The sequence below is a fragment of the Magnolia sinica genome, chromosome 15, assembly GCF_029962835.1.
Source record: "Magnolia sinica isolate HGM2019 chromosome 15, MsV1, whole genome shotgun sequence".
Lineage (NCBI taxonomy): Eukaryota > Viridiplantae > Streptophyta > Magnoliopsida > Magnoliales > Magnoliaceae > Magnolia > Magnolia sinica.
In genome coordinates this window covers 66527396-66599484 of record NC_080587.1, presented here as the reverse complement: position 1 = coordinate 66599484, position 72089 = coordinate 66527396, and the positions used below count along the sequence as shown (strand labels likewise).

Sequence of the window (72089 nt, the reverse complement as noted above, 5' to 3'; positions counted from 1 at the left end):
AGCCTTGACGAAAGAGAGTGGTCCTCTCCTTCTCGAAGGCTGGGGATGAAAGGAATCTTTCTGCAGCCTCGTTCCATGCAACGACAAGAGCAGCCTTAGTTTTCGCTTTAATCCAATTGGCCACATCACAGGTTGCGATGCAGTCCCTCCAAGCCTGATCAAATGCCCTCTTACCCTCTTCAGATCACGAGGCCAGGCGATCCCTTTCTGTTACAGTCGACTCAAGGGCGACCCTTGTCGCCTTAAGCTAGCCCTCCGCATTAGCAGCCCAAACCACGGCCTCCGATAGTTGAGCCTCTGCCTCTTCAGCTCGCCCGATGGCGTTGGATAGGTTTGCACAAGCCCTCAGCACGCACAACGCAAATTGCAAAAAAAAAAAAAGGAAACTCAGTTCAGAAATAAAAATTCGAACAAATCTGCGACAGCCACGATTTACCTTAAGGAGCGACGTTGTGATCCGAGTGAACATCCGCTCCAAAGGAGGGCGGATTAAAAAGGCCGGAGAATTCTCCTTTGGGCATCTGCCAGCTCGCCTAGAGGAGTATTCCCTTAACTAACTGATGAAAGTTCCCCCTCTCTTCCTCAGTGGCCTCCCCCCTTGGGGGTTCCTCCTCTTCCCTTCTCGAAAGGTCCTATGCCTTGGACGACCATGCCTTGGGAGCCTCTCGAGGCTCTTGGGAAGCCGCCTCCACCATCTCCATACCTTCCTCGACCTCTATAACAGTTGGAGGAGTAGGGGGAGCGACCCTGGCTGGGCCCTTGGAGACTACTTTCTGTCTCTTCGATCCTCGAAGATCCACCAGAGGTGGGGGCCTGACCTTGGAGGCAGGACGGAGTGGGGGCTGAGCCTCACACATCTCTATAAATCAAGAGATGATTAGCAAGATAGTAAAAAAAATGACTCCTATTCCGAGTTCATCTTTATCGGTTAAAGCAGTGTCAAGACCAAATTGAAGAAGAAGCTCCGGTTGGAGAAGCCTTCTGTAGGATCTCCTTTCTGGACAAAGGGCTCGGAAGTTCTGGATCCGAGCCAAAGAGCCCGAGTTAAGCTCTGGAGGATGTTTGGGGACGATGGAAAAGCAGAAGAAAACATTAGAAAGCATAAAGGGGATTTAACTGGAGTAACAGATCTAATACCGCGCGGACTACCTACTTCAGAGAAGGCTCAGGGGATGAAGGGGTTGGAAGGGCCCTGGCTCAGCTGTTTTCCAACGACCAATGGCCCAAAACCACTGATCCCTCTAGTGTTTGTTAGAAGAAGGGGGATCGGTTATCAGAGCCCCGCCGGTATTTCGCCAGGAACAGAAATAATACTAGTCGGGTTACTGAGAGTTTGTCCATATTTGGTACAGGTGGAGGAATTCTTCCACCGTTAGCTCAGGCTGCTTCATCTCAGCCCAGAGAACCGCACAGCCAAAAAGGTCCCTCCACCCATTTGGTACGACTTGCCCCGGAGCCATGTCAAGGCTGCCTGGCAGAGTCCGAGCTATTCCCTGGAGCGGCAAGCAGAGGCCGCACTGCATTGCGACCTGGAAGATTGCAACTGCCCCTGCAGGAGGTTGGTCGGGTAGCTCATGGGGATGAGGGAGACCCAGAATGACCGAGCTCAAGATATGGTATCCGACCCTGATCCCTAACAGGTTGTTAGCTGTTAGGACGAAAGGCACTGGCCCCTTGGTCCCTTCCTCAACTTCAACCTCTTCGGCCTCTTCCTCAACTGAAGGATCGGGATGGCTAGAGAAACCCTCCGCGCTCTCCTGTTTAGAAGATGGGTTGGACACCCTAGATGATGACGCTGGCCTTTCCGCTTGCGAGTCCAACATCCTCTGCAAGTGACGGAATAAGGCATCCGCCTCTACAACAACCTCCGCCAACAACGAAGGTGATTCTGACACCGCCCAAAAGAGGCTCGCTTCACCTTCGCCGTTGTATTCTCCCTCTTAAGGGCTTGCTAGGCCTGACATTACTGAAAGTAAAAGAAGGGGAGGAAGAAGGAGCTCACTGGAGGTATGTAAGAACGTCGAAAATCGTAGAGGAAAAAGGATGAAGTGCTGGAAATCGCAGCAGGGAGGTGCGAGGAAAGTGAGAGTTTGAAAGTGGGACTTAGGCGCGAAAATGGGTAAGGATACGTGATAGGGCGTCCCTATTTATAGCCGTGCCACGTGGCCCCTGCATTAATTGAAGAGCCGAATCGACGTGTGGTTAAACAAGGCGATTGTCTCGATAACTGTACAAACCGCCTTACGACCAATAAATGCTTCATTATAAGCTCGGTCCATACACAACCCGACCCAACACCAAGCTACTCCTTGATTGCCTTGAGACGACACAAGGAGTAAGGGGGCTCACTGTTGGGGAAAAATATAACAAGTCCTTGAGTTGGCTTGAAGGTCAGACTAAACGATGAAGTAATGGCTCAGACTTGTTGGGCACCGAGTTTGAATAAAGCCCAAGCCCCTAAATGCTAGATGGAGAGACAGCTCGGATCGTGAGGCGCCGAGCCTGACCGTGGTTTGCATGTCCTGAGCCACAAAGCAAGACCTCCAAAAGAGGATAATGTACCCCCAGGTCCCCACGAGGACCTTTCAGAGGGAAGCTGAAGCCGACCCATTCAGTTGGTCGGGCCCTAGTTTCGTCCAAGCCCTAGTTCGACCCATAACTTGGGTTGGCCAATAGAGCAGATGTAGACCTATTGCATGATCCATTTTTACACAACAGTGTTTGAAGGATAAGGATCGGCCGAGCTTCATTGCTCCCTTTTCGGAAAGCTACCTATTGTAGCTCCACATCCCCACTCAAGATCTTTGAGGGATAAACAGAATCCCTGAGAATCTAGGGATATCATGGATTATGATATAACATAAGATAGACTTCTACTCCAATTAGGAAAGCTTTGGAGAGCACCTCACTTCCATAAAGGAAGATGTCAATAAGTGAAAGGTACGAAGACATTCTCGCCCTAATATCATTACTCGGAGACTTATATTCTAACTTTAGCATCAGAGGGTCTTTTGGTCAAGCCAGGGTCTCTTTTGTTTCCTACTTGTGCAGGTCTTTGAGTGCTATTAAGGAGGCGAGCCGAAAATAGCATCAACATCTTGATCCAAAACTTTTGCAACTCCCGTGAAATTTTTAATGCTGGGCTTTCAAACCCAAGTGTGTGGTCCACTGTAACCCTGGATCTGCCTAATTTTTGGATTTATATCTTAAAATAGTTTGGAAAAATAGATGGATGGCATGGATAAAAACCTTACGTTACAGTGAGCCCCACAAAGCCCTGCCTGGATGATACACGGGTTATCTTCCAGCAGGGCAGGATGCAATCCGCTTCCACAAAAATGATCCCTAAGTACCTGGCATTTCATTCCATCACTTCGTAGTACGGAATTTTAATCCTCCAATGGAGGCCATGTGCAGTATACTCAGTTTCTACCTTATGTAAGTGACGCCTATCATACACCCATCAAGACAATTGGCTTATTGGGACCCACCGTGATGGTCCACACCCCAAAAGTTTATCTGTATTTGAAGATACTAGCCACCAAACATGAACCCATCTTCCATCAAATGTTGTTTTTTGTGCACTTCTCCTTTTGACCATCCATTTGCAGGCCACAAATTGAAATGTTGTAATTATCCTGATTAGTAGACTTTTTTTTTTTGGACTTGTTCATCGATGGTAGGGCCCAACAAACCAACGGTCTCGATCACTGAACTCGCTTGCAGAAATTGAAACCTCCCGTGGACAATGATATGATTTTTGGTGCAATGAGATCATATGGTTTTTAAATTGTTAGAAGCAATCTAATACGTACATATATGCAGTGGTCCCACCATGGATGGACCATGCCCCATCTAGAGAGGATCATGTAACTCCCTCCTTGACACTAACGATCATGATTGAAATCTGAGCAACATCCGACGATTCGGTTGTATGTTTGAAGGATTTGGTATGAAGAGAAGTTTAATGATCCAATTGGGTTCAATTGTGCTGATGGCTTAGAGATCTATAGGCCCCACCATGGGTTGCCGGGTATGCACAAACATGTTGAAAGTTTGTTTGTTATTCACCATAGGGCTGTAGAACTGCCGTTGAACGGATTAGGAGACTCAAATCTGGCTAATATTTTGATCATCCACAGTTCAAGTTGTCGTCCATCAACCCCACTTGCATCCAGTGAGAACATGTGGACATCATTCACTATATGTGTTCTATGCATCGAAATTTATACTATGATAGCCTGGTGGTCTTGTGGACCGCCATATCGGACGTCATTTGATCGAAGGAGATAGCTGTATCATCACATGCGTATCTCATTGCAACGTCCACATCATCCGTACACCGTGATTGCACGTGGCAATTTGTCATTGGTACGCTGACTTTGGCATTACCGTGGTAAATAGGGTGGGGAGCTACCTACTCATGTGCAGGTGTATTTTTATTTGTATTTTTAGCTTTGCTAATCGTACACGCATGCACAAGTCAGATGATGCAAACGCCACCACAGCATGTCAGACGTGAAAAATCCAAACCATTCATCAGGTGGACCTCATCATTTGATATCACTTCCCAAAGACAAGCATGGTGCATTGAGTAGGCGGTCCATTATTGTAAAGTAATCCTACGGTTAGAAAAAAGGTTGATTTTTTACAACCGTGTATTTATTAAGGTAATTTTGGCCCTACTGACTATTACACCGATTATTGAGTCACGGAATCTAGATCGTGGTACCCTTCTGATGGATGGCTTGGATACTGCACTCGTCTGCCATACTGGCGTAAGTAGTGGCGTCTGCATTAGCTTAGTTGTACACGCGTGTAGGCTTAGTAAAGTTCTCTTCAGTCGCCCTATCCAGATTGCACTCCCATGCAAAAGCTAACTCGATCGAGTCAGCTTCTTCTCACACGTGGCAAGGTTGCACACTTGTGAAATATCCAGGCCTTTCATCAGACGAATCAACCAAGGACGTGTATAAAATCAGGCTGATCCGATCATTGGATAGGCCATACATGTATGTTCGTAACCGTCCATACGTTTTGCACCCGTGTGGCCCATCCAATGGTCAGACGATCGTAATTTTAGACACAATGCACCCCAATAGTTTGACCCATCTGATGGGTGGCTTGGATCTCACATATGTGTGAGAAAAAGTGCAATTACTCGAGTACACAGCATTCTTCATTCCTTTACTGACGGAAATCGCTGAAAGGACGGTGGTATTTGTTCCTTTCGTGGCCTTGTAATAAGGACATGGACTGGAGAGATTTATTCTGTGAATCTGTGTGTAAGAAGGGCAGCCCTTCGTTTTTTGGGTTGATGACTACTGCTATAGAAGTCCTTTTTGGTAATGGTTTCAAAATGCCTAGTGGAGCAGCACACCTTGACAGCTTTGGAGCTTTTAGTAACCTGATGACTCCAAACAGGACTCTCAAAACCCTTTTTTTTTTTTTGAAGGACTCTCAAAAACCCTAGTAATAGACAGAGAATAGGTATATATGAGTATTTCCATTGTCCAATCATAGTACATGCCTATTGATCTGGACCGTCCAGTGTCTGGGTCACCTTGAGCAAACGTTCCTGACAGTTCAATCAGTATTTCCCTTTTGAATAGTCTGCAGAAGTCACTGGAAGTTACAAAAGAAAAGAAAAAAAGATGAGTGATCTGATGGCTAGGATTAACCAGTGCATGTTTTGGGCTACGCCTCAGAAAGAGAAGAGCTGGGTTATTCATTTGAAAATGTATACCGTGTGAGGGAAATGGAAGGTAGAGATGGTTATATAGGGTGTTCTAGTGCATACTTTAACCCTAGGATCATTACTATGGAAGTTTAGTGTTTGAGGAACACAACTCATGCAGTTGTTTCTTACTACTTGGGGCTATGATCTGTTATGGTTTCTTGGTATCCTGCATGGTTGCTAATCTATACGTGGAAACCAAGTGGAGCCCACCTATAATCAAATTGGACCATTAGATTGGATGCTTCATATGTACATGGCCCCAATATCAAACAATTTTTCCTCCTCAATTCTAGCCGTTTGACCGGTTGAGTGAGCTGCTTGACTAGTCGAGTGAGGCACTTGATCGGTCGAGTGATGCTCGATTCAAAGTCTAGCGATTTTTTTTTTAATTTTGGAATCCTATGGTGCTCGACCAGTCGAGGGTCAGGCTCGACCGGTCGACTGGGCCGCTCAGCCGGTCGAGGACCCTTCTCGACTAGTCAAGGTTATGCATATTCAGTCTGGATTTGGTGCGGACTATGTAAATTTAAAATGGTTTCACAAAAAGTGCGAAAAGAGAGTTGCTTAAACTGTAAATAGGGGCCCTAAGGTTATTCTAGAGTAATGCAGGAGAGTTTTCTAAAGCTTCACAAGGGTTTGCTAAAGGGTTTAGGGCTATCAAAGGTAAGAGAGAGAGAAAAGAGAAAGAGAGGAAGCTTGTGGAAGGGAGATTCTGCTCGTAGAGGTGATCTACTTTGCAGTCGACGTCTCAGCACTTCTACGTCCTCGTAATTAGTGAGATTTCTCCGTTTTTCATTATTCTCTTATTGTTCATCCACTCATCCGTGAGTGAAAAAGGTTTGATCTAAGTGGTATGTGCTTGTGATCGGTTGTAATGTTCTACTTCATAGTGAATTGTTGCTCTAGACGAGGTCCCGTGGTTTTTACCTCTTTGAGGGTTTTCCACGTAAAAATCTCTTGTGTCATATGGTTTGTGCTTTGATTTATTTCATTGCTTTATTATCCCATAATTCTGGTGTTTTTGAGAGGCAAGATCCTAAGGTTTTGTGTAACGGCTCCCAACAAAGTGATATCAGAGCGAGGTTGATTGAACGGAGTGGGATCAGTTTTAAATTATGGAAGGTGTCTCATCAAGAATGATCAGTCTTAATGGTTCTAACTGGACCATATGGAAGGCTAAGATGGAGGACTTGCTTTATTGTAAGGACTTGTATTCTCCAATTCAAGGCATATCAATAAAGTCAAAGGATATGTCAGATGATGATTGGAAGAAGTTGGACCGAAAAGTGGTGAGGTTTATTAGACAATGGCTGGACGATTCCGTATTTCATCATGTGTCTATGGAGACCTCAGCCGTTAGCCTATGGCAGAAATTGTAAGGGTTGTATGAGAGGAAGACAACCGGTAATAAGATTTTTCTAATAAGATGACTTGTGAATCTCAAGTTCAAAGAAGGTAGTTCTGTAGGTAAGCATATAAATGAAGTCGGCAATATATTGAACCAGCTCTCCGCTATGAAGATGGTCCTAGATGATGAATTACAGGGTTTGCTATTACTTAGCTCATTGCCTGACAATTGGGAGACATTGGTAGTGTCTCTGAGTAACTCCGCGCAAAACGGAAAGGTGTCCATGAAATAGGTAACTAGTTGTCTCTTCAATGAGGAGACAAGGAGAAAGTCTCAGGGGTCTACTCAATAAAAGGCCCTTGTGATATAAGATCGAGGGAGAGGAAAGAATAGAAAGGGCAGCAAGGCCCTAGATAAATCAAGACGCAAGTCGAGTACCAGGAAGGATATTGAATGTTGAAATTGTTGCAAGAAGGGCCACTACAAGCATGAATATCATTAGAAGAAGAATGACAAGAAAGGAAAAGGAAATGAGAACGAAGATTAATCAAACTCCACTGCGGTCGCTTTAGATAGCGATATTGTAATTATTCTTTCAGCAGATCATAATGTTTATCTCACAGCTACGAGTCAGGACACTGATTGGGTGATAGACTCAGGCGCTTCGTTTTATGCGACTCTACGTAAAGAAGTCTTCACAAGTTACAAGTCGAGTGACTTTGGGACCGTGAAGTTGGAAAATTCTGGCATATTGAAGATCGTTCGGGTCAGTGATATTTGTGTGAAGACCGATGTGAGCTGCACATTGGTTCTCAGGGATGTGAGGCACATTCTAGACCTTTGCCTTAACTTGATGTCGATGGAAAGGTTGGATGATGATGACTATGAAAGCCGTTTTGCTGGTGGGCGTTAAAAACTCATTAAGGGTTCATTGAACGCAGCCAGAGGGAAGAAGTGTTATATCCTTTAAAAGGCAAGTGCCAATGTGTGCAAGGGTGGGTTGAACGTAGCGAAAGATTTAGCTATTGACATGTGACACAGGCGTCTAGGCCATATGAGTGAAAATGGGCTTCACTTACTAGCAAAGAAGCGGCTCCTTCTAGACGTGACATGTATACCTCTCAAAACCTTTATTGATTGTTTATAAGGGAAACAATACAAAATTTCATTTGTTAAATCTGTTTCCTATGTTAATAAGATGCAATCATTAGATTTGATTTATTTTGATGTTTGTGGTCCAATGAGGATAAAAACCCTGGGTGGGGCATTGTATTTTTTCACTTTTATAGATGATACATCTAGGAGGGTTTGGGTTTATGCTTTGAAATCTAAGGACGAGGTCTTTGGTGTGTTTAAATTATAAACAATTAGATCATTGAAGTGCATCCGCACTGATAATGGTGGTGAATACATCAGTGACTTTCATGAGTATTGTAAGTCCTTGGGTATACGGCATCAACAGACGGTTTCCAAGACTCCCCAGCATAATGGTATGACTGAGCGAATGAATCGCACCACTATAAAGAGAATCAGATGCATGTTATCCCATGTGAAGTTGCCCAAGACATTCTGGGGAGAAGCAATGCACACGACAATATATTTGATAAATAGGTCTCCATCAGCCTCGTTGAATAGAGAAGTACCTTAGAGGTGTGGACTGGATAAAATCTATCATACAGTCATCTCAGGGTATTTAGATGCAGGGCATCTGTTCACGTACCAAAGGACGAGAGGTCCAAACTCGATATAAAGATCATGCAATATGTGTTCCTAGGGTATGGTAATGAAAAGTTCGGCTATAGATTATAGGATCCAACTGAGAAGAAGCTCATTAGGAGCAGAGATGTGGTTTTCTTTGAAGACCAATGTATAGAAGACATTTATAAGCAAGAAAAGATGTAGCCTAGTTTAGGAGAGCTAGAGGATACGGATCCGGTTATTCCTCCTGTGGTGCTTAATGACGGGGGAGTACAGCAAGGTGCAGAGGACGAGGGAGTTCCTACAGAAGATGGTCCGGGGGAGCAGCCCCAACCTGATTCACCTGTTGAGCCACAGGTGAGGAGGTCATATAGGAACAGACAGTCATTCAAGAGGTACTCGCCGCATAAGTACATTATGCTCACTAATGGAGGAGAGCCAGAAGATTATCTTAAGCCCTAGCCGACGAGCATAAGTGGGAGTGATTGAAAGCTATGCAAGAGGAGATGAAATCCTTGCATAAAAACCACACCTATGATATGGTGAAATGGATACTGCGGATAATAGGCTCATCTAGATTGAGCCTATGCTATGATGACGAAATACCTGTGTTAGAGGGCTACATAGATGCAGATATGACAGGTGACATAAACTCTAGGAAGTCTACATCGGGGTTCATGTTCATGTTTGCAGGGGAAGCGGTCTCTTGGTGGAGCAAGCTATAGAAGGTCGTAGTATTGTCGACGGCAAAGGCCGATTACATTGCAGTCACAGAGGCATGTAAAGAGATGCTTTGGATGAAGAGGTTCCTATATGACTTAGCTTGAAGCAGGAGCAGCACATGGTCTATTACGATAATTAAAATGCTATACACTTGAGCAAGAATCCAAGTCAGCACTCCAAGTCAAAGCACATAGAGATTCGGTATCACTGAATCAAGGATACTTTGGAACAGAATGTGTTACAGCTTGAGAAGGTCCACACGGACGATAATAGGTCAGATATGATGACCAAAGCATTGCTCAAGGGCAAGTTTGAGGTTTGTAGAAACTTGCCTGTCTTGAAGAAGGTGAATTCCTCCTGAGTCGGAAAGAGGGAGATTTGATGAGATTTTTCCTCTTCAGTCCGAGCTGCTCGACCGGTCGAGTTCCTCGGAAGACCGATCGAGGGTGGTTCTCGACCAGTCAAGTGGCGCTCAACTCAAGGTCCAGCGGCCAATTGTGTTGAACCGCTTGACAGATCGAGGACCCTGCTTAATCAGTCGAGGTTATGCAGATTCAGTCCAGATTTGGTGAGGACTGTAACTTTAAGGAGGTTTCGTAAGAGGTGCAAAAGAGAGTTGCCTAAACTATAAATAGGGGTCCTAGGGTTATTCTAGGGTAATGCAAGAGATTTTCCTAAAGCTTTAAAAGGGTTTGCTAAAGGGTTTAGGGCTATCAAAGGTGAGAGAAAGAGAAAGAGAGGAAACTTGTGGAAGGGAGATTCTGCTCGTAGAGGTGATCTACTTGGCGGTCGATGTCTCAACACTTCTATGTCTTCGTAATCGGTGAGATTTCTCCATTTTTCATTATTCTCTTATTGTTCATCTACTCCTGCGTAAGTGAAGAAGGTTTGATCCAAACGATGTGTGCTTGTGATCGGTTGTAACGTTCTACTTCATAGTGAATTGTTGCTCTGAACGAGGTCCCGTGGTTTTTACCTCTTTGTGGCTTTTCCATGTAAAAATCTCTTGTGTTGTGTGGTTTGTGCTTTGATTTATTTCATTGATTTATTATCCTATAATTCTGGTGTTTGGGGAGGCTAAATCCTAAGGTTTTGTGTAATGGCCCCGAACATTTAAATGGGGGCTTGAAGCATCCGATGTGCAAAGCCGCGCTGACTAATTGTGGCTCCGTAAATGGAAATCGTTTCACTGTTTTCTTGAAATGGAAATCATTTCATCACTTTACAATATCCAAACTGGTGCACAAGTGGATGGGCCATTTGGAACTAGAACATGGAAAAACTATCGCCACATTCCCCAGACCACGAGCCACCGTGACTTGGATCATGAAGCGAGTCCCCATCGCTATGCTTGAAATTCCTTCTCCAAGGACTAACCATGCTTGTGAATGCTATAGTCATCATGAGTCTCTCCGGTCGAATTGATGATCTAGATATTTTAAAGATGAAGGACCATAGATTAAGAATAATAATGTTATTTTGTATTATGTTAACGGATAGCTCTAATTTTACCTTTTAATTAATGATTTTTTCTAGAAATGTAGTTAAAGGCATGTGCCATAGTTTGGAATGTATTTTGTTTTCAAATTAATTAAAGCCACTCAACATGACATATTTTAAGTGTATGTCTTTTATATATATATTTGCAAATGGAGTCATAATCACTAATATTGTTCTAACATCATTTTTTTTTATGAACACAAATTATATTTTTTGATCTTGTCTAAAAGTCGAGTTATTTTTATAGCTTAGAAGGCCACATCATACAAAAATAAATGGACAACTAAAAAAACAATTTCAACCATTAGTTTACATTGTACATGGTTGGCCACTTGATGAGTGAAACTACCAGATGTTAGTTGTAGAAGATCAAAAGTATTATTTCCAACCAGAGAGAGAGGTGAGATCAAGCACATGTCTGGATGGATACAGTATAGCGCGTGCATAGTGGAAAGGGGAAGGAAGAGATTACTCTCTTCTTCATTCAACATAAATCTCAAATTCACTAGGAAACTTGAATCCACAAGGTAAACTTATCTAAAAGATAAAATATTATCAAGAACAGTAAATAAATGCTATTTACAAAGAAATTTATGGCTTATAGAAGTCCTACCCCTTAAGTTTACAACTTTTCTAATACAACAAACATTTTGAATATAGTAAATGAATTCTAAACTAACCTAAACTCTTTCGCATGACTTCGATAACGACTTTAAACTTATTTGGTTTGCGAATTACATTAGTAGTTTCATGTAAAAGCATCATTATTATGATTTTATAACATTTATTTAAATGCATAAATCAGTAATCTAATATAGATATAATAGGAGATAAAAAAATAAAAATAAAATTATATTCATTACAATTTTACATTGTCTTATAGTAGAAATCTCCTATCCAAATGCAAAAGTCAATGTATTTTCATACTTATTTCACATTTCAATAATGTGTAAGTATGATCTTTATGATTTTATTATGCCTATCCAAATACGAAATTGTTGATCATATTACTCATTTTTTTTATGAAACAAGCATTGTAATTTGTAATCATTGTACTATTACATTACTGATATAATTCATAACTCAAACAAGCCCTAAGTTATTCTAGAACTTTTGAAATCCCAAAATATTTTTAAATAACAAAAATTGTAACTTACTAAAAAATGTTAATTTTTTTTTAAAATACTTATAATTCATATTTAATATTAAAATGGCATGTTTTTGAAAAACCATTAAGGAGCGAATTTCCTTTGGCATTAGTTATAATGTTGGGCTCATTACATACACAAAATTGATAACTAATCATAAAATTATTGCCGTAGAAGCTAAGTTGCTAAACCCTAGGAAAAAAAAAACAAGAAAACCTTAGATCAAACTTCATGGCCGAAATTTTGGCGTCCATGATGATTCTTCTTAGCTTTATCCTGCATCAAGATCCTTACGGATTAACAAACCTTAAAAAGGTTACACTGTAATGTAATTGTTGAGGTTTGAGAGAGAGGGGTTAGCCAAGGGTTCAAAATGTTCAAGCAATCTGAATCTGAGATAGTGACGTCAGTACATTGGTCCTTCCAATAGTCTAACCCGAGTTAATGTATGCCATGTGTGTAGCCTCTGGCCGCTTGACTATCTAGTATCGCACTGGCCCTGAGCAACAAATAAGAAAATGACAGAGTAATGGTGACTGAAACATCAGGACATGTCTGCCCATCCAGGCAACACAGTTAAATTGTGTTCCTGTCTCGTGCATTAAATTCGTTCTCTTATTTTCTGAAGTGGATTGCGTGGAGTGCGACACACCACTCATATCTGTGGTGTGTTGACGTCACAATAATGATGTATGTATTATATCTACACCGGCCATTCATTTGGCGAGATTCTTTTAGGTTATGAACGAAAAAATTTGGCAGATCCAAAGCTCGAGTGGCCCACACCATAGAAAGTTACTTTGACAATAATTCCTACTGTTGAAAGCTTACTAGGGCTCACCATAATGTTTATTTGTCATTCGATCTGTTCATGAGGTCACCAGACATAGATGAAGGAAAAAAATAAATATCGAAATGATCCAAAACTTCTGTGGTACCTAAGGAATTTTCAATGGTGAACTTTCAATCCCTACGGCTTTCTCTGTGTGGTCCGCTTTAGCTTTGGATCTGCCTTATTTTGGGGCCCATTCCCTAAAATGATCTCTTAAAATAGATGGGCTGTGTAGATATAACACATACATCATGGTGGGACCCATGAAACTTGGTGACGTCAACACACTGCGGACATCCCACCCACCACCCAATCCGTTTCGCTTAATTTTCAGCTTGAGAATTGGGTGACAGGGTGTGGCGGATGACAGGCAGTCACTTATAAATTACTCAGAAGATTGAATACGTGATCTATCATAGTTAAAATAAAGCCGTCCAAGAGATATATACCAGTTTAGTTGTGCCATGAAGCAAAGTTCATGCTTACTTAATTGATCATCTGACTATCAGATTGGTTGACACGTATTAAACGGTTAAAAATGAAGAGTGTCTATGCTCTTATTTCAAGAAAAACTAGTATCCACGCATAACAGATCAGTTGTGTTGAACCAGTTTCAACCCTAACAATTTAGGGAGCCCATTAGTTGCGCCCTGGCCTCACCCAAGATGGTGCAGCCCTGATCGTGGGGCCTGCGCGCCTTGATATATGTTGTTCATCCATTTTGCAAGCCCATTTTAGGGCAAGAGCAAAAAAAAATAAAAAATGAAGCTGATTTAAATCTCAAGTGGACCATATCATGGGAATGAGGTCAAGAACCTTTTTGTCAGGACATGCATGAAAGGTCGTAAAGTTTTCATGATTAATGAATGTTTTGTGGGATGAGTCCACATTCTCCAAAAAAAAAGAAAAAAAGAAAAAAAAAAAGAAAGAAAGAAGGGAAACAGTGGTGATCAAACGCTCACCTTAAAAACTTCTTATCACCCACCATAATGCCCATGTAATGTCTATTTGCCATCTAATCTATTAATAGGGTTACATATATACCTAGATGAAAAGAAAAACTAATATTAATTTATTTTTAAACTTTTATTGCTAATAATAAGTTTTTAATGATCACTTACTAATGTTTCTTATGGTGTGGTCTACCTACTATATGGATCTACTTCTATTTTGGGGTCATACCTGAAAATGATCTGACAAAACGGATGACTGTAAATATATAATTCATACATCAAAGTGGCTGCAGGGTAAGGGCCGCACCTTATCCGCGTCCAACAATTTATTCTATTTACTTGAGTTAACATACAACATGTGGAACATTTCTATATCAAGCGTCTGTTTTTACCGGAGTTATATGATACTCGGCTGGGTATGATGCTTGATAGGCAGGCACTTGGTACACGTTATATACGCAGGCACTTGGTAAACGTTCAAATCCATTATCGCCGGAAACGGATTGGCTATGGGCTCCACCATGATGTATGCATTTCATCCATGTTGTCCATCTAATTTTATAGATCATTTTATTGTATGATACCAAAAAATGAGGTATATCCCAATCTCAAGTGTACCACATTACAGGAAACAGTGTTGAATGAACCTCGACCATTAGAAACTTTTTGGGGCCATAAAAGTTTTAGATCAAGCCGATCTTTGTTTTTTCCCTTCATCTGGGTATGTATGTCATATAAACAGTACAGTGTGCCTTAGGAAGATTTTAATGGTGGATATCCAATCACTATTGTTTTCCTGTGGTGTGGTCCACATGGGTTTTATATCCCTCTCATTTTTGGGACAAATCCCTGAAATGATATTTAAAAATGGATGAAACACATACATCATGGTGGGGCCCACATAGCACGGACCACAAGCCACTGGGCTGGTGGCAGAGGGTGTCACAACGTTGCATTCTGAAAATCAGATTGCTTGGACAATCCTGACCTCTGATTTGTGGACACGTGTATTTTGAAATAAGACTATTGGATATTTTCGGTTTTGACCGTCCATTGGATGCCCAATAAGTATTAACCAAATAAAAGTCAATTTTAATTTATCATACATCTAATTTGGAGCCTATATTTGGACGGTTTATTTTATGCCACGTATGCAGTTTCTCAGTAACTTCTAACTGCCCTGTCATCTACACCCTCTACCTGAGTATTCATGGATTTCTCTTTTTTATTTTTTACTTTTTATTTTTAAACAATATCTATCAAGGGAAATTGCCGGTGCTCACCTCGAAGTTTGGGCAAATTACCTCGAACGCTACGACACTCCATATATTCTTTAAAGGGCCTTCTGACAGCTTTTGGAGATTGTTTCGGACGAAAATGCTCCTGACTTTCGTTCAGTAGTTGCACGGTTTTCTAGGACTAGGAAGTTACGTTGTATTTAATGCTAATATAGTGATGTGTATGGAACCCTTTTCGAGCGTGGGCAAGGACTAAACTTGTAGGGCCCATATTGATGTATGTGTATAATCCATGCCGTCCATCCTTTTTACCGTGTCATTTTAGGGCTAGGGCCCAAATATCAACCTGATCCAGAGTTCGTGTGGGTCACATAATAGAAAATAATGGTGACAATGGAACCCGCAGTTGAAACTTTCCAAGCTCATTGCGATGTTTGTTAGAAGTAGATATTGTCCAAGTCAGGACTTTTTGGGCCCACGCCGAGCTGGCTGACAAGGTGGACGGAACGGATCTCCCCATTGTTGGCCTCAGGCGGCATGGATTATTCACATACATCAATGTAGGCCCCACTAGATGGTCCTTGCCAAGGCCTATCAAAATGAAGACTTCGACCTATATAGGAAGTGAATACGTTGCAAACTACGAATCATGCAACATGACAACCATGACCCATATAACATGACAACTACGACCCATGCAAACCACGACTCAAATGGGCCCACATTGATGTATGTGAATAATCCATGCTGCCCATCCCTTTTGTTGTGTCATTTTAGGGGTAGAGTCAAATATCAACCACGACCCTTTGTGGATGAAAACCATGGTCTATTGTTAATGTGAACCACGACCCTTCAAATGGATCGTGGTTGTCATGTAGTAAGGGTCGTGGTTGTCATATTATATGGGTCGTGGTTGTCATCCGGATCGTGGTTGTCACGGGTCGTAGCTATCATGTTATATGGGTCGTGGTTGTCATGTTATATAGGTCGTAGTTGATATAGGTCGTGGTTGTCATGTTATATGGGTCTTGTCATATTATAAGGGTCGAGGTTGTCACGAGTCGTAGTTATCATGTTATATGGGTCGTGGTTGTAATGTGGTAAGGGTCATGGTTGTCATATTATATGGGTCGTGATTGTCATGTTATATAGGTTGTGGTTGTAATGTGGTAAGGGTAATAGTTGTTATGGGTCGTGATTGTCATGTTCTATGGGTCGTGGTTGTCGTGGGTTGTACTTATCATGTTATATGGGTTGTGGTTCTCATGTGTTGCTTGTTAGAAGTGAATAATGTCCAAGTCATGACTTTTTGGGTCCACAGCGAGCTAGCCAACAAGGTGGATGGATTGGATCACCCCATTGTGGGCCTTAAGCTATGGTACCAGTGGTTTGGTAGAAAAGGAAGTGAATACGTTGCAAACCATGAACCATGCAACATGACAACTACGACCCATACAAAACACGACCCAAATTGGCTCACATTGATGTATGTGAATAATTCATGCCGCCCATCCTTTTTGTTATGTCATTTTAGAGGTATGGTTAAATATCAGCCACGATCCTTTGTGGATAAAAACCACGATCCATTGTGCATGTGAATCACGACCCTTCAAATAGATCGTGGTTGTCATGTAGCAAGGGTCGAGGTTGCCATATTATATGGGTCGTGGTTGTGAAGTTATATGAGTCGTGGTTGTCATTTATATGGGTCGTGATTGTCATGAGTCGTAGCTGTCAAGTTATATGGGTCATGGTTGTGGGTCATAGTTGTCATGTTATATGGGTCGTGGTTGTCATGTTTTATGGGTCGTGGTTGTCATTTGGGTCGTGGTTGTCACAGGTCATAGTTATCATGTTATATGGGTCGTGGTTGTCATGTTATGTGGGTCGTGGTTGATATAGGTCGTAATTGTCATACCCCAAAAGGTTTTTCAATAGTATGTTTTCAATTTCACTGCTTTTTATGTAGTCCACATGAGCCTTTGATATGCCTCATTCCTTAAAATGATCTTTCAAAATGAATGGATGACATTGATAAAATATATACATCACAATGGGCCTAATAAGACCATTCATCTCTACATATATTGGGATGCGTAAGTCAAATAACGTGACTTACTAAAATAGTCTTCCCGAGGTCTTCGGCATCTGAGCTCCTCGAAGACTCTTACAGCTACACGTAAGTCGAGTAACTTCTAATCCACATGAGAAGGCGAAGCAGATTGCCTGGTGTACCACCGTAAATGTATGAGGTCTATCCACGCCGTCCATCCGTTTTTCCATCTTATTTTAGCAGTTGGATCCAAAATTTAATCATACCCAAAGATCAAGTGGACCTTACCATATGAAACAGTTGGAATAATGATTTCCACCGTAGAAACCTTTTTATATGATCACAAGGACATGAATAAAAGGAACAAAGAATAAATATAAGCTTGATCCAACATTTCTGTACCGTGGTCAAGTTTATCTCTAGATCTGTCTTATTTTTCGGCTCAAACCTTACGATGAGCTCGCAAAATGGATGGACGGTTTGGATATAACAAATTCGTCATGGGACCCACAGAACTTACTGATGTCAATACACCGGCTAATCCGCTTGCAATCCCGTCCCAGCCCATGCAGCGGATTTCCTGAAGTGACGTCATCAAGTGATGTGGCCCCACCATGATGTATATTTTGTATCTACATCGTCCATCCATTTTGAGAGATCATAATAAGCCATGTTACAAAGAATGAGTCAGATCCAAAGCTCGAGAGGATCCCACCACAGAAAACAGTGGGGAGAGTGACGCCCACCATTAAAAAGTTCTAAGGGCTAAGAAGGTTTTGGACTAATATTCTTTTTTCCCCCTTCTTTCACGTCTGCGTTAACATATAAACAGGTTGGATCTTAAATAAACAGAATGGTGGACCTTTGGAAGGTTTCAATGGTGGGTGCTCTTCTGCCCACTGTTTTCTGTAGTGAGGTCCACCCCAGCCTTGGATTTGTCTTATTCTTTGGACCATGCCCGAAAATGATCTCTACAAATGTATGGACGGTGTAGATACAACACATACATCATGGTGTGTCCCACATAACTTGGTGATGCCACTTCAGTAGTGAATCATGCTACTCAACCTCACTTTAGTAGTGAATCACGCTACTCAACCTGTCAGTATCCAATCCGCGTCCCAGTACGTAGGACGCTGATTTCCTACCAAAGCCTTTCGCTGGCAAGGTTTCTGTGTGGAGCCCACTTAGATGTTTGTGAGAAATCCAACCCCTCTATCCGTTTTTTAAGCTCATTTTATGACGTGAGACCAAAAATGAGGAGGATCCAAAACTCAAGTGGGCCACACGAGAGGAAACAGTGAAGATTTAGTGACCACCGTTGAAACATTTATATGGCCATAAAAGTTTTGTAACGGTCTACGTTTCTAGTGTTTTCACTTTATCGGAGTGAAAATGACCTTATAAATAGTTTAAATGGCATATAAACAGCAAGGTGGAGCTTAGGAAGGTTTCAACAGTGGGCATTCCTTTCCCCACTGTTTCATCTCCTATGGCCCACTTGAGTTTTGTATCCTCCTCATCTTTGGTAGCATATCTTAAAATGAGGTTGAAAAACGGATGAACGGATTTGATTTCTCACAAACATCACGGTAGGACCCACCCAGAATCCTTGTAGGTATGTGTCGTGTGAGGACTATGACGCTCCAGCTCTGAGTTCCATGAATGGTTCAAAGTATATCAAAGTTACATGGCCATACAGTGTTGTATTTATTATATCTACATCGTTCATATATTTTTAAAGATCATTTTAAACCATTATGCGAAAAATGAATAATATCCAAAGATCATCTGGACCACACCACAAATAGCATCAGAGATAATGATTTTCACCGTTAAACAATTCGTAGGGCCCACCATAACGTTTATTTTCCATCAAATCTGTTCATAAGGTCACAAAAACCTGAATGAAGAGGAAAAACAAATTTCATATTGATCCAAAACTTCTGTGACCCCAAAAAGGGTTTGGATGGTAGACGTTCAATCTCCCACTGCCTTTTGCAGTGTGGTCCACTTGATAGTTATATCTGTCTTATTTTTCATATCAAGCCTTAAGACGAACTCGCCAAATGGATGGACGGTTTGGATATAACATATACCTCGTGATCAGACACACATAACTTGTTGACTTCAATACAGCAGCTATATAGCTGGTGTGAGGTACACCAGCCAATCCGCTTCCTCTTATCCACGTCCGTATCCGTGACGGAAACGGATTGGCTACTCCCGCTGCTAACAGCCCCATGGCTAGTGGTCGGTGCTCTGTGGGCCCACTATGATGTATGTGTTACATCCATTCCGTTCATCCATTTTTAAAGATTAGTTTAGAGTTTTATACTAAAAATGAGAAGGATATAAATCTCAAGTGGACTACACCACAGGAAAACAATGGTGATTGGATAACCACTACCCATGACAACCACGACCCATATAACCGGACAACTGCGACCCATATCACATGACAACTGCGATCCATACAACCGCAACCCATATAACAGGACAACTGCGACCCAAATAAAAAGACAACTGTGACCGTGACCCATATAACAGGATAACTGTGACCCATATAGCATGACAACTATGATCCATACAACTGCAACCCATATAGCAGGACAACTGCGATTGCGACCCATATAACAGGATAACTGCGACCCATATAACGCGACAACTGCGATCCATATAACTGCGACCGTGACCCATATAACAAGATAATTGCGACCCATATAACAAGACAACTACGATCCATACAACTACGAACCATATAACAGGACAACTGCAACCCAACTAACAGGACAACTGTGACTGTGACCTATATAACAGGATAACTGCGACCCATATAACAGGACAACTGCGATCCATACAACTGAGACCCATATAACATGAAAGCTATGATTCATACAACCGCAGCCCATTTGGGTCGTGGTTTGCATGGGTCGTAGTTGCCATGTTATATAGAACGTGACTGTTATATTGTATGGATCGTGGTTTTCAATATGTTCAATTTCTTTTCTATCAAACCATTGATCTTATAGCTTAAGGCTCACAATGGGGTGATCCAATCCATCCACCTTGTCGGCCAGCTCGGCGTGGGCCCAAAAAGTCCTAACTTGGGCAATGTCCACTTATAACAAACATCACAGTGATCCTAGAAACTTTCAACAGTCACCATTATTTTTTTATTATGTGGGCCACACGAGCACTGGATCGAGCTGATATTTGAGCCCTAGTCCTAAAATGACATGGCAAGAAGGATGGGCGGCATGGATGAAACACATACATGGTGGTGGGTCGTAGTTGTCATGTTGTGTGAGTCGTGGTTCTCATGTTATATGAGTCGTGATTGTTATATTATATGGGTCATGGTTGTCATGAGGTAAGGGTCGTGGTTGTCATGTTATATGGGTCATGGTCGTCATGAGGTATGAGTCATGGTTGTCATGCAATTTGAGAGTAGGAAATGAGAACCACGATCCATATCACACGAAACCACAACCCATTTAACATGAGAACCATGACCCAAATACATGAGAACCATGACCCATATAACATGAGAGCCAAAGATATCCTGTGATACACTAGCCAATGAACTCTGTAGCTCAATGATAGAAATGGTACGCCCCTAGTCATCAATGGGAAATCCCATGTGTCGTGGTTGTCATGGATCGTAGTTGTCATGTAATATGGGGTCGTGGTTCTCATGTGATATGGGTCGTGGTTGTCATTATATATGGGTCGTGGTTGTCATGTTAAATGGGTCGTGGTTGTCATGAGGTAAGGGTCGTGGTTGACACGACAAAAAGGATGGGCGGCATAGATTATTCACATACATCAATTTAGGCCCCACTAGTTGGTCCTTGCCAAGGCCTATAAAATGAAAACTACAACCCGCATAGCATGACAACCACACTCTTACCTCATGACAACCACGACCCTTTCCTCATGAAAACCACGACCCATATAACATGGCAACCACGACCCATACCTGGGTCGTGGTTGTAATGTGGTAAGGGGCATGATTGTAATGTAGTAAGGGTCATAGTTATCATGTTATATGGGTCATGGTTGTTATGGGTCGTAGTTTTCCCAGGTCACGGTTGTTACATGTTCACTTCCTTTACTACCAAAGGAAAGGATAGTCATTGGTACAATAGCCTGAGGCCAATAATGGAGAGATCCGTTCCGTCCACCTTGTCGGTTAGCTCGGCGTGGGCCCAAAAAGTCCTGACTTGGACAATGTCCACTTCTAACAAACATCATGGTGAGCTTGGAAAATTTCAATAGCGGGTTCCATTATCACTGTTATTTTCTATTATGTGACCTACATGAGCTCTGGATCAGGCTAATATTTGGGCCCTAGCCCTAAAATGACACGGTAAAAAGGATGGACGGCATGAATTATACACATACATCAATATGAGCCCCACGAGTTTAGCACTTGTCCACACGCAAAAAGGGTTCCATACACATCGCTTTATTAGCATTAAATACAACGTAACTTCTTAGTCTCTAGAAAACCGCGCAACCATTGAAGGAAGGTCAGGGGCATTTTCATCCAAAACAATCTCCAAAAGCTGTTAGAAGGCCCTTTATGGCCCGTTTAGCCGGTTGGATTGGAAGGGAGTGGATGGTAATGGAAGGGATTGGAAGTTAAATCTCGGTATTGGCTGAGCATGCCAAATAGAGTCCGTGATCTGATCCCAATCCCATGGATTTTGAGATAATCCACTGGCAACATCATCATTACCTTTAAATCTCATCCAATCTACCCTAATCAGTTCAAATTTGCTTGGGACTTGTTTGGTACGAGGGATTGGAAGGGATGGGAAGGTTTAATCCCGGGATTGGCCAGGCCTGCCAAAAGGACTGGATATAGCAATCTAGGGATATAGCAATCCCATGGATCCCAAGACACTTCACTGACAACACCATCATTACTTAGAAATCCATGCCATCCACGCTAGTATCATCCAATCCCTTCCTATTCACCCGGCCAAACGGGCCCTTATGGAATATACGGAGTGTTGCAGGGTTAGAGGTAGTTTGCCCAAACTTCGAGGTGAATACGGACAATTTCCCATCTATCAACGCGTACGGTGGAGATGATTCCAGGGGCCTCTTCTCCTTGAGACAAGGCCACATCGTCGATCGCAATAACAGCTGAGAGCTCTCTTCCCGAGCAAGTTGGAATCTTGCACCGTTTACCATCGCAACATGTGTTAACAGTAAACCTCGAATTTCGTGAAAATGATACGTTTGACCGGGAGCAGATTAGGTGAGGCCCTAGTAATAGATTAGTCGGTGAGTGGGGCTCACCTTGAAGCATGTGTTGTATATCTACTCGGTCCATCAGTTTTTCCAAATAAGCTTATAGCATGGTTCCAAAAATGAAGTAGATATAAACTTTGAGTGGACCACACAGTAGGGATTGAACACCCAAGGGCTACAAAAGTTTTGATCAAGCGGATATTTGTGTTTTTCTTTCATCTAGGTCGTGTGACCTTATCAAAAGGTTGAATGGCAAATAAACATTACGGTGGTCCCTAAGAAATTTTTAATGGCGAGTGTTCAATGATTTCTGTTTCTTGTGATGTGTTCTACTTGAGATCTGGATCTACATTTTAGGACCATGCCTGAAATGAGCTGGAAAAGCTGATGGACTGCGTGGGTATACCAAGCATAAATCAAGGTGAGCCCTATGGCTGGCCTATATTACACTATGCATTATTCAAAAGTATACACCATGCATTATTCAAAAGTATATCAAAGTAGAAACGTAGGTGGAAACAACGTAACTGGACGAGATTTCCAGCAACCTTGCTGACTGACGTGACTCGGTAGGGATTCAACTGGACAACACTTACCAAATTGCCTTGCAAACGACATCAAGTAGATATGACTCATGGCCTGTTTGTTAACACTAAAATGTTTTATTTAATGCAGAGTTTGGAAACCACTGCGTGTTCAGTGGTGTTTGTTAAGGTGGAATGTGGAAAGCGCTCTATAATTTTGTATTGATTTTTCTCGGCTTGCCATATGGGGAGAGATTTTGTCATTTACATAATATACTACCTAACTTTTAACGTGTAGCACTTCCTTACGTCTATAATAATTTATGTGTTAGATCCTGTCCATTAACTTTTCCATATCATTCTAGAATATAATCCCAAAAAACAGGCATATCAAAGCTTAAGTCAACCATACCACAGGATGTAGTGGGAATGCAACAACTACCGCTAAAAATTTCCTAAGTTCCACCATGAAGTTTATTTGCCATCTAACCTCTTCATAAGGTCGCATGACTTGGATGAAGGAAAAGCACAAAAATAAGCTTGATCATAGCCTTCCGTGGCCTCAAGAAGTTTTTAATGATTGGCACCCAATTCCTATTGTTTCGTGTAGTGTGGCGCACTTGAGCTTTAAATTTGCCTTGTTTTTTACGCTAATTTTTAAAATAATATGAAAAAATGGATGAACAGTGTGGATAAAACATATACATCACGGTACGCACCACAAACCCCTTTGACGTCTCTAGAAAACCGAATTAGTCGATGTACCACGCACCTGCTATCTAGCTAGTGCGGACATGTCTTGCGAAGATGAGGGTTGCCTCTCCTCGAACTTGAGTTGTAGGAACGGTTCAAAGGATATCAAAGTTACACGGCCCAAAAATGATGTATTTATTATATATATCCACACCGCTTCATCCACTTTGTAAGATCATTTTAGAGCATGATACCAAACATTATTCATATCCAAATCTTAAGTAGACTACACCAGAAATAGCAGTGGGATAATGATTCTCACCATTAAAACATTCGTAGGGCCCACTATAGCATTTGTTTTCCATCCAATCTGTTCATAAGGTCACATAGACTTGGATGAAGAGGAAAAACAAATATCATATTGATCCAAAACTTCTGTGACCCCCAAAATGGTTTCAATGGTAGATGCTCGATCCCTCGGAGCTTTTTGCAGTGTGGTCCACTTGATATTTGGATCTATCTTATTTTTTTGGTTCAACCCTTAGGACGAGTTCTTCAAATGAAAGGACAGTTGGGATATAACACATACCTCGTGATGGGATCCACCTAACTCGGTGACGTCAACATGGGTGGGGTGTGGTACACCAAGCAATCCGCTTTCGGCTGATGGGGTAGCACGCAGATCCCCTACTGATTTAGGGAAGAAGATTGGGTGAGACCTAGGATCGGCCGAGGTGGGTGGGACCCCTGATTGTGGGGCCCATTCTGATGTATGTGATTACATCCACACTGTCCATCTGTATTGAAAAGCTCATTTTAGGGCATGATCTAAAAAATGAAGCAGCTCCAAATCCCGGATGGACCATAGTATAAGAAAAGTGGTGATTAACCATTAAAAACTTCTTCGTGTGGTCTCTTTATATAGTTGTTTGTGACCTTATCAACAGGTTGGATGGCAAAAAAACATTTCAGTGCAATCCATGAAGTTTTTAATAATGGATCCAAAGCTTAAATGGGCCAGACAAGAGGAAATAGTGGAGATTCAATGACCATTGTTTTTATTTATTTATTTATTTACCATTCTTGAAACATTAGTATGGCAACAAAAGTTTTGGATCAGCCCGGGTATTTTGTCTTTTCACTTCATCCCAGTGTTCATGACCTTATAAATGGTTTAGATGGTATATAAACATCAAGGTGGAGCCAAGGAAGGTTTCAACAGTAGGCATTTCTTTCTCCAATTTTCCCTCTCACATGGCCCACTTGAATTTTGGATTAACCTCAGTTTTGGTCATGTGTCCTAACATGAGCTAGCAAAATGGATGGATAGGTGGATTTCTCACTAACATCATGGTGGGCCCCACCTAGTATTCCAACTTGCTGCAAATCAATGTCGCATGGACCTTCCTTCTGTGCCACACCCCCACTCACCAAAGATGGTGCAACCCTTGCCGTGGGACCCACTTTAATGTATATATTCTATATGGACTTTGTCCATCCATTTTTCCAAATAATTTTAGAGCATTATTAAAAAAAAATGAAGCAAATCCAATTATTATGTGGACTATACCATAGGAAATGGTGGTGATGGACCATTGATGGGCCATGAAAGTTCTAGGCCACATGAGATTTGGATCATCCTCGTTTTTGGGATCATACCTTTAAATGATTTGGAAAAATGAATGAACAGCATGGATAAAACACATACATTAAAGATTTCTTGTGGGCAACAAAAGCTTTGGATTAAGATTATATTTATGTGGTCTCTTCATCTGGATCTTTTTTACATTATCAACTGGTTAGATGGCAAATAAACATTCCCGTGGAATCTATGAAGTTTTTAATGGTAGGGATTCAATTACGATTATTTCATATGGGCAAATGTGTCAAATTAACATATTTCAAACATTTCAGATGTTAGTTAACAAATAAGTTGTTCTAAATTCACTATTAGTTTTCTGACTTCAGATTCAAACTCTTTTTTTTTTTTTTTTTTTTTTAAAGATTCAAACTCTATATTTAGATTTCAGCTTTAGACTTCAGGCTTCAGATTTAACAAACAAGCCCTTAGTATGACTCATTGTTTGACACAATAAGACTTGTGGAGTCAGCTCGAAAACTTGGCTTACTCAACCAAATTACTGTTATGGTCAGCTTCTTTTTATTTCAAAAGAAAAATGGCATCCCACCGCCTGTCGAAGCGAGAAGATGCTACTAGCGTTCCATACCATACGATTGTGTTGTTTTTATGTATTTTATTTACTTTACGGTTTTAGACCATTATAGATACATCAAGTACTAAAATTTAGTTATTATAATATTGATTCAAATTAATGAAAAACTCTGTCAAGAAAATTTAGTTATACGTCCACTTGAGTCAAGTTTTTGAGTTTTTAAGCTAGGTTGTGCAGTCCACTTTGAAAAATCAAGAGAGAAGAAGAAAGAGCTAATTGATAAGAAAGGAAAACTTTCTTTCTTGTTGTTGTATTTCTCTATGCCTTGGGATATATTTTTATATACAATGATAATACTATTTTGGGAATCTAATGGGAAAGTTACTAGCTATATACAGCTTGGGAAATCTCAAGAAGTCAACAATTATCTCATCCATTCAATGGATGAACGGCCTTGATCGACTATATCGTTCAATGTTTCAACCCCCACTCAAGATGGGGTAGAGATCTCAACAATGCCCAAATGGTTATGTTTCACTTTTTCCATTTCTTCTAAACTAATGGTTCAAGTGGGCTTTTGAAGTATGGATAATGGGTCCAAAAGTGAGCCTACTCCTAATTCTATATAATCTTTATATCATTTTAAATTTGGGCTTAACATTCAAGGGATGAATAGTCTATATAAAATGTTTAATCTAAATTAGATGGATGGTCAAATCCCTCATTAGGATCAATAACATAGATGGTCTAGAATTGATACATATGTGTCCACATAATGAAAGGTCCAAATACTTAATTGTTCACCTAGTGAATGATCCTAATTGTGTGCTCATTATAAGTTGAATGGACGATCTGGATCTAAGACAAATGCCCATAAACAAGCCCAAAAGAGAACATCCATATACAAACTATTAAAAGGACTCAAGGTGGGCATCAAACAAGGCCTAAGATTAGGCCATGCTTTATCCAAGTACAGTTCAAAACAAGGTTTATTTTTTTATTATGAATAAATAGGCCCAAAATTGAGCTTGTTATGAATCATTCGTCGGGCTAAAACCCAACCGAAAGAAGCCCTAATGAACCCAACTTAAAACCCCACGTTTCTGTATGAACTAGACAAATTGACCCCAAATCTTAGCCCATAACCAAATTAAATGGGCACAGGCTCATAAGAAAGGCCATTGGATTGCATAAAATGGGTGATAACCCATACAATTTAAAACATTAACATTAAAAAAAGAAAAAGAAAAAGCACTGATCTTGTATATATCATCTGTGAAGAAATTACAGTATTTCAGGAGGGTCCCTACAAAATACTTTGGGTTTCTCCTATCGTGACACCACCATATAGACAAGAGTGAAAACAAAAGGGGCCAAAAAAGGAATAGGGGACAAGCCAAGAACTACCACCCCTGCTGCCTTGAAACTGAGGATCCCAGTCGGGACTAGTCTGAATGGGGCTTCCCCAGCAATCGAATGGAACCAAGCCCTGTTTTATCCAGGAGGACTTGTCCCTTAGTCAGCTTTGGGAGGGACGATATGTTGTGGAAGATTGACTTCCTATTTTTGCCAGACTATCCGCTAGACTGTTGGCCTCTCTAAACATTTGAGAGAACTGAAAAATGCCCCTAGAGCTGAGAAAATGAATTCTGTTCAACCAGTAAGACCATCTCCAGGAATTACTGTCATTACCCTGTAACAATTTGACTGCCCAGCATGAGTCAGATTCGATAATCACCTTCGTTATACCATATTTAAAACATTAACATGCCCTAGGGGGCTCTAGCTCAAACATATAGTCTCGACAAATCCAACAATGTTCCCTATAGAGCTGTACACAAGTTGAGCTAGCTTAAAAAGCTCACTTAGCTTGACTTAGTTTAACTCAGATCGCCTCAATCCGAAAGAGGGATTTAGGATGGGCTGAGGCTTATTTGACTTAGCTCGTTAAAAAATAAGCCGAGGTCGACCAACAAGTAGCTCAACTCGACTCCACTCGAAGCTCAAAACTTGACTCGCTCGAAACTTTACTCAGACTTCGACTCTCTCTCTCTCTCTCTATATATATATATAATATGTGAAATTTTCACTTGCGTATATGTTTTGTGCGCCATTTGTGCTTATTTGTGATGTAGTGTTGGAATGAAAGGATTAAGGATAACACATATCACCTCCCGCTCTCGCTCGAGATGCGAGTAGAGCTTGCCTCCCTCTCACTCTTTCTCTCAAAAGTTCAAAACCCTCTCCATCTCTCTCTCCTTGTAAAACATCCCTCATTATCTCCCTCTCGAAACTCGCCTACAAACGGTTACCTCCATCTCCTTTTCCTTGTGACTTCGTCCCTCTCTCTCTCTCTCTCTCAACCCAACGCAAGAGGCCACCTCAATCTCTATCCCTCCCAAGATATGCTCTCTCTTCTCTCTCTCTCTCTCACTCTCTGTTCCTCTCTCTCTCCCTCTCAATTCTTCTTCCTCTTCGTACGACTTCTTCTTATGCACATTCTTCTTCATCCTCTTCTTCTTGTTGTTCTTTTTCTTTTTCTTCTTATTTTTCTGAATTTTTTTAAATAAAAAATTCAAACCATGAATTTTTATAATTAAATGGATTACACTTTTGGATTTACTATTCTTTAAATTACATGTATCATTCATATCTTATTTTTAGGCTTTTAGATGTTACTAAAGATAGCTTGCCTTGATTTGACCAGCTTGCTCCTCTTAACTCGACCAGTTCACTCCCATTAACTTGGCTTAATCCATCGGGCCAAGGTGAGCTAGAGTGTTAAATTCAAAGGCCGACCCAAGCTGGGCTCGAGCTGGGGTTAGAGTGGGGCTGAGCTGAGCTGAGCTTGAAATAGCTTGGCTCGACTCAACTTGATGTACAACTCTAAAAATTGATCATTGTACGTCATTGACCCTCATCAGGTAATCAATCGGTGTTGACACTGGCGATGATGAGAATCTCCATGGTTTACAATGATCCGATGCCTCTTGACCTCCATGGCTGGCCGAGTGGGTTTCATTGCTGAACAGAGATCGAAAGCAAAAGTTCTTTGGAGTCCTCTCGCTAGTATCTCAATGGAAGCTATGATCAAAACATGGAAATGGGCCTTCTCTCTCCCCCTTCTTTCCCTACTCCATCATCAGGATATGCATTGTTGTTAGCTATGAAAGATGGCAGTCACTCTGTTTTTTTTTTTTTTTTTTTAAAAAAAAAAAAAAAATTTAAGAGATGGTGCTTCTCGCCACTGTTAATCGTTACCATAAGCCATTACTAATGCCGGTAAGGGGTTTTTTCCTTTAAATCTTAATGGTGATGCCAATAATGAGCTTCTTCCCAACGATTGGACAAAATTTGGCCACCCTTGTTTGAGATTCAAATGGCGTGTGGTTGTTGGCCATGTCTACTGTGAACATGTAACACTCCGTACTTTTCAGTACTCGGGTGTCACCATGAATATCTAAATTAATTTACACATGTGTGGGAACACACGTAACTTACATTACACGTCACCATCCAACGACTCTCAATATATCCATCTCAACCATCTAGAACAACTTCATTCCTATAATAAGTCGTCCATCTGATTGAGTTTCAAAATATTCCATCACAACTTCAAGGAAATCTACTCTTGGGGTTTTAATCACCTTGATAGACAGATCTAGCCATACATTGTCAATATCTGACTCTGGATCATCGAATTCACCGTTCATCAGGCCATAGGGCCAAGGATTTATAATATACGTTAATTATAACCTAAACACGTGAGCAAACCATCACGTTTCCTCTAAACTAGGTAGGGAGCTCCTAAGATCACTAATGATCAAGTATGGACATGATTTGAACGTTGGATCATCAGGTATTCACCACATCAAATGCAAAACCATTAAATAAGGCCTACCTAGGCTTTAGATCTCCCTGATCTTCAATCAAAGGCCCTGATTAAGGCTTCTAAGGAAAAATGGATGGAGTGGATTTCACCTAAACACCACTATGGGCCCCACCCCAATTGAATGTGCATAAAGTGCATGTGCACACACGGTGCACTGGACTAAAGAAACCCAGTCAAACTAGGTTTGACTGAAAATTTCCAAAAGAAGGAAGTTTTCTTCTTCCTTTTTCCATTCCTGCGCTCAACGCGTTTTGAACGGGCAAGCGACCGTTCATCTGATCGAGATGGGGCCCACCATTAGGACCAGTTTGGATGATCGAATTCGTCCATTAGGTGTGGTCCTTAGTTTTAGCCAAAACCTCATCAAAATCACCTGCCATTGTCCATGTAGAAGCGCACGATGTTGGATGTAAACAAGCAGGCGTGCAAGTGAAAGTGTGTTTCCTACCCCTCCAAAACCAAGCCACCGTCACTAATGTGGGCCACCTGGAGCTAATCCAAACCGTCCATCATGTTCAGGGCTCGAGCTTGACCCAAACCCAACCCATCTCGCATGTTGGAATGCACACATGTGAGCACGAGCTCAAGCACAATTAGGTTCGACTCAATCTTTCCAGAAATGGCGTTCGAAACCCTCGTGCCATCTTAGCCATCCACTTGACTCAATCCTTGCCCTACAAAGCTAGGGTTTCATACAAAGAAAGAGAGAGAGAAAGAGCACCTGCGGGTATATCTTTTATTGCACCGGCTCGATCTCAACCATCCATTAGACTCTAGAGACTCCTCCAAATAGATCTAAACCATCCACTCCAACATCCTTGAGTGCAAGAAACCCTAGAAGGCATGTTAAAAACATTGCCATTTGTTGTTTCTTGTGACTGCGGGAGAAAATTGGCCGTAAGCTTTTCCCGTCGAACCCACTACCCAAAATCCTTCAAACCTTTGGTCCAATTAATACGTCACCTAGATCCATTACACCCCTAGGAACCCTCCCATGCTGTCAGAATGGAACAAGAAGCTATGCGAAGAAATCCACCATTGCTGCCCGACCTTCTTCCTCATTTAAGCTACACTAAACTATGTCAGACTCGACTGAAGTTGGGTTGAATCGAGTCGTCCAGTGGTGCTAGAACTCCAACAGATGAGAAATAAAGGAGATAGAGAAGGAAGAGAGCAGGTCGCTACCACACTCTCGCTTGGGTCTGTCCGAGTGCCTGCTCGAGTTTGACAGGTCTGGTCAAGACTCGACATTGTCTAGTTGTGGGAAGGAGAAACAGAGAAGTAGGAAGGAAAGAATGAAGTAGAAGGAAGGAGAAGTCATAGTGGGACAGGGAGAAAGGGAGTAGCGTGGTGCAATGGCCATGTCAACTCAACTCGACCCGGTTTGAGATAGGTTGAGTCTGGATTTGGGTCGAGTTATGGGCTGGGACCCATCACACTGAATCAGACTGAGTCTAGGCTCAGTTGAGTGTGGGCCTGGCCTAGACCAACAGGAGGAAAGAAAGAAGAGAGGAAGAGAAGCACCATCCAGGTGACTTGATTCGAGCCCATGACGTTGTTGAGTCAACTCGCTGGCATGACTCAATCCCATCCTTATGTCACCACCTAACCTCTGGTCCAGTTGGTGCAACCCTGGATGATCCAAAAGGAAGGAGGAAGAAGGTAGAGAAAGAGAGAGGAAGTGGAAGGTGAAAAGGAAAGGATGGTGAGAATCGGGATAATTAGACTCGACACATTGAGTTCGAGCTAGGAGTATGACTCACTGCCGAGTTAGCCAGGCCTTGACTCATTGACTCTTTGAGTCGGTTAGATCTAGCTAACTGCTGGTTGTGGTTGTGTTGAGGGAGGCAAGGAGAAAGAGAGTGGAAGAGAGTAGGGTTCATGGTTATGTTGGGCCGAGTCGATTCGACTTGACCTCCCGAGTTAACTCGCTGGACATCAAGTTGAGCCACATCCAACCTCCGTTGAGGTATAAAACCCTCCACCCTCTTGTGTTGTAAATTAGATTTGATTATTTAATTGGATGATATAATTATAAAGCTTGTATTTCTCAAACCTTAACCTTAAGTTAGAATGTGAAGTCAAAGCCCAGTAAATAACATAATTAAGATCCTAAAGTTCATCCTAAATTATAGAACTTTGACTTAAATATGAAATTTACACTTCATGGTAGGATTCGATTCTAAGGGCGTGCGTGCTCCCTAGCCACATTAGTTGGTGAATCGACTCCTAAGGTGACGACTTCGTTCTCTTAAGCTTTTCACTTCCTAATTACTCCAAGGGGTGGTTTTTGTTAAATTATAGTTGCTATCTTATAACTATTGGGGGCCTTACACAAAACCTTAGGATCTAGCCTCCCGAAACAAACCAAAATTATGGAATAATAAAGCAATGAAATAAATCAAAGCATAAACCACACCACACAAGAGATTTTTATGTGAAAAACCCTCAAAGAGGTAAAAACCACGGGACCTCGTCCAGATCAACAATCCACTATGAAGTAGAACGTTACAACCTTCTTCACTCACGTACGAGTGGATAAATAATAAGAGAATAAAAGAAAAACAGAGAGATCTCACTAATTACGAGGACGTAAAAGCGCTGAGATATAAGTTGCACAGTAGATAACCTCCATGAGCATAACCTCTCTCACCCTAAACCCTTTAGCAAACCCTTGCAAAGCTTTAGGAAACCCTCTTGTATTTTTCATATTTTTTTACTAGAAAAGCCCTAGGCACCCCAGTTTATTGTTTAGGAAACTCCCTTCCGCACCTTGTTGCGAAAGGCCTCAGATTTCCGCAGTCCGCACAAGATCCGAACTCAAATTTGTGTAAGCTCGACTGATTGAGCCAAGTCCTCGCGACTGGTCGAGCGGCCCACTAGACTGGTCGAGCACTTCGGAGAAAAATCATCAGATGGTCGCTGGACTTTGAGTCGAGCCCCACTCGATTGGTCGAGCGCCACCCGCAACTGGTCGAGCAGACTACTCGACCGGTCGAGTAGCACGGTGAATTACTCTGATTTTCTCACCCGCTGCTCCATCTCTCCTCTAACCTGAGGAGGAAACCCCCATCAAATCTCCCCATTTTTGACTTAGGAGGGATTCACCTTCTTCAAGCTAGCCCAGTTTCTACAAACCTCAAACTTACCGTTGATCAATGCCTTGGTCATCATGTCTGACCCATTATCGTCTGTGTGGACCTTCTCAAGCTGTAACACCTTCTGTTCCAAAGTATCCCTGATCCAGTGATACCGAATCTCTATGTGCTTCGACTTGGAATGCTGACTTGGATTTTTGCTCAAGTTTATAGCACTCTAACTATCGCAATAGACCACGTGCTACTCTTGCTTCAGGCAAAGTTCCTGTAGGAACCTCTTCATCTAAAGCATCTCTTTACATGCCTCTATGACTGCAATGTACTCGGCCCCTGTCATCGATAATGCTACGATCTTCTATAGCTTGCTCTGCCAAGAAACCGCTTCCCCTGTAAACATGAATATGAACCCCGATGTAAACTTTCTGAAGTTTATGTCACCTACCATATCTGCATCTGTATAGCCCTCTAACACAAGTTTTTCATCACTATAGCATAGGCTCAACCTGGATGAGCCTCTTAGATAACGTAGTATCTATTTCACCGCTGCCCAATGCTCTTTGCCAGGATTGGCAAGAAACTGGTTGACAACACCAACCGCATACGCTATGTCTGGGCGTGTACACACCATAACATACATCAAACTTCCTACACTGATGCGTAGGGTATCTTCTGCATCTCTTCTACCTCTACCTTCATCTTGGGGCACTGCTTGTCGCTCAATCTGAAGTGACCATCTAGTGGAGTACTGACCGGCTTCATAATATTTATATTAAACTGCTCTAGGACTTTCTCAATATACCGCTCTTATGACAGCCAAAGCTTCCTGCTGCTTCTATCACAAGTTATCTCTATTCCTAGGATCTGTTTAGTCAGGCTCAAGTCTTTCATCGCAAATGACTTGCCCGACTCCTGTTTCAACCTATCAGTCTTCTTGATGTCTTTTTCCATGATGAGCATGTCATCAACATATAACAGCAGAACTAAGAAATCACCGTCTAAGAACTTGCGCGTGAACATTTAGTGGTCCGACTTCGTTCTGTCATACCCATGCTTCAACATAAACGAGTCGAACTTCTTGTACCATTACCGTGGAGCTTGTTTCAGCCCATACAAGCTCTTCCTTAGCCTACACACCATATGCTCTTTGCCCTTGACTTCAAACCCCTCTAATTGGTGCATGTAGATCTCTTCTTCTAGGTCACCATGCAGAAAGATAGTTTTAATATCTAACTGCTCTATCTCTAGATCCATACTTACCGCCAACTCAAGCAATACCCGTATGGATGTCATCTTCATCACTGGTGAGAATATCTCCTCGAAGTCTATGCCTTTCCTCTGACCAAACCCTTTCACCACAAGTCTGGCCTTAAACTTTATCTGTGAATTCTTCTGTTCAACTTTCTTTTTAAACACCCACTTGTTGCTCAAAGCTTTCTTGCCCTTAGGCAGTTTTACCATGTCATAGGTGTGGTTCTTATGCAAGGATTCTATCTCCTCTTGCATAGATTTCAGCCATACTCCTTATGCTTGTCGGTTAGGGCCTCAGAATAATCTTCTAGCTCTCCCCCATCAGTCAGCATAATGTACTCATGCGGCGAGTACCTCCTGGACGGCTGTCTGTCCCTAGATGACCTCCTCACCTGTGACTCAACAAGTGGATCAAGTGGGGGCTGTTTCCCTGGTTCATCCTCAAAGGAACTCCCTCGTCCTCTGCACCTTGCGGTACTCCCCCATCATCAGGCACCACGGGAGGAATAATTAGATCCATGTCCTCTAGCTTGCCTGAACTAGGCTGGTTCTTCTCTGGCTTACCAATGTCTTCCATACACTGATCTTTAAGGAATACCACATCTCTGCTCCTGACGAGCTTCCTCTCGGTCGGATCCCACAATCTGTAACGGAACTTTTCATCACCGTACCCTAAGAACACACTGCCTGATCTTCATATCGAGCTTGGACCTCTTGTCCTTTGGTACGTGAATGGATGCCCTGCATCCAAACACCCTGAGATGACTGTATGATGGGTCCTGTCCAGTTCACACCTTCTTAGGGACTTCTCCATTCAATGGGGTTAATGGAGACCTATTTATCAAATACATCGCTGTGTGCATTGCTTCTCCCCAGAATGACTTGGACAATTTTGCATGGGATAACATGCATTTGATTCTCTCTACAATGGTGCGATTCATTCGCTCAGCTACACCATTATGCTAGGGGGTCTTGGGAACCATCTGTTCATGTTGTATACCCAGGGACTTGCAATACTCATGAAAGTCACCGATGTATTCACCACCATTGTCAGTACGGATGCACTTCAATGATCTACTTGTCTCTCTCTTAACCATAGCATGAAATAATTTAAACACACCAAAGACCTCGTCCTTAGATTTCAAAGTATAAAGCCAAACCCTCCTAGATGCATCATCTATAAAAATAATAAAATATAATGCCCACCTAAGGTTTTTGTCCTCATAGGACCACAAACATTAGAATAAACCAAATCTAATGCATGAACTTTATTAACATGAGAAGGAGATTTAATAAATGAAACTCTATGTTGTTTTTCTGATAAACAATCAATATAGGTTTTGAGAGGCATACCTGTCACGTCTGGAAGGAGCCGCTTCTTTGCTAGTACGTGAAGCCCTTTTTTACTCATTTGGCGTAGATGCTTGTGCCACATGTCAATAGCTGAATCTTTCGCTGCGGTCAACCTACCCTTGCACACACTGACACTTGCCTTATAAAGGGTGCAATACTTCTTCTCTCTGACTGCGATCAACGAACCCTTGATGAGCTTCTAGCGCCCACTAACAAATCGGCTTTCATAGCCGCCATCATCTAACCTTCCGTCGACATCAAGTTGAGGCGAAGGTCTGGAATGTGTCTCACATCCTCGAGAACCAATGTGTAACCCACATCGGTCTTCACACAAATATCACCGACTCCTACGATGTTCGATACGCTAGAATTTTCCATCTTCACAGTCCCAAAGTCACTTGACTTGTAACTTGTGAAGAAATCTTTGCGTGGAGTCGCATGAAATGAGGTTTCCCAGTTTATCACCCAGTCAATGTCTTGACTCGTAGCCATGAGACAAACATCATAATCTGCCCATCTGAAGCGACCGCAGTGGAGTCTGATTCATCTTCCTTCTCTTTTCATTTTCCTTTCTTGTCATTCTTCTTCTTATGACATTCATACTTGTAATGGCCATTCTTGCCACAATTTCAGCATTTAACATCCTTCCTGGTACTCGACTTGCCTTTTGATTTATCTCGGGCCTTCCCGCCATTCCTGTTCTTTCCTCTCATCCGTTCATGTGTCACAAGGGTCTCTTGCTGAGTAGACTCCTGAGATTTCTTCATTGTCTCCTCATTGAAGAGACAGCTAGTTACCTGTTCCATGGATACCTTTTTGTCTAGCGCGAAGTTACTTAGAGACATCATCAATGTCTCCCAACTATCAGATAATGAGCTAAGCAATAGCAAAGCCTGTAATTCATCATCTATGACCATCTTCATAACAGAGAGCTAGTTCAATATATTGCTGACCTCATTCATGTGCTCGGCCACAGAACCACCATCTTTAAACTTGAGATTCACAAGTCGTCATATCAAGAAAATCTTATTACTGGCTGTCTTCCTCTCATACAGCCCTTCCAATTTCTGCCATAGGCTAGTGGCTGAGGTCTCCGTAGACACATGGTGGAACACAGAATCAGCCATCCATTATCTAATAAACCCCACCGCCTTTCGGTCTAACTTCTTCCAATCATCATCAGACATACCTTGGATTTTACAGATATGCCTAAAATTGGAGAATATTGGTCCTTGCAATAAAGCAAGTCCTCCATCTTAGCCTTCCATATGGTCCAGTTAGAACTATTGAGGCTGATCATCCTTGATGAGCTACCTTCCATAATTCAAAACCGATCCTACTCGTTCAATGAACTTAACTCTGATACCACTTTGTTAGGGGCCTTAAACAAAACCTTAAGATCTAGCCTCCCAAAACAAACCAGAATTATGGAATTATAAAGCAATAAAATAAATTAAAGCATAAACTACATCACACAAGAAATTTTTACGTGAAAAACTCTCAAAGAGGTAAAAACTACGGGACCTCATCCAGATCAACAATCCACTATGAAGTAGAACGTTACAACCTTCTTCACTCACGTAGGAGTGGATAAACAATAAGAGAATAAAAGAAAAATGGAGAGATCTCATCAATTATAAGGACGCGCTGAGTTGTCAACTCCCTTCCACAAGCTTCCTCTCTCTTTTCTATCACTCTCTCACCCTAAACCCTTTAGCAAACCCTTGCAAAGCTTTAAGAAATCCTCTTATATTTTTTACATTTTTTACTAGAAAAGCCCTAGGCACCCCAATTTATAGTTTAGGAAACTCCCTTCCGCATCTTGTTGTGAAAGGACTTAAAATTCTGAAATCCGCACAAAATCGTTGAACGAATTTGCATAACCTTGACTGGTCGAGCATGGTTCTTGACCGGTCGAGCGGCCCACTCGACCGGTTGAGCACCTCCCTCGACTAGTCGAGCACCTCAGAGAAAAAATATTGGATGATCGCTGGACTTTGAGTCGAGTCCCACTCTACTCCACTCGATTGGTCGAGCGCCACCCACGACCGGTCGAGCAAACCACTCGACCGGTCAAGCAACACGGTGAATTACTTCGATTTTTTCACCCGCTACTCCATCTCTCTTCTGACCTGAGGAGGAAAACTCCATCAATAACTTGAGATTACTTACGCTAATTATTTAATTTAAAGGGTTAACTTACATTTGAATTACAATTGATAGCTTGTTACTTACATGTTAGTTTCCATCTAAACTCCAATTGATCGCTTATATATATTCGTTTTATAATTTATTGTGATAGTTATGATATTAATGATTAACATATATTTTGTATGTTTTTTTATATGTCAATGAGTTGTTGTAAGGCGCTTGGAACTCATTTCACTACACCTACTAGTGGAAAAATTCTACTTGTGTATGTGAGCCCACACTTAGGATGTAACGAGACAAAATGTGTTAGAGATGAACCCTCAACAAGGAGGTTATTTGGGATGTGGAATACAAATGTGGGTCTACCATTCATAGGTTGTCTTGCCTATACAGCTTTAAAAATGATTTCTTTACTGCTCTGATTTACCACTGCCCTCCATAACCTCTTTACCATTTTGATTTAATATTTACTTCGTGCAACCTTTTACTACTTTGATTTAAGTATTTGTCTCATGATTTGATATTTGCCCTGCATGGCTTCGATGGTTCACTCTCATATAACCATGTAATGGTAATTCCTAAGTATTGAATTATTGAATTTGATTGGCCACTAGTCGATGAGCGTCCATTAAACATCCTAAGGTGGAAAATCTCATGAGCTGTGGATGGTGGGAAAGTGACACTATGCCCGAGTTGTCGGCCTACGCTAGTTGACAAGCTCCCCATAGTGACCTTTAAGTTTTCTTAAATTGGCTGGTTGTAATCAAAATAATAATGGTTTTCCTAATCTTGCATTCATGACATTCGGACGATGACGGGTGGCTAATTCTGGATGCTACAGCACGTGCCCTTAGGCTTAGTGGGGTATCATTTCATTAGCTCTCAAACCATTGACTATCGACCCATGCACGTGATGTACAATGACTTGGTTATTATGCTGTATGTTATGTATGTAGGTGATGTGCTACGCTAGTAACCGGTCTTATGCATGGGTGATGAGCCCAAGTTCGACTGATGAGCATCCCCAGATTGATATGCATTCACGCATTCATGCATTTAAACAAGACTGCATCTTGTATTGTTTTAAATGCCTTATTGTTTTTAAACTATGCTTGACTAATGTAGCGGTGTGTAATCTTAAGAAAAATTCACACTGAGTTGGGCACTTATTCATCGAATGTATAACCGTACAGGTAATACAGGTGGCTTAAAAGATATTCATGTTTAGATTGATAAAGAGCAGGGTGTGATTATCAGGGATGCATGACCCTGTCTACCAAGAGAAGTTGCGTGATCTTGCGGCTTAAGTTTATATGCATTTTATTATTTCTTATTTGTAAATTGTTTAATTCTTGTATTTGTTAATATAGAGACATTGGTTTGTATAAGTCATTATGGGCAGCCGCTCATATATTTTGAATGTAAGTGCAAATTTTCTTTTATGTTTGATTTGTCCATCTTCCACTAAACTGCTAACTTTGAAAGAAAAAAGAAAGAGAAAAAAATGCCTGAATTTGACTATCTTTAAAGGCAAACACTTGAGTTTTTGGAGAACGAGTCATATACTCAGGTTTCAAAAACCCAGGGCATTATAAAACATCATGTCCCATTTTTTATTTTGAAATCATCATCTCGGGATCTCGTATGATGATGATGGTGGCCCGTGTCACTATTGCCACTTAAGGACAAATTCCAACTCTAAATGAGATGGTCAATGGTCCAAATCTGTCTTGATGGGTCCAGATTCGACTCTAAAAGTCTACAAGTGAATCTTTCACATCTGTCAAAAAAATATCCTTGAATGTCAAAGGATCTGCCATACCTATTGCATTAATCGCTCTAATACCAATTGTAAACTTAAATTGTGAAATTAAAAAGGATCAAACTATGCATTAAATATGGAGATCTAACAACCAAATTGAAAGCATACCTATTCGGGACGCATTGGAGAAGGTGATTGCTAAGATCTTCCACACCTTACACCTTAAGGGAAGCAATAGGATTGGAGAAAGAGCTTCAGATGTGTAAGTTTGGGGACCTAACATTGTTTATATAGATGTAGGATGGTGGAGTTCAAAACCCACTGAAACTCTATTTAGGGTTCAACGCATTTAGAAGTTTTCATTCCTATCTAAAGACCATGAATGTATCATAGTCCAAGCTCACCACCCCTTAGAGCAATTCGAGATTGACCACAACTCTAATGGGACCCATCAATATGCCCGATCACAATATCCAACCCTCAAGTCGATCTAAACCATTGTTCAATTAGGCCCACCTTATAGAACTATTACATCGCCTAGTAGCTTTGATATCAGGAATAATCAAGAGAGAAGGAGGGGAAGAAAGAGATGATTGAGAAGAAATGGATTTTTTTTTTTAATTTTAATAATTGCACTCACACCCCCACAACCCCACACACTCATACCACAGTCGGATTTCACCACTATGGGTACTCGAACCCATGACCTCGTGTTGAAGCATTTTTCTTTCTTCATGTAGTATTTCTCTATGCCTTCAGATATATTTTTATCTATAAAGGCGGTACTGTTTTGGTATTTTATAGCAAAGCTATTAGATATATACAACTTTAGAAATCTCAAAAAGTCAACATTTGTATTGGAAATTCATGGAAGCAAACTCCGAATTCAAATCAAATAATTGAAAGATCAATACAACAAAGCATGCACAAAGGAAATGAATTTTATGTTGAAAAATCCTCCTGGGAAAAAACTTTATCATAAAGCAACAACAAGCACTATGAAAATGAAAAGTACAAGAAATGGTTGAACTTACAATTTAAAAAACCTTTATTTTCTCCACTCCAAATCTTAAAAACATTTAGCCATGATTATTCTACCCTAATCCGCAATTACACTCATGTATATAACATAACATCCAGAATAGGAAACTAATTGCGTAATTATGCAAAATTATGTGTGTTATTAATCTAAGCATTGAACAATCATCGAGCCCCACATAGTCGTTTGACAGTACCTCTCCAAAGAGAGTTTACAAGTATTGTCGAATATCGTCGATTGCTCGAGCCTCCAAGTCGATTGACCCTACCTATCTAAAAATTGTCTAGAGACGAATTTGTAAAATTTGAGGCTTGCTTGATCATTTGACTAAGCTAGTTAGTTGATCGAGACCCCTGTTTCATGTACATATTGAAGACATCAAACAACAATCTCCATTAATGACTTCAATTAACATGAACCATAGCTCCAAGCTTTAACTCTAATTGTCTCCATCATAGTTTCACCATCGCCATTGCTTCTCATGCACACACTATCTTCATCCTTGAATATCCGCAGTCCGAACGTCGACGAATTTAGCGACGGAGCAAAATCCGTCACTAAAATCTGATTTACGATGGATTTTTGTCCGTCGTAACTAGGCGACCGATGAAATCAATCGCAAATTTTGATTTGGCAATGGAAAATGAAAAAGTTGCAAATTCCCGCTCAAAATACCAAATGGTGACGCTTTTCAGTTGCTTTTGCGATGGATCATGGTCCGTCGTAAAAGGACTTTTGCCTTGACATTAATTTTTTTCATTTTTTTTAGAATGTGGTGGAAAATTAAGTTTTTTTGTAGTCTAATAATTGTTTTTTAATAGAATTTCAGTGGTTTAATTGTACATATTTGTATCTAAGATTATTTTTTAACAATTTATTGAATGTAAAAAGAAAATTTATTTTGTTTTTGTATCAAATGAGTGGAATTTTTATTTTTATTTTTTAATTTAAAACTAATATTTAAATGATTTGTAATATCACATGAAAAAGAATATTGAGAAGTTTAAAAATTTTAACAATGTTTCAGAAAAAATTAGATTTTGAAAAAATAAAAATCATGATTTAATAAAAATCTATTTTGTGGGAACAAAAAAGAATATTTAATAAAGTTGATAAATTTGAAAAAAAAAAAGCATTTGATTTTGAGAAAAAAATAATATCCTGAAAAAGAAAATTAAAAATATTTTAAAAAATGTGAAATTTTTCACAATGTTGAAAAATGAAAATATTTTTAAAAAGAAAATGAGAGTTTGAAATTTGAAAAATAAAATAAAATTAAGAAGTTGAAAAAAAATTGACAAGTTTGAATAAAATGCATTTAAAAAAATGGAGAAGTGAAAAAGAATTGAAATTTTTTAAATAAAATAATATTAAAAAATCAATACTTTATCAAAAAACAAACATTTTGAAATGAAAAATAAATAAATTGAAAAATTTTGTGATTTTGAAAAATAATTGAAAATGTTCAAAATTCGAAATTAAAAGAAAAAGTTATTTATAAAAACACTAAGATTTTGAAAATATATATAATTTTTTTTTTTTTAAATGAAAAGTTGAAAACAACATGATGCTTTTAAAGAAATAAAATCGGCATTTTGGAATTTTCGGGGAAAAAAAATTTGTGAAAATTTAAGATATTTAGAAAATAAAAATTCAGACATTGTATTTTAATTTATTTTTTGAAATATTTTATACTAAAAATGATATTTTATTAAAAGTTTTCTAAGAAAAATTATGAGTAAAAAATTATACATTTTGAAAAAAATGTTATTTTTAAATGGAAATTGAAATTTATCTGTGAAAAAAAATATATTTTTTAATAAATTATTAGGCACATCCACTAATTGAACATTTAACCGTTTTTAGACAATTGAATTAGTCCAGATTGAAGAGTAAATAACTTCATATGTTTAAATCATATTTCACTCAAATTGTTGATCAATCTTGTATTCCCAGTACCTTTCTCACATGTAGCTAGCTTGATTGGGGCGAATAACTAGTCAAATTGAGGGTATTGATTAGTAAAATAGAGTGAATGGACTATACATGAAAAATGGGCCAAATGTTCTGGTCAAAATTGTGACCCAATTTATTGACCCCATGAGAACCTAATAATTGATGTTAGTAAGTTTTGTGGGCCCCATCATGATGTGTGTCGAACATCAACACCGTGCATTTGATGTGTCCCCTTTAGGTTATGAGATATCTCAAAAATCATCCGTATACGAAACTCAGGTGGGCCATACCATCTAAAACCATGTGAAGACATCCTAAAAAAATATAAAAGCACTTGGTGGGGCCCACATGAGTTTTGGATGCGGCTGAAACTTGGTCTGACCCCTCATCCAAGTGGGACACACATAATGAGTGGGTTGGATATGTGAATCACATTTAGGCAGGCCCAATATATGATTATGAATGTTTTAAGGAAACCTCTCTCCACTACATTTAGGGAGTTACTCATTACCCTTATCAGAGTAAACTCTGTGGGGTCCACCATTATTTATTTATTTTATCGACTCCGTTCATCCATGTTAACAGATAATTTGAGGTTTAGAGAACAAAAAAGGAAGCATATCCAAAGCTCAAGTGGACCACACCACAGGAAATAACGTGATTGAACCTCTACCATTGAAAAATTCTTGGAGGCTATAGAAGTTTTAGGTCAAGCAGATGTTTGTGTTTTCTCTTCATCCATATCTATTTGATATCATGAACAAGTTGGATGGCAAATAAACATTACTGTGGGCCCAAGGTATCAACGGTGGAAATCATTATTCTACACTGTTTCGTGTGGCATGGTTCACTTGAGCTTCGGATTTACTGAAAATTCGGGATCAACCTACACCATTCATCCATTTTTCGAGATCATTTTAAAAAATTATCCCAAAAATAAATCATATCTAAAGATTAAATGTACTACGCCACAAATACCAGCCCCACCATAACGTTTATTTTCCATTCAACCTATTCATAAGGTCACAAAGACCTGAATGGAGAGGAAAATTTTTTTGCATATTGAACCAAAACTTATGTGAACCCCTAAAGGGTTTCAATGGTAGACGTTCAATCCCCCCAGTGTTTTTTTCAGTGTGGTCCACTTGATAGTTAGATCTATCTCATATTTCGTCTCAAGACTTAAAACGAGCTCGCAAGATGGATGGACGGTTTGGATTTAACACATACCTCATGAAGGGACCCACAGAACTTGCTGACGTCAGTTAATCCGCTTCCCCTTCATCTGAAGACGGGTTAGGGCCGGCGCCCTAACCAGTCTCCCATCCCTGTCTCGCCCTGTCCCATCTCTCTCTCTCTCTCTCTCTCTCTCTCTCTCTCTCTACAGATCTATCCCTCCTCTCTCTCTCTCCCTCCTCTCTCTTCCTTGCTCGATCCTGTTGCCGACCGTCCTACCCACGCACGCCCTCTCGCTCTCTCTGAATCTGTGGTTGAAGGATTAAATCTCCAGCAACACTGAGGTATCTCTCTCTCTCTCTCTCTCTCTCTCTCTATAAGAATAAGTAAAAGCTTTCAAAATATACTAATACTAATGTTTATTTACCACACAACCTATTGATATGCTAGGTGGGGCCTACGGTGATGTTAGTCGCAATGGGCCGTGTAGCCCGCCTTACCCAACAATCCGACCTGGATTTGGGGATTTTAGGGCTTACAGATTTGAATGTGGACCCCGAATTGGGGTTTTTCAGATTTTACAAATTAGGGATTTGGGGATTTTAGGATTTTGGGGATCTAAGGAATTTTGGAATTGGGGATTTCACCTTCATTATTTATTTATTTATTTATTTTGTTTTTAAATTTTTTTAAACCCCTTTTACCATTTTACACATGACATGTGTACTGTATGCATGTTCAAAATTGATAATATCATGATATGCGATTACTTTCCATGGGGTATATTGATTGGAAATGGATTATTGATGGGTTTTTAAGTCTTTCTAGTTTATTTGTATTCTTTTACATCTTTTTTTTAATTAATTAATTAATTTATTTTTTTAAAGAAATCAGAAAAGCCGTAATACCACATTGAGAATGCTTCTCAACTAAAGATTTGAAGGGCCATTGAGACTCTTGGGGCCCACCTGGTCCTTGCAATCCTCTAATGTGGTTGACGTCCACTTTCCTTTTCTACATCCCTTATCTAACCTTCTAGGTAGTGTTGCATGTCCCCATCGAGAACTTAAGCCACCAGTAATGAAATTGTAGCAGATGAGCACAGATACTGCCTCCACACGTGGGGATACCACGCATTGCTAGCTCTAGTTCTTAAGGTGCCGATCTTTGATCCATCAAACACACCTATTCGTGACAAGATTCTATTTGATGGTGATTTTAGATCTATTCGTGAACGTTGGCAATTCCCTTGGTGGGAAGAGTGATGCTGAATTGAAAATGAAGGCCATGGCTTCATCGACCCCACATTAAGTGGCTATAAAGTGTGCGGCTACACACATCTGAAGGGTTTTGATGGTGGGCAGCCTGTGCTCACTTTTTTTTTTTTCCTGATGTTATAAGCAATATGATCTTTGGATTTATCTTGTTTTTAAGCTGAAACAGATACACATGCAAACCACATGGCATTTGTTGTCAAGTGGCACTCTCTCAAGTTTGCATATTGTTTCTTGGCTGAGAATGTCTCCTACGTCGATGCATTTGACAACCCAAAAGACATTACCATCTTCTCATAATATCTACTCATCACAATCTGGAATCTGAATTTGATGGTACCAGATAGATGGTCACTGCATATCATCACATTGCTGCGGTTGAATGCAGCAGGTTGTATGCATGATCGTTGAATCGGTCAGCTTCTGTGATGTGTTTTTTTTTTTCTCCATTTTTTTTTCTTACCTTGTTGAGTTTTGTACTAACACAACCACCAACAACAAATTCTGTGTTAGAATCAAATACCACTAATGAAACAATCCACTTAACAACACCCATGGGCCGAAATCAGGGATTTGTAAAGAAAAACTTGCAGGATATGGGTTGAAACCTGTTTTGTACTTTTGCTGTAATGAAATTTCAACTAATGAATCTGGCATTTGACAAGACATGTGAGCCAAAAGACTATTTTCTAAATTCATTAAAAAAAAATTTATAAAAAAATATCTTTCTAATTTCTCCCCACCACCTCTGGAAAGTCTCCACCTGCTCCTTTTTCTTCGATCCATCTTCTCCTGCACATGATAGAGATGACCTATTTTCTTTCCCTTTCCTGCACATCATAGAAATGGTACAAACATTATAAAGGAAAAGTGATTTAATATTATAAACAGTGGTGATCCAAATACAAGTTGCACTACACCAAATTATTTTATGTCATTGTGAGCAAGCATGTCCTGACCTTCAAATGCTAAAACATCACATGGGTTGAATCCCAAGCTACCTAGAATGTTTGGGGAAAAACAAATCCCTAACCTACGGTACATTTGGGTTTTTTTTTTTTTTTCAAATATAGTTTTAGCTTTTTACAGTAATAGGATTCTTTGTAGTCATATCCACAAATTGATATTTGGAGAAACATGTAGGGTTATGTCTCTGTCACTAGAGATTCTCCCACAGTGAAATTGTAGTCAATCGCAACCTGGTTTGTTTTTGCACATGATATTAGGAAATAGTTTGGTTAAGGAATTTCATTGTTGGCAACAATGCCAATGTGTTCAAACTTATTGTTATAAAAAGAAAGAAGAAGCTAATGTGTTCATACTTGTAATTTTGTATGGATGAGCCTCAAAATAGTTAAAGCCGCGATACTTATAACCGGTTCTCACTGTTCCACGCTTGATTGAGCTACCATATATCTGTTTCATATTACTCTGTTAGTTACAGTCCTTACCAATAAATTCAAAAGATTTTGACATCTCCAGCATTAGAATATCAAGATACTAATGTCCATGGCATGTGAATTTTTATTGTTCATCAATGCATTGTTTCACAGTTCCTTCTTTACTGTTTGTGACATGTGAGTCTTTATTGTTCATCAATGCATTGTTTCACAGTTCCTTCTTTACTGTTTGTGACATGTGAGTCTTTATTGTTCATCAATGCATTAGTCAATGTGCTAATGTTTGTGACATGCGAGTCTTTTCATCCTCTACCTTAAATGTTCATGGTATGAGATCCTCTAAACTTTACATGATATTTTGGTAGCTTGACAAGTCTTCTGGCAAATGTCATTGATCTCTATTTGGTTTTTTGTGCATCTCAAGAGGTTATTGTTTTAGTTTAAAAAAAGAAGAAGAAAGAAATAAAGAAAAAGATATGCATGGTCCAACACAATACATGTAAGATAGATACTGAACTACACAAGAAAATATTTTAATTTCCTACCATTTTTTCAATGGAAATGTATTGAAATTGATAAAAGGTACTTGGTGAATATTGGAAAAATTGGTCCAGCTCCCCATGAATCAAACTTTGATCATCTGATAGAGTATAGATATATATTAAATGCTAGCTGTCCCTTATCTTTGATATATGTTTGGTTCACCTAGTTTGCGACCAACCTGATTCGACCTAGGCATAAGTTCTGGGTTAGGTTTGCTATGCTCACATGTGGGTGGAGCCTTGCACAACAACTTGCAGCCACATGTGTCAATATAGCATAACTTGCAAGAGCAAAGCTTTCCATTAAGTGGGCCATGTTATAAGTAATATAATGAAGCCACTAGTTTGAAGCCTGTGACGTCTTTAAATGTGAAAGGTTATCTTCTAAGATATGAAACCTGTTAAACGTCATATCTTCTCAATTTTATTTTTCTCTTTCTATTGTGATTAGCTTTGGCTGTGGCATCTCCTTTTTCCAGATATGAAGACTTCTTTGGGGGTAAAAAGAAAAAAAGTTCAACAAAGCTCAAGTCCTTCGATGGATCTGAAGAACTGAGCATAGCTGAGAAACAAGAAGATGATAAAGGAACTCTTTCAACCCATGAGAAAGAGCTTCAAAAGATCCACAAAAAAATTGAGCAGATGGAGAAAGAGAACTTGGAAACTAAGGCCTGGACTATGCAGGGAGAGGTAATGATTGATTGTCAATATTCTTATATCCATCAGCTAGCCTATCTACTGATTCTACTCTGTATTTGTATTTGCATTTGCATTTGGTTCACAATCCTTTGAATCAAATTCACATGATTGGTCATTGATTTGTTAAATCATTATTCTGCTGGGTTCCTGGTGATAGGTAACCGCCAGTAAAAGGCCGAAGAACAGTGCACTCGAGGTTGATCTGGATTTTGAGCACAATGTAAGACCACCTCCTGTGATCACAGAAGAGGTTACAACATTCTATCCTTTTACTTGGTAATGTATTTTGAGACAAACTTGGTAATGTATTGGTATGTATTGGATATAAAGTTATATGTATTGATTATTGGGGACAAAATTGTGGAATTTAGTCTTTTTTTGTCAGTCAGTTTGGGAAGATTATTTTAAATCAGTCCAGAAATATCTACTAAAGTTTATTTTATATCAATCATTCTATCCTTTCTTTTCATGCTGATTTTTCTGCTCATTCTACTGCCCAATACTATTTTCAGATTAAGGATCGACGAACTTCTGACATCTTTCAATAATTATATCTAAAAGTTGGTTTTTCTTTCCTGGGCCTGGAGGTTAGCTAGCAATTACAAATTATGGAATGGGTGTTTCAGGGGCATTTTGATGATGTTCAAAGGGCACCTAGTTTGCCATCTAAAGCACCAAAAGAACTCAAAGAGCTGGTATGTGTTATTTTTTAGAGATAGCAACTCACGGAAGTGCTCTTAAAAGTCCTCATGAAATGGGTTGTTGCAAGTTTGCATTTATGTGGAATGTTGGACTAAAAACTCCCGTTCTTAATCTTTCTTAATATCTGCAGGATGAGAACAAGAGCCAGAAGGGGCTGCTTCATTTTTTTTCCTAACAGATTTGTCTGTTTTCTTTCTGTTTTGTTAGAGAGATCGTCAGTGAAGAACAAGTGATGTTCCAATGCATTCTATGTAACTCGCTGATTGTCACGGGTTCCAAATTTTCTGTCTCAGAAGTTGGAGGTTTTTTCACGCAAAAGCTAAGTCAATGGAAGGTAGGCTCATGGATTGCATAATTCTCCAACCGGATTTTGGCAGCATTTCAGGATTTCGGCATTATGCTCAGGTGATTAGGCTAGCACTTGATATATTAACAGAGTCGTTGCTATTTTTAGGAAGCAATCTTCTGTTCATGTTATTGAAATTTAGGCCTGTTTGGGTGCTGCTTGAAAATAACTTTGAACTCATTTTAGTTAATGGTGATAATGTTTCAGAACATGAAATTCATGAGTTGCAGAGCTATGTGACAAACTTCATGTACTAGAGAAATCATCCTAGCTTTTGCTGAAATATTGTCTTTTATCTACTACATGCTATATTTAAGCCACCAAAAGCAATGCGAGGAGGAATCCCCATATGTTTCCCGCAGGTTCATGCATGCTCATATCTTTTCCTGTGGTATCTAATTCCAAGTTCCCGACTAACATCATGTTTTAATGCTCTTGAAGTTTGGAAACAGTGGATCACTGGAGCAACATGGGTTTGCAAGGAACAAGATTTGGACCATTGATAATGATCCTCCACCTCTTCATCCTGCTGAGTACATTGGCAAATCTGCTATAGACTTGCTACTGAAACCATCTGAAGAGGATCTGAAGTGCTGGCCCCACTGGTATGAACCCAGTACCTATAGACAGTTGGGCTGTTGTTGTTAGTCTTTAGAACGTTTGGGTAGCATTGGACTTGCAATAATTGAAACTTGATCGGGTCATTGGAATTTGGAACTCCTTTGTAGGGCATGTTTGCATGCGGGCGGCACTAATCAAATCAGATAAGATTAGCCTGATGTATTTTGTTTTCTATGGGGAGACGAAATGAAATGAATTGATACGGTTGACCCTTTTAAGGTGTTTCCCCTTTAATGGGGCTGTTTTGCATTAACCTTGTTCGATTAAAATCTTTTTTCTATTAAAAAAATGAAAAATCTTGGGAATTGTCGCCCTTCCAAATGGCCCTTAAATAGTTCAGATGAAAAATGATGAAACTTTTGCATCTTCTTTTCTATTCTCTTTTTCGTGTTAAATTTTCTCTTTTATTTATTTATTTTGTATGCGATGTCTTGCTAATGAAAACATTTACCGTGGCATTTCAGTTTTTGAGTTCCGTCTTAGAGTGGCTCTTGCGTTGAATGGAGATCTCACCATGATATCGCGGATTAGGAACCTCGACAGCAAGCCATTTAGTTTCTCCTTTGCTTTCCACACATATTTCTCTGTTTCTGACATCAGGTATGGAAAAATCTTTGTTGGATTAGAATCGACATCCCTGTATTGGATAGGACCATAGAACTCATCTTCATTTAATCCACTGATTGAATTATCATTTGATATTTTTGTCTTGTTGTTCAAACTTTAGCATTCAAATTCAGAATTGCATTTTTTATATGAAGCTTCTTAAGCTCACATGCAGTCCACCCACACCTATACCTGTGATCACATGCCAACCTTGCAAGCGCATGCAAAAATCAAGCAGTGTGTCAAGTGGGCCCCACCTTTTAGATGACCTAGCCTAAAATCCAATCGGTGTGATTCTTGGTCATGGCTTGCTCCTTATGTTACTATTGAATGAACGGTCCGGATTGATGATCGGGCACCCACGTGTCACATTGGGGACATTCAGCAAAATCCACATACAACTAGTTGGCATGTGGGACCCACCATAGAATTGTGTGTGTGAACACACACAACCCTTGAAGTCCAACCGGTTGGACAAGTTATACTCCACCCAGCTGATAAATTCTAACCAGTTAAGAGCATGTGACCAGCCCCTCAAAGTTATATGATGCCTTTTGAAACTCATTGCATATACAATGTCCTTTTAAGCAGGAATTTCAATGGGAGCTGTTGCTGGAATCTCTGTTGCAGTGGTTGCCATTATACTGTTTCTAGTTTTGTCTATACATTGGTGCGTCTAGAAGAAGAAACTGAAGAAGGCATCATTGCTTCGACCACCTTTCGAAGATTACTCTATTCACCATGGATAAGGTAAATCTCTTGGTTAGGCATTAATCTCTACATTTTCCTTTTAGGAATGCTCCAAGGTTCCACCGAGGCCATGGCAATCTGAAAGTGATTCATGTTAGGAAAGATTGAATAAGGTGGTTTGTCGCTCCCAAGGTATTCAATAACGGTAATGGCCAGCATAATAGGTGGTGGTTGAACTATTTTATGGGTTGTAATGGTCGATTTTCATTGCCAATTTCATCAGTAGCTGATCTAATTTTGACTATTTACTATATATTTAGTTCAGTTTCTTATTAAGGCCTACTAAGCATCGAAAAACATTAATATTTAGTCCAGCTTCATATTCAGCCCAATCTTTTGAATCATCTGAATGTGATTCTTATTAAACAATCGTGTGAATTATTTTTTGAATGACTATCAGGTGTAAGATTAAGATTAAAAAAAATTAATCTGCAGACGTTTCTTTTTATTTACAGATATTTTAGCGACGGATTTATTTCTGGAAAAGTTGAAAATCAACGACGGATTTTGTCCGTCGCTAATATTTTAAATGACGAATAATTCGGGTGGTTTTTTAGACTATCAGTGACGGATTTTAAATTTTTTACGACGGACCTTATCGGCCGGTAATCTACGACGGACCTTATCCGTCGCAGATTCAACTAGAGACTAATTTGTAAAATTTGAGGCTTGCTTGATCATTTGACTAAGCTAGTTAGTTGATCGAGACCCCTGTTTCATGTACATATTGAAGACATCAAACAATAATCTCCATTAATGACTTCAATTAACATGAACCATAGCTCCAAGCTTTAACTCTAATTCTCTCCACCATAGTTTCACCATGCCATTGCTTCTCATGCACACACTATCTTCATCAAACCTTTACTAGACCTAGGGAAGTAGAACGAAATATGAACTTCTTTGCGAAAACCACCTTCGTAAGCATATTCTCCGAATTCACTCTCGTGTGGATCTTCTAGGGAGTGACATCACATTCCTTAAGTATCTGTTGGATAAAATAATAATGAATATCAATATGTTTAGTTCTAAAATATTAAAATGAATTATTCGTCAAATTGATTACGCTTTTAGTGTCACAATTAACCAGCATGACCTTCTATTAAAGCCTAAGTTTGTTCGTCATTATACGTAACCAAATACCTTCCTTGAATGCCTCTGTCACTACCGTATACTCAGTTTCAAATGTGGAAAGAGTAAGCACAAACTGAAGCTTTGATATCTAACTGATCGCTCCACCCGCTAAAATAAATGATTAACCAGAAGTCGACTTTCTGTTATTTACATTCTCCTCATAATCTGAATCCAAATAGCCTACAAGATTTTCCTATGATTTTTTAAATATAAAGATTGATTCTTATATATGTACCTCGTAGATAGCGAAGTAGCCATTTCAATGCCTCCCAATATTGCTTGTCGGGATTTGAAATGTATCTGCTAACAACTTGTATGTGAAATATCTAGTCTTATAGAGTCCATGACATATATTAAACTGTCATCCACACTCAAATAGGGTACACGAGATATAATCTACTTTTCTTCATCTATAATGAGACATTGCACTTAAAAAAGCTTAAAGTGAGCAGCATGGAGTGTGCTGAGTGACTTAACCTTGTTCATCACAGACTTAACCAATACATACTCAAGGTATTCTTCTTGAGATAGCTATAATTTTCTCCTCTCCTTATCTCTATTTATATCTATTTTGAGAGTCTTCTTTGTAGCCTCCAAATCTTTCATTTCGAATATCCTTGATAATCAAGTCTTTAAAATATTAATCCTCGACATGCTATGGTTGGTGATAAGAATGCCACTAATATATAATACCAGAAAGATGGATTTCTTATCACTCAGTGTCTTGAAGTAAATACAGTGATCATATTTACTCCTAGTAAACTGTTGACTCACTATGAAAGCATCAAACTTCCTATACACTGCCTAGGTAACTGTTTTAGGGTCGAACAATGATCTGCTTAACATGTAAATCTTATTATTTACTGCTTGAATTTTGAATCCCTTTAGTTGCTTCATGTAGATATATTCTTCCAATTTCTCATGTAGGAAAGTTGTCTTTATATCCATTTGTTGTAGTTTTAGATTGTATTGGGTAACTAATGCTAGCATAACTTGATAGATACCTACTTGACAACCAACGTACATAGCTTACCAAAGTCGACACATTCTTTCTGAGCATATCCTTTTACTACCAATTTCTCTTTGTATCTGTTATATTTCTTCTTATAAATCTACTTGGACCTGATTTCTTTATGCCAAATGAGAAGCTTCACCATCTCTCACGTCTCATTTTTATATGAAGATTCCATCTCATCTTATATTGCCGCCATCCACTTCATAGCATCTAGATCATCTAATGCTTCCTAAAAGGTAGACGGATCTCCCTCATCTGTAATGAGGGTGAATGTAATATTCAAGTCATCTTTGTATCTAGCTAATAATCTGTAATTTTTATGTGATTTTTCCTCACAAGTAGTTGCTCCTCCTACTCCTATGCCTCTTCCTGCGTCCCAACTTCATTCTTTGTATAACATTTTTCGATTTCAATGTTAATAACCACTAATTTTTTCATTTTATTGTATCCTTCCTTACGGAATAAGGAATCATCATCAAACATAATGTCATGGCTAATCGTGATCTTCCGTGTGACCTGGTCATACAGCTTGTATCCCTTAACATTATCGTCATATCCCACAAAAGTATACTTCTTTCCCTTTTGCTATAGCTTATCTCTTTTAACTGATGGTACATGAGAGTAAGCATCGCAAGCAAATACACGCATCCATGAGTAGTCAACTTTATGACCGCTCTCTACTTCTGAAATTTTATAATCGATCGGCGTAGACGGAAACCGATTCACTAAGTAACTAGCCATGTTAACGACCTCAGTCCATAACTTATTACCTAACATATCATTGCTCAACATACTTAAGGCTCTCTCCAAGAAAGTCTGATTTATTCGTTCTACTACAATATTTTACTCTGGTATGTGCCTGACTGTGTTATACTGTATGATCCACTCATCTTTACAAATCTGGGTGAATTCCTTTAATGTGAATTCTCCACCATTATCTGTCATTAACACTTTTAATTTTCACCATGATTATTTTTTTTTACCACCACATTCCACACTTTGAAGGGGTAAAAACATAAGATTTATGCTTCATAAAGTAAACCCACAGCTTCATAAAGTAATTATTTATAAATGATACAAAAAATGATTACCCTATTATTGCACTAATTTATTCACACTATTTGCTAACCACGTGATTCATTGTGTCATGTAGTTGGTTGAGCCCTTAGGGCGTGTTTGATTTTCTAGTTCATTGGTAAATGCTTGGTAAAGTGGTAATGATTATTTCCGTACACATTTCCCTGTACTTGATTTGACGTTCTACTTTTTTTACACAAAAATCGAGAAGGCTACAAAATATTTGTGGGTCCCACCGTGATGTATGTCACTTATCACACCGTTCATCCATTACGCCAGTTGAATTTATGGCATGAGCCAAAAAATGAGGCATATCTAAAGCTTAGGTGGACCACGCCACAGGAAAAAGGGCATCGAACACTTACTGTTAAAATTTTTTGAGCCACTATTTCTTTTGGTGTGGGCCACTTGAGTGCTGGATCTTCCTCAATGTTTGGCTCATATCTCAAAATTCTATTATAAAACGGATGGACAGAATGGATATATCATATACATTACTGTGTGGTTGAAAAATTAAAACTATCTCTTTTGAACCGGTTTCAAATGCATAAATTCCTATGAATTTTCAAACGCTGTGAAACGGTAATAATTACCCATTTCTACGGTACTTACGTTTGCTTTGAAAAAACAAACAGGCCCTTAAATGCTGAAGACCGAAAACACAAGTAAATGTGGAGCATCAAGGAGCAAAAAAGATATAAAACGACTAAAAATATGAGTAGTAGATATACTCCAACAACCGACCAAAAATTCTATAAATAAAAGAAAGATTAAACTGCAACGAACTTTTGCGAACCAAATATATCATGTTATTTATATATCATTGCTTATCTATATTGAAAATTCTTTATTACCTTCACCTTCACGGCCCACGCCATCTTCCAGGTAAAGAAAATTTGTTGTCATGTCCACGTGTTTGTATTTTAATATCATTGATAGAAAGAATTGCTAGAACTATGTAATCTTAAACAATTTTGTTTTCTCATTGGACTTGAAAATAACAGCAATGTAGATTTTTTTTTTTTTTTTTCCTATTGTGAACAGCAACGTAAATAGATAGACGTGCGTAAATATAAAATATATGCGCGTGTGTGCGCGGATGCATGCAAGCAGTGTGGGTGTACGTGCAGCATGATTTATTTTCTTCCTTTAAATAGATCCTGGATAGAATATCGTGGTCCCGAAGTGTCGGTCACAATTAAGGGTCTGTTTGGGCGGTGGGATAAGAAGGGATTAGGTGGGATAAGATTCAAAAAATAAAATTATTATCTGGCAGGGATTGTCCCCTGTTGCCATGAGACAAGATTCATGCCATGCTTTGTTGATGGTACGGTGATATATTGAATGGATATATCCACCACCATTTGAAATTTCTTATATCTAAACCCTTCATTTGTTTTGTAACCTCATTTTATAGCATGGACCTAAAAATGAGGTAGATCCAAAACTTATGTGGCCCCAAAAAAGTTTTCAATGGTAAGGATTCAACCCCCGTTGCTTTCTATGGTGGGGTCCACTTGAGCTTTAGATTTACCTGATTTTTTTGCTCATACTCTAAAATAATCTTAATAATTGGGTGGACGGTGTGGATATAGTCCATACATCATGGTGGGACCTACACAACTTGCTAACATTGAGTGAAAATGTCAGGGACCAATGCAATTCCAAGCTTTTCCATTCCTCCCAAACACAGAGTGGAATTGGCACAGGACCACCAGATGAATCCCATCCCCCCTATTCCCTTCTAATCCCACCGCCCAAACAGGCCCTAAATTTCCGGTTAGAAAACAAAATTAAAGTATTAAAGTATCCCCAATCAGTGCACGCTATGGAACGTACGTTGGGATTCCCGCCAACCAAAAGATGGACCCCAGTAGCATTAAATGCATTGAGGGCAAAAGGGTCCACGTGAAACCCAGTCCCCAGTCTCTGCATGCTTGGAAACTGGCGCGGCTTAAGGTGACGTGGGGTAACAGCGGACTGATGAGGCCCCTGACAGTGGGGCCCACCTTGATGTATACATTATATATTCACACCGTCCATCCGTTATTATATCTCATTTTTGCTTGAATATATAAATTAAGGACGCAGATTGCGTCCGACGCCTGCCCTTCTCTAGCCCTGAACGGGCAGTTCTGTGGGCTGGACCAACTTTATCTATCTGTTTATCCATGCCGTTATTTTTTTCTTAAGTCCTTTTAAGGCATAAACACAAAAATGAGGCGGATCCACAGATGACTCTTGCATTTAATGATGTGTGCATTTGATGTATACATTGTAAATTAATGCAACAAGCATTTAATGATGTGTGCATTTGATGCAACTAAGCTTATTATTTGGTGTGGTCCACATGAGCGCTGGATCTGTCTCATTTTTTATTTTTTTTATTTGCTTATGGCTTAAAATGATATGAGGAGAGGGATAGAGGGCCTGGATAAACAGATACATCACATTGGGCCCACCCATAGAATTGTCCGTTCGGGGATAGAGAGGGGCTGGTGGTAGGACGCAATCCGCGTCCATAAATTAAGCGGATCCAAATAGTAAACAGTGGTGATTGATCACTTACGTTAAAAACTTCCTAAGGCCCACCATGATAGTTATTGGCCATCCAAACCGTTGCTAATGTAACATAGACCTGGATGAAGCGAAAATACAAATATCGGCTGGATCCAAAACTTTCGTCGCCCATAAAAACCTTTTAATTGTAAATCACCACTGTTTCCTGTGGTGTAGTCCACCTGATATTTGGATCTACTTCTGCTTGGGCTTATTATTTAAACTGAGCTGGAATAACCGATGGACGGCATGGATATACAACACATGCATCAAAGTGGGCCCTACTGTCTGGGCCTCATCTAGCAAGCCGACCCTGACCTAACGTCTAATCCCCGCCCCTTGGAAACATTCGTTGGGATTCCGCCTACCGAAGCCGGGACCTGTGGCATTAATTGGATGGATGGAAAAGGGTCCGCGTGAAAGACAGCTCCTTACTCACATGTTCACCTGCATCCTTCTCACTTTTCTCTTTGTTCTCTGATCATCCTTGCATAAATCTTAGGAGCGTTGGTCGTGTGGGGCCCACCGTGATGTATGTTCCATGCCGTCCATCCATTTTGCCTGCTCATTCTGCCAAAAACTGAAGCAGATCCGAAACTCAAGTGGACCACATCACGGGAAACAGTGGGCTGTAATGAGAATCAATCTCTCTCTCTCTCTCTCTCTCTCTCTCGGATTGGGTGCTACCCTACCACACCCGAAGCTCCGCACAGACAGGGCCTTTGATGGCCACCAAGATGTATGAGTTCTATCCACACCATCCATCCATTTTGCCATATCATTTTAGATTATGATATCAAAAATGAAGCAGATTCAAAGCTCAATTGGACCACACCACAGGAAGCATCTGTGATAATGATGCCCACCGTTGAAACTTCCTACAGCTCACCTTGATGTTTATTTTCCATCCAACCTGTTCATAAAGTCACATGGACCTGGATGAAGGGAAAACAAAAATATCAGATCGATCCAAAACTTTTGTGGTACCTAAGAGGTTTTTAACAGTAAGCGTTTAATCTATAGTATGTGGTCCACTTGAGATTTGGATCTGCCTCATTTTGAGCTTATACTCTAAAATTATATAGAAAGAAATGGATGAGCGGTGTGGATAAAACCCCTACATCACGGTGGCCACTCAGAGTCCCTGCCCGTGCTGAGCTCAGGACCGTTGATGGTAGTACCCAATCCCCGCCTCTCTCTACATACGTTGGATGGAACCATCAACCTAACTATGCCAACTAAAATACAGTCCCTTTGCACCACGTAGGATATGCTAAGCACCATCTGCAAAATCTGAGGTTGGGCTAGATATGTGGGACTGACCCTAATCAACCACCTCACTGCCATTGCCTGCATTTTCTCTCTCAACTGAAAATTCCTGTTCTTCCTAGGAATCGTAGGAATGAGATTGCTTTGGACCACACCCACCTCAGCATTGGCCACATTGACCTTCATTTGCATGGGAGTTGTTTGATACTTTGGCAGTATCTCGCAGGTACGAAGAAACTGTTACATGTTACACAAATTAACTCAATCTATACCGGCTAAGTTGTGGAACCCACTGTAACTAAGTTAGTTTTTCAAAATGAGGTTGGTTAAACAATTCCAACCTTTGGTTCGTGTATACTTATCTGGTCAAAGAGGATAATTAAATGTTATTCATTTTTTTCCATCCAATAAATGTTCTTTATATATGCTTATAAGCATATAATCAAATAAGTGTTATTTTTGAGTTACATGAACCAAAACTAACATCTCATGAGGGAACCATGATTTAGGAAGTTTAATTTGCATACTTGTGTGTAGGTCGGATATGGTTTCCTATCAGGTACTTATCTTAGGACCCTTTCGAAGTTTTTTCCAAAATTTAAATTTAAATTTGAATGAGGGAAGGGATCGATATGAGAGAGACAAGCCTTATCTCATCCAAACTCTTCCTATATCCTCTCGTTAACAATATCCTAATCGAGAGAGTTTTCCCTGAGAGAGATAATATTCATTTGCCATCATGCATGCCTTTATACAATGCCATTGTTATGGGGAAAAATGGTATGACCAATGGGAAAAGGTCAGGTTGGAACCTTATGCGCTCAACCGAACCGTGCAATAAATTTCAAAACCGACCACCAGCTCCGAAGTCAAAGAGGAGACGAGGTTGAGCTCGACATCCAGCCAGCGAGCCAGAGGGACCACGCAGACTTGACTAAGAAGACAGGCCAGCATGACCTAGGTCGGCATGTCCCAGGTCGGCAGGACCCAGGTTGGTAGGCCCTAGGTCAGCACGTCCCAGGTCGATACACTTCATGTCAGCACGGACCTCGTCTTATCGAAATCTGACCTCCCCCACTCGAGATCCTAGCCAAAGATCTAGGAAGCCTATTGCGATACAAATTTGTCTAAGATTTCATCGAAGAATATAGGGTGGTCATTATGGCTTCCAATAGGATTGTAACCTTACTACGAGATATCCTACTATACGAGGAAATCCCTCCTCCGCCACCACCTCTCCTAAACTATAAATAAAGGCACCTCTAATGGTGAAAGGTACACATAATCTATAGCTTAAAATTCCTTACTCGAGCAAACCCAGATTCCCTACCTGACTTTGGCATCACAGGGTTTCATGTATTAGCCAGGGTCTCCTTTGTTCGTCTCTTGTGCAGGCACATGAAGGTCCAGGGAAGGCTAACCAAATTTATGCATCAACAGTTTAGCGTTGTCTATGGGAAACAATATCGAAAGTCGTTCTCATCTCACCATGGTTCAACAATAGTGAAAGGGAAGAAGAAAGCTCCAGCCTCATCTGTTACACCTGACCTCGCACCACCAGAACAGTCTGTCAGCCATTGAGATTCTTCTTCTCATCTGCAGGCTGATTTTGCACCTATGAAGTCAATGCAACGATCCTGGAATCGGGGAGGATGATTTGTATCCCTCGAGCAGCAAGTTGAAATATTGAACAACAATATGAACTCCATGAAGCAGATGGTGGAACAGATACAACCATGTCCCATACAGGGGATCGGGCAAGCAGTAAGACCAACGGTTCAAGAGCTCCCTGAACCATCTGACATGCTTGCTACCTCCTGCAGGAGCCGGTAACTCGGAACGTCAAGGTTAACACCTTCTCACATCTCTAGCAACGCTGCGCTAACCACTTCCAACTTGCACCATGAGTTAGATAGAAGCGCGACAAAACACTCGAAACAAGGGTCGAGGCTTTGGCTGAAAGTGGTGACCCTTGGGAAGCCGAGCTCAACAACCTATGAGTTCATATTGGTGACATACGACAGGCCTACCGCTTGAACACCTCGACCTTAGTGGAGGTAATACTGGAAGAAACTGAGCCTTCATTCATCGCCGACATCATGCATGCACGACTCCCACCGAGGTTCCATATGATTTAGATCGTCCCATCCTCCGAAACCACCGATCTAGTCGAGCACCTGGAATCCTTTAGGGCTTCGATGGAGTTGCACGACATATCAACCGTAATTATTTGTCGTGCATTTTTGTTAATCCTGGAAGGAGTAACTCGGAAGTGGTTCTGATAATTGAAGCCACAATCGATTAGTTCTTTTACGCAGCTTAGTAAAGCCTTCATCACCAACTTCATTAGAGGGAAAGAAAGCCTCAAACTAGTATCCCACCTCCTCAATATCATTCAGAAAGAAGGAGAGCTGTTGAAGGACTATATCAAGTTTTTTAACTTGAAAATAATGCAAGTATAGGCGCGTTCGGAAGAAATTGCTTTGACTGCCATGATGGGAGGCCTAAGAGAAGGAAGCTTCCTTTTCTTAATCGATAAAAACCCTCCAATGACTATGACCAACCTCTTCAATGGAGCTCAAAAGCATTCTAACTCCGAAGAAGTCTTCAACTTGTGGAAAGCTAATTGGAACAAGGGAAGCTCAGCCAGAGAAAGACGACTTAAGGAGGAATCCAACTTGGCCAATGGGAGTAAGAGAAGGAAAAATGACGAGCCGCCAATGAGCCAACACCTGAACAAACGACCTAACAACAGGTTCGGCTTGTACACCGCTCTCAACCCGACGTATAAGCATGTCCTCATGGAAGTCTGAGACAAACGAATCCTCAAAGGACTAAACAAGATGAAATCTGATGTCGTCAAGAGAGACAAACAAAAGTATTGTCATTTCCACCGAGACCATGGCCACTCAACTAGTGACTGTTTTGACCTTAAAGAGGAAATTAAAGCCCTCATCCGTAATGGGTACCTGCATGAATATTTCAACAGAATGGAAGGATGAGTTGATCCGAAGAACGAGCAGTCAATTAATAATGAACCTACTAGGGAAATTCGCATGATCTTTGGTGTACCTACTGGGGGAGGAGACTCAAATCGAGCTCGGAGAGTTCATGCTCGAAGTATCAGTTAATCTAGCCCGGAACGTCGGATCCACGTCACTAGCAGACCCCCGAAAGAGCAGAAGGTAACACTTTGTGATTTTACCTTCACTGAATAGGACACCATATGAGTTCACATCCTTATGACGATGCACTTGTGGTTACTATGACTATATCTAACTACAAAGTGTTTCGGATCTTGGGGTAGACCGACAATTCGATTGATATACTCTTCATTGAAGCATTCGACAAAATGGGAGTCAGATGGCCATGACTTCGAGCCATCAAAACTTTTTTGCTCGGATTAGTAGGAGATAAGGTTACATTGAAAGGATCAATTCAACTCCCGGTCACCACTAGAGACAGGCAAAACCAAACGATGACCATGATCAATTTCTTAGTGGTAGATTGTCATTCCGTCTACAACATCATACTCGGACGACCTCACTCAATGCTCTTCGGGCTATCGTGTCGACATATAATCTCGTGATGAAGTTCCTTATCAAGCATAATACTGGACTGGTCAAGGGAGACTAATAGGAAGCTCGGCAATACCATTTTGTGACATCAAGGACGTAGCACCAAGCAATGGTCATCACCTCCCTCGATTCCCGAGAAGACTCAATTAAGAAAGGGTGTGTTCGATGGAAGACCTCATACTCATCCAGCTCAACGACTCTGATCCGAATTGAACAGTGCAGATCGGGTCGTCCTTGACACCACCAATACAAGACGAAGTTATGAGACTCCTTTGACGATATGCCGATGTATTCGCGTAGTCTTATCAGGACATGCCCAACATTAGCCCAAAAGTTTAGTCCATAATTTGAACATTGACCCTGACTACTGACTAGTAAGATAGAAGTGAAGAGATTCGAGCCCAAACGATATGCCATAATTAAAGACGAAGTTGAAAAACTCCCCAAGGTTGACTTCATCGAGGAAATCTACTATCTGGACTGGATAGCCAATGTTGTCTTGGTTAAAAAGTTCAATTGGAAGTGGTGGGTCTGTGTTGATTACATCGACTTGAACAAAACGTACCTCAAAGAAAGCTTTCCTCTCCTTAGGATCGACCAGCTCGTTGATAGCACGACCAAACATGCACTCTTGAGTTCCATGGATGCCTCTCAGGCTACAATCAAATCGCCATACACCCATACGACAAGCAGAAAATGACCTTTATCACAGATAAATGACTCTATTGCTACAAGGTCATACCTTTTAGACTAAAGAACGCCAGAGCTACATACCAAAAACTCGTCAACAGGATGTTTGCGTGCCAGATTGGACGCTCGTTGACAACATGCTTGTCAAGAGCATTAAGGCTACGGACCACATCTCCGACCTCGAAGAAATAATTATAATCTTACAAGAATATCAGATGAAATTGAATTCGAGCAAGTGCGTATTCGGTGTCAGCTCGAAAAAATTTCTCGGATTCTTGGTCAGTTAAAGAGGAATCGAGGTGAACCCAGACAAAATTCAAGCTTTGCTCGACATGAGCTCAACTAAGATGATAAAAGAAGTTCAATGCCTTAAAAGGAAGAATAGCCGCCCTAAACTGTTTCATATCTCGAGCTACCGACAAATGTCTCCCATTTTTTAAGCAATTAAAAGGGAACCAAAAGACACAATAGATAGAAGAGTGTGAGCTCGCCGTTTAGCAACTCAAGCAGTACTTAGGGTTGTCATCATTGCTCTCAAAGCTCATGTAAGGAGAACCATTACTGCTATACCTGGCAGTCTCAGCAGTGACAGTTAGCTCGACCCTCATCCGAGAGTAAGAAATGAAACAACTACTAGTATACTACATCAATAAGGCCCTGGTCCCCGCCGAGATCAGATATCCAGACATAGAAAAGCTTGCCCTAGCCCTTGTCATCTCGTCATGCTGCTTATGGCCATACTCCCAAGCCCATACCATCGTCGTCCCAACCAACCAACCTCTCCGCCAAGTGCTTTAGAAACTTGAAGTATCAGGGAGACTTACAAAATGGGTAATTAAGCTTAGTGAGTTTAACATCAAGTATCAGCCCCAGACAGTGATAAAAGGCCAAGAGGTGGTCGACTTCATTGCCACGCTTGTACTCGAGAATGACTTGGGTCCCATCAAGCTAGGATCCAGCTCGAGTAGACTGAACATCAGACGGCCGACCCGAATCAGCCGACGTGGACATTGTACATTGATGGTTCATCCAATTTCAAAGGCAGCGGGGCTAGGATAGTCCTGGAGGCTCATGACTAGACTGCATGAAATATGCCTTAAGATTTGGAATCCAAGCATCAAACAATATAGCAGAAAACGAAGGCTATTACTTGGACTCAGACTGGCAGCTGCCATGGGAGCCCGACACTTGGAAGTTTCATAGCGACTCACAACTCGTTGTTAACCACATAGCCAACGAGTACCATGCCAAAAAGAATGAATGAAAGCCTATTTGCAAAGAGCCCGAGAGCTGATCAACAATTTTTCGAAGTGCAACATCAACCTAATCCCCAGAGCAGAAAACTCTAAAGCAGACATGCTGGCAAAGTTGGCCACAACGGGTGAGGATGATATCCCTAAACCGATCCCAGTCGAGTTCCTAACCGAACCGAGCATCATCGAACCTAATCCAGGCACGATTTTCTTGATAGATTGAAAGTCGACTTGTATGGAACCAATAACGGACTACCTCAAGGAGGGAATGTTACTCGAAAGCCATCCAAAGGCGTGCAGGCTCCGAGCCAGAGCGGCTTACTACACCATGGTTGGAGACATTTTATACAAAAAAGATTCTCTCTTCCTTACGTCAAATGTCTCCGACCTCAGGAAGCTAAGTACGCCCTAAAAGAAATTCATGAAGGGATTTGTCGCAACCACTCTGGCGGTCGAGCCCTCGCCCACAACGTCATCTGACAACGGTACTTTTGGCCGACCATCCAAACGAATGTCTGACAATACACTCGAAAATGTGACAAGTGTCAATAATTCACGACGATACCCCATTAGCCTCCTGAGCAATTAGCTCCTATGACCGGACCATGGACGTTCGCCCAATGGGGAATCGACATCATCGGCCCCTTACCGACTGGCAAAAGGCAGATTATTTCACCAAATGAGCCAAGGCTGAGCTTTTAGCCAAGATTACTGGGCAGAAGATTATGGATTTCATCTAGAAAAACATTATATGGAGGTATGGAATCCCCCACATGATCATCTCAGATAAAGGGAAATACTTTGATAACAATCAATTCTGAAGTATGTGCAAAAATCTCAGAATCTGGAATGTTTACTCATCACCCCAGCACCTGTAGGCTAACGGATATGTCAAAGTAGTCAACAAGATCATCAAGAATCATCTCCGAACGAAACTCGAGAAGGCCTAAGGATCCTGAGCAGAAGAGCTTTCTCGCATCCTCTGGGCATACCGGACTACTGCCTGAACAACCACAGGAGAAACCCCTCCTGACTGCTCGAACCCACTCCTACGACGAATGACAGAATGCCAAACAGATAGCACTAGATCTCGACCTTATCAAAGAAAGAAAGGAGCAAGCCTGGCTCAAGGTCATGGTTTGGCAACAATAGGTCGCCTATTTCGATAATTCTAGAGTGAAGATGTGGTGATTCCGGGCTAGAGATTGGGTCCTCCATAGAACCTTCCAGAACACCAAGGAACCCAGCTCAAGAACCTTTGGACCAAACTGGGAAGGACCCTATGCGGTGACAAGCATGAACGAACCAGGGTCGTACCGGCACGAGGACTTGGAAGGACGAGTCCTTCCACATTCATGGAATGTCAAACATCTAAAAATCTACTACACATAGGGGCCGGACTAGCCCTAGGGAAAAGTCTACTTTCTCGATGTTTTTAATCTACGATGTTGGAATCATAATGAAAATTTCGAGGTCGGGATAACTTCACTCCCTACTTTCCTATCTACAAACATTCCACCTATGAAAAGCCTACTAAGGGCATCCCACAATACAAGGGAAGAACAATCCTCACTAATGGGTCAACCCTTCAAGAAGAGGTTGGGCCATGACCTATCGCTACTACATAAACCGCACAACATGCGATAGGAACAATACTTTTAAAATACGAAAGCATCCGACCTACAAAAGTATTCGACCAAGAATCCTAGATTCACAAAATTAAACAACTAAAGAGCCAACCCTGGCACAACCCAAATAATACTGACTTATCCATCGTAAGATTGACCAATCTACTTTAATGTAACCATTGTAATAAAAACTCTTTCATTTATAAATGTGAAGAGTACATTGAAAAAAGGAAAGTACAATGAAAGAGGAGAAAGGAGAAATCACGACGTTGAAGGAAGCTGCTCGGGAGGCGAATCCTCAGGAGGCACCTTGAAATCGGAGTCGACCTCCTCAAAGGATGAAAAGTCAAGCTTAGGATGCGCCCCTTTGATGTCCTCAAGGCACTACTCGTACCCAAGGTCATACAGGGCATCTCTATCCTCCGTGTATTCCCTCGAGGACTTGAACTCCTCCATAGTTGCTGCCCGAGCCGAAGAGATAGTCGCCTGGGCCTCCTTCATCTTCACATCATGGGAGTGCTTCAACTGCCTCAGGTCTGACTTCCATTGAGCACCTCTCTCTAAGGTGTCGGCAAGTAGCTTCTTCGACGCCTCCATCTTTGTCGTCGACCCCTTTACCTGAGCTTTTAGGGTAGCATTCTGAGAACGAAGCTGATTGACCTCCTCATGAAGCTGCCCAGCTTTAATGCAAAACTGCCCAGCCTCGATACAGAGCTTCTTAGCCTCGACCCCCTTCTACAACAGTGCCACCTCCGCTTCCTTGCACTGTGCTTGGAAGCACAACATCTCGCGGCGCACGTTAAGCAGGGAGGGGGCATATTGCAAAAAAATAGTAGTATCAGACAAAGCCAAAAAAGGACTAAGGCAATGAGGAGCCTACCATCTCAAGTAAGATAAACTTACCCTAAATAAAAGCCTCATCAATTGGCCCACAACTCCATTCAGTGGCAAGTCCATTGTACTAGTGAACTTGGCATCGGTAACATGCCGATCCACCCAAGGTAGAAAGCCCCCTATTGCAGCACGAGCCGACCTGAGAGGGCTTTAACCTTCATTGTCATGACTGTTAGCTGGGCCCTCCACCTGAGGCGAGGGGAGTTTGGCCTCCGTCTCCACAACAACCTGAGCCTCGTTAATTGAAGTTGACCCAACGACTACCTTGGCTATCTTGAAAACGATGGCAGCAAGAGCCGAGTCTAGCATGTCATCCATGACCTCCCAGCCTACGAAGGATGAAGTTTAAACCTTCCCTTAGCTCTTGGAGGTTGGTTTCTTCTTCTTCTTCTTCTAGGCAACCTCGGTAAGGGGAGGTGCCTTACGCCTAAAAGGTCTCACATCTGGCATGTCTGCATGGTAAAAAGGAGTTACCAAAATACTATGAAATGTACGAAATTCTTAAGCAACCTACTGAAAGAGTTATACCTGTCAAGACTAGATCAAGACTTGATTTAAGTAGTAGCTCAGGCGTGATGATCTCCCTCCAAGATATCAGGTTAGTCCCCACTGATCTAGCCTCAACAATCCGAGCAAGAGTTTCTGCACCCACCATAGTGAGATACTTGGGAACAACTGCTAAAGGAAGAAAATTAGACCAGAAATAATGACAAAACGAAACAGAACAGAAAAAATCTAAGTCCGAACATATCGACCTGGAACAGAGAAAGAGGTCGGAACCCACGAACGCAGCCCATAAATTCCTGGCGCCTCCCAATCCCTCGACACCCAGAACCACTTGTTCTTCCAACTTGTTTAAGATCGAGACGTCTATAATTAGGGCCTTGCCAATTCCTCACCATGAAGAAAAATAATACCAACCCTCATCCATAGTCAGCTCGGGCTGGTCAAGCTTGGACTAGAGGATGAATGACCCCACCAATGCCCTCTAAGTGTTTGTGATCAAGTACTCGAGAGCTAATCCCAAGTGCGAAAGCACCTGCCTCACTATCCTATGGAAGGAAAGCCTACGGCCGCACTGGAGGGCAACCTAGAAGATGACCATTTCACCCATTAGGAGGTTCATTAGGAAGCTCGCCTGGTGAGAAAACTTAAAGTATCACAGAATTTGAAATGTGATACCTTGACTTGATCTACACTAGGTCAGATTCTGTTAACACGGACTCGACTGGCCCCATCTCCTTAGCCTCTAACGAGGACTTGCTGGTCTTCTCCATCACTAGGAAAGTTCCCTCCACCTCCTCTGACAGCTCCGTCTGGGACCATTCAAGCACTAACGAATCATGAGAGGCATGAAAATTTTTGTCGCTCATCATCATTAAATGTGATGGTGGGTTTTATATTGGGCAGAGGTCATCTTCCCCACCATCATGGCCAAGGCTCCCCGCTCGCTGACTAGGAGTTTCCGGTATGGCTATGGGCCCAAAAGATGTCAGAAACTCAGAAGAAAAAGAAAAAATTAACAGCCTAGATATCGACAATCCAACTTCGGATCTTACTTGGGGAGTCGATTTCGGCAAGTCCATGTGTTGATAGTTGCCTGACATCGAAGGAGGAAGAACGTAGCAAAAGCAAAGGGGCAAATAACCCCACCGAACACTAGGGTGCCCCCTTTTATAGCCAAGTCATCCGTACAACATTCAATGTCATCTTCAATGCGGTAGCTAGTATAGCTCCTCGATGCCCGCGCTCGGACACATGGAGCCTTGTCATTCGCCGCACAACTCCACGACCAAAGCGCATGCCACGTGTCATCACTCCATTGGTAGGACGCTGAAAAGACATTCTAACAACACACGTGACCTCGAGCCATGACTATACCATCTCAAGAACTACATATCATGATTGCAAGCACACTTCAAGTCTTGTGTACGCCGCCCGCCTAAACTCGACATCCCAAAAAGCAACAACCTGACCTTACTGGGTCCAACCTACTTCTTAAGACTACTTCGTAGACTTGGAAGTAGGAGGGGCTTATTGTTATCGGAAAAAATGGACCAACAAATGGAAAAAGGTCAGGTTGAAACCTTATGCGCTCGACCAAACTGTGTAATAAATTTCAATACTAACCTCTAGCGCGAATCCGGTGTCGACAGCCTTCGTAGTACCCTATTCTCGGCTCCTAGCGTTCATACGCCAGATTCCGATCCTGGGATCCTATAAGGAGGATTTTCCAATGTACATTTAACTCATAATAAGCATAAACACAAGTATACCCAAATTACAAAGACAACATCATCATCACATATCCACTAATATAAACATTTGAATACAATACTGAAAGAAAAATACATAAATAAAAAAAAAATCAAGCTCCAGAGGACTGCTACATGCTCCAAGTTCAACACTGCTGCAACCTATCATCATCTGCACGCATCTATCGTGCATAAGCTTATGGAAAGCTTAGAGGGTGGTGTAAGTGTGTGCACAAGGTAAGTGCCAAGTATTCAATACGATGTCATTATCATACAAACTGGAAATACCGGTAATCCACAAATCGTACAATATCGGAATACTAGCAAGATCATAAATTATTTAAATAAGCGGAAATACTGACAAGAGCAGGAATTATCAGAGTAAACAGAAATACTCACAAGATCATAAATCATACGATAACAGAGTAAGCGGAAATACGAACAAGTCCATGAGCCAATCAATATCAGAATACACAGTATATAATAGCTATGCAAACGAGGAGTCATAAAGAGCTAAATATCAAATGCCGAGAATGCAATGGAGTATATAATTCCTTATGTGTTCACAAATATGTCAGCCATATCTAGACCATATAAATGCAGAAGCACAGTAACCCAAAATGTCGTATGCCGCGGATGTAATGCAATATGTGGTGCGAATGGAATGAACATGCTGGAGTATGAAGTCGGGATGGTAGTACGTAGTATCGCAGGCTATGGGGTCCATCACAAGGGACTTCTATCCAAACCAGTCCCATACCTAAATTTGGATAGTCAGACTCAATGTGGTAAACTCCTGATCTCAGGTTAGTCGCGCGCCCCAACCGAAATCATGGCCATTGCGGAGGCACACGTAACAACTAGTTGCGTACCACCAACCCGAGTAGATAGTGAATGAATGAATGCATGAATGAGTATGCAACTCCTGCTCACTAGATCCACATATCAGTACAGTTCATCTCTGGGATCATCACCGGGGTTTAGTACACTCCAAATGACACTGTCGCTCTCCCAGCCGCACAGTCCAAGTGAGCGTAAGAAACCTCACTATCCGCCTGACCAATAGTCTGCCAATACCTATCCGGCATGTCGATAGCGGACCCATTCACGAGCTGGTCAAACTCAGCCTAGTATTGCCCCCTACCCTCGGGCGGGTAAGGCCACACCCCCTCCCAACCGACCACGATACAGTGGGAGACGCGGCCTCCTGGTATTCGGCACTCGGGCGCTCATGCATCCACTCGGTCTCGACGTTGGGGCGTCTCCTGGCCACGGAGGTTTAGGGATTTTCACCCAAGGACATCTATGGCGCCCGTATGCTAGAACCAAACATTTCCGGTGTCCCATTTGGCCATCCACGATATGCCTGTGGAGGCTACGACCCTGATGTCGCTAGGGCGTACAGTAATCATAATGCGAGATGCATGAGTCATACAATCCAATCATGCATCAATCCTACGCACACCGCGTGCTCATGTGAGATAACCTCCGCCTATCAGGGAGTCTCATAACATGCTCAATGACATATGCAATGATCAACCACATCTCATAACAAACATGCAGATGATGCATATGGGCATGTATCATGATGCTATGCTGTCACATACTCATAATCGGTATCAATAACCGGCATCGACCATCAATCACAACAATGTGGACATTTAACCAACATTGTCCCCCAAGGTATGGCCCACATAAAACCAAACATATAATGGGCCCACAGCCTTACATAAAGGCTTAATATACAACACAATGAGCATTATTCAAGGGACACACATACGCAATAAGTGGGCCCTGCTCATGGGCCTCAAATACATGACATATGGGCCCTGCACATGAGTCTCGAATACATCAAATAGGTCATGTATCATGGGCCTAATACACATCACAATGAGCCTTATTACATAGACCTCCTATTCGTATTAGGCCTTAAACACGGGCTGCATATACATTACGCAGACCGAATACACATCTCATTGGGCCTCAATTACGGGTCGCATATACATCATATAGGTCACGACAATCGGCCTTGGCAATCGAATTCGATACTCAGAATCGGCCTCGACAATCGGAACCGGCCAATACAATCGGTCTCGACAAATCGACACCGATAATCTACATCGATAATTAGCACCGACAATCAGCATCGATAATCAACACCGACGACCGGTCATATAGACAAGACTAGGTCCATAGATGAACATCTGATCAACCATAATATAAAGATTAGCCCTCGGCCGTGGTTATATCAAATCTGGTAGCATGGAGCCATCCGTCCGAGGTAAATGGGGCCCACTTATTTGGGTTAACCCACTAAGAGAATGAGGAGAATGAGCCTGATAAGGCCTAAGGAAGGGTCACAATGTGGACATCTAACCATCACTGCCCAGCAATGTGGACATTTAACCAACAATGCTCCCAAGGAGTGGTCCACATAGAATCAAACATAAGGTGGGCCCAAATATCCAACAAGTGGGCCTCAAATAATCATCACAGGTGGGCCTTACACATACAGCACGTGGGCCTACACATCACGGTAGGTCGATACATTGGGCCGCACCATTGGGACTAATATACACATCTCAGTGGGTCGCATCATTGGGCCGCACCAATGGGCCTCATGCAATTCAAGTCGGGCCTCAATAAATGGGTCGGAAACATATCACAATGGGCCACGACATACGGGCCAGAAATATGTCACAATGGGCCTTGACATACGGGCCAGAAATACGTCACAATGGGCCTCAACCCATGGGCCGAAAATACATCTCAATGGGCCTTACCGAATGGGCCACAAACACATCATAATGGGCCACAACCATGGGCCTCACATACCTCATATGGGCCGCACTAATGGGCCTCATAGGTGGGCTACAAATATATCAAGATGGGCCTCACAAATGGGCCACAAGTATATCAAGTGGCTTCACAAGTGGGAGCTTGGATTTCATCTGAAATCATCTCAATAGTAGCAGGTGCATCATGTGTATCACTGTACACATCATTCTATGGGGCATATGGCCCACTAATGATGATCAGCACTACCCAAACAGTCTCCAGGTAGATCAGCACCATCCAAACATTGTCCAACACTGTCCAGTACTATTTGGATGGTGTGGATGAAACAAACACATCACGGTATGGCAGTACAACACCGTCAAAATAGGTGGACGTTGTGGGTGGAATACATACAACATGGTGTGGTCCATAGCATCGCCCAAACATAGTCTAGCACCGTCCAAACATTCCAGACAGTATGGATTAAACAAATATCTCATGGTGGTGTCCCATCATCCAAATGGTGGAAGGCTATGATAAAACAGATACATCACACGTGAGCTCCACGTACTGGACAACATGTATGTACAACACATACATCACGGGAATCCCACCGTCCAAGGGTCCGGGCGGTGGATGGGATTGGTGAAACATATACATTAGGTGGGGCCACGTGGTGTGACCCACTAGATATAATATTATATATATATATATACACACACACACACACACACACACACACACACACACACACACACACACACACATACATCAACTAGGACCATGTGGTGTGGACCACCAGATATAATGTTTATATTAATATATACACCACGCATATTTATTTATACATATATACATATATATTACCATTCATGCAAACGTCCAGCCCTGGACGTCATTTAACAGATGATCAGGATGAAATATATATGCCAGGTGGGTCCACACGTGTGGGACCCACCACACATATATCTTGTGATTAGGGCCCACAGAACTGAGGTCTTATAGCAGCTACAGCTGCTGATGGACGGTTGGATCTCATATAGCAGCAATTGGAGTCCACGGCGGGATAGACTAGATATAACACTTGCCTCATGTTCAGACCCATTGAACTTGCAGGTGTTAATACAGCAACTGCAGAGCTACTGTACACGGTACTTCAGCAGTCCACACCGTCCAGTCCATTGGACGTGGTGTAACACCCCGTACTTTCCAGTACTCGGGTGTTATTGTGTAACCTAACTTGGTGTAAATACAAACCTATGTTAGACAAGCGATCACGTTCATTCTAGTATAAATCCAACCGTTGGAATAGTCCCAATCCATACATCGAGCCATCTATCCTATGCCCTAAGGTCTGGATCGACAGATCCATTGTTCACTTAACTCTAGGAACTCCCACAGATGTGCACCACTTCATTATTTCGATTAGGTCACTTGATTTCTAAACTCTCCGAT

The 72089-nt window shown here is 41.0% G+C and overlaps 2 long non-coding RNA genes across 3 annotated transcripts; both read left to right on the top strand.

Annotated features, from left to right (window-relative positions):
* The first annotated feature begins 43792 nt into the window (after positions 1–43792).
* Positions 43793–48748, top strand: LOC131227904 (uncharacterized). Its single transcript, XR_009162588.1, has 3 exons — positions 43793–43908; positions 48106–48174; positions 48389–48748. It is a non-coding gene; the product is annotated as an uncharacterized LOC131227904 (long non-coding RNA).
* Positions 48749–48829: 81 nt separating this feature from the next.
* On the top strand, positions 48830–49869 carry LOC131227230 (uncharacterized). Of its 2 annotated transcripts, XR_009162126.1 has the most exons (3): positions 48830–48889; positions 48980–49132; positions 49256–49869. It is a non-coding gene; the product is annotated as an uncharacterized LOC131227230 (long non-coding RNA). The 2 variants fall into 2 exon arrangements; XR_009162125.1 differs by having other exon boundaries at positions 48836–49132.
* Positions 49870–72089: the final 22220 nt, after the last annotated feature.